The sequence below is a fragment of the Carassius carassius genome, chromosome 9 (genome assembly GCF_963082965.1).
Source record: "Carassius carassius chromosome 9, fCarCar2.1, whole genome shotgun sequence".
NCBI lineage: Eukaryota > Metazoa > Chordata > Actinopteri > Cypriniformes > Cyprinidae > Carassius > Carassius carassius.
The window spans coordinates 10,328,102-10,389,049 of NC_081763.1; the positions used below are offsets into that span (position 1 = coordinate 10,328,102).

General features: G+C 36.5%; 1 protein-coding gene across 9 annotated transcripts; it reads right to left on the minus strand.

Annotated features, from left to right (window-relative positions):
* Positions 1-8,742: 8,742 nt before the first annotated feature.
* LOC132148909 (myocardin-related transcription factor A-like) lies at positions 8,743-59,235 on the minus strand. Of its 9 annotated transcripts, none has more exons than XM_059557698.1 (17): positions 59,082-59,235; positions 37,422-37,487; positions 28,173-28,228; positions 27,996-28,071; positions 22,441-22,602; positions 19,668-19,828; positions 18,252-18,371; positions 17,906-18,156; positions 17,023-17,179; positions 16,549-16,917; positions 15,042-15,590; positions 14,380-14,556; positions 14,172-14,288; positions 13,527-13,688; positions 11,860-11,937; positions 11,543-11,600; positions 8,743-11,454 (listed from the first exon to the last, which is right to left on the minus strand). In XM_059557698.1, exons 1-17 carry the CDS (start codon positions 59,233-59,235, stop codon positions 10,922-10,924), a joined length of 3,246 nt encoding a protein of 1,081 aa, XP_059413681.1. In that variant the 3' UTR covers positions 8,743-10,921. The 9 variants fall into 9 exon arrangements, with proteins under 9 accessions (XP_059413681.1, XP_059413680.1, XP_059413679.1 ...); XM_059557697.1 differs by having other exon boundaries at positions 11,860-11,940; positions 13,533-13,688; positions 14,380-14,559; XM_059557696.1 differs by having other exon boundaries at positions 14,380-14,559.
* Positions 59,236-60,948: the final 1,713 nt, after the last annotated feature.

A 60,948-nucleotide genomic window follows, 5' to 3' on the forward strand; every position in this document is an offset into this window, starting at 1 on the left:
TGCCTAAATGAATAATCTGGCTGTCATGAATGATTTCAAACCAGCATCCACACATCAAGAAAGGCATCATACCTCACTGTTTCCGCTGACAGAGTTCTACGTGCAGATCCCAAAAGATAAAGATTATCTAGTGCTATCAAATGTCTCTCATCCTTGCTTGATGTAGGCATACTTCTGAACATCTGTCTCTCACTCTGGGCCTGTAGACAGAGAAATACACATGCAATATCTGTGGCAAAATTCCTGCAGAACAAAACCAACACCAGAAATCAGCTCTGTGCCAAAACTTGGTGAGCAACAAATCTATAGATAATCTAGAGACGAAAGCTGTTCCATAAAGCTTCTTTCAGCCAAATGCTAAGGCATCATTGCATCTATCTTTTGCAAAGAGGACAATCACAGAATTCATTATAAAAATAAATAAATAAGTCATTCAAGATGGCAGACGAGGTGGAAGAAATCTTGTTAATTTGTATTTATTTTTATTTAGTATTAAATACACTATAGTTGTGTCCCAACTCAGAGGCTGCATTCTTCAAAGGTCATTAAGGTCAAACCAGCTGTTGTTAATTGGCCTACAGAGTATTATTCTTGTCACCTTGCAGCTGTTACAGCTGCTGTTGATGAGCAGCAGTAATGTTTGTACTGGACTTATAGGCCTTATGTAGCTCCACCCCTTTTCAGCACAATGCACAATGTCTTCCGGTTTGTATTTCCACAGCATGACATTTATGATATATGCTTCAAACATTACAATACTCATAACTTTTGGTAACTTTACAGTAAGTAATTATTGCACATTAAGTAAGCTAATTAATCTTCAACATCAATGCTATAGAAATATACAGAGCTACTGCAAAAGATCAAAGTTTTTAAGATTAAGAGTTCAGAGAATTCAGAGTTGTTCACAGTGTTAAAGAGATGGATTCTCATGCTAAACATGGCCAAAGTAAAAAAAATAATAATTTAGAAGAATGACTGAGAATTTCTGTGCCAAAAATCGTACTTCCGCGTTGGTACAAGTTTCGGATGGTTTTTTTTTTCGATCGTGGATTTAGTGACGTAGACGAGAACAGAAGTCCTTATATGAGCATTTCTCCCAGAAAAGCGAGCCGCGCATACGTTGACCAGAGGAGAGCGAGACCGCGCACATCAACGCGCTTCAAAATCGTCGCCAGCGCTGCGGAAATCAGCACATAAGTGAATAAATGTTAATGGAAACCACACTAAACATCAGTATTATAGCTCCGCTCACGGCACGCTTCCAGGAGCTAGGCTTTTTCCAGAAAGAATCGGAAAGCTGTATTTTTATTTTATAAACATGATAAAACTAAAGACTTTTGGGCGATATGAAGGATGCAGTACTACTTTATAGGTACTCAAGATTAACATGAGATTAGGTGAAACTGTGTATGTTATGTACCCTTTAATTTGTAAAAAAAAAAAATCTTTTTACATAATGCATTTAAAGGGGTCATATGACATTGCTAAAAAGAACATTATGTTGTGTATTTGGTGTAATGCATAATTGTTTTTGACATAATGTACATTATTGTTGCTCCTCAATGCTCCACGTTTCTGAAACGCATCAATTTTTACAAGGCTTATCGTTCTGAAAAGCGAGGTGTATGCTGATTGTCCAGCTATCCAGTGCATTGTGATTGGCTGAATATCTCAAGCGTGTGACTTAAATGTCACGCCCCTTAACATACTGTGATGCCATGTCCCAGTGCAATTAGACAAAAAACCAATAAAACCCATTACAAACGAGGCATTTGTTGCATCCAGTGGAGACATAATTACTGATTATAATGACTTATACTGTGTTTTTATGTGTTATGTTGCATATTGCGCCGGGTAAATATAAAATCATGTCTGCATTTGTGATCAGAGAAACAACAAAGAACAAGCGCTACTCTACACTGCTCAAAACTCATGTTTGAATCATCAGTGGCCAATTCTTTAAATATGAAATATGTACTTACAGGCTGTGAGTCAGAAGCGCCAGGCTGTCCTTGCAAAGTTGGAACTGTCTCACATTATGGAACAGCCTTTGAGCACAGACCCATTGTAGGCTACTCTGCAGGTTCAGGAAACAGTCCTCCATAAACTGTGTCACACAGCGTCACACACTGCAGGCTTGAGCTGACAACTCGTCAGAGCTGTATGTATGGTTTGTATAAACTATATAAAATAAAATATACACTACTGTTCAAAATTGTGGGGTCAGTCAGATTTTATTTTGTGGAAGAAATTATTACTTTTATTCAGCAAGGACACAGATTTTTATTCCAAATGTTTTTTTTTTTATATTCCATTTATCAAAGAGGCTTGTTAATTTTTTAAAACAGAAAACAGTTATTTTACATTTATATTTCACAATATAAGAGACTATTTAAAAAAAAAATAAATAAAAAAAAAATAAAAAATAAATATATATATATATATATATATATATATATATATATATATATATATATATATATAGCACTTCATACGTTTCAAAGGCTTTTATCGACAATTACATGACATTTATGCAAAGAGTCAGTATTTGCAGTGTTGACCCTTCTTTTTCAGGACCTCTGCAATTTGACTGGGCATGCTCTCAATCAACTTCTGGGCCAAATCCTGACTGATAGCAACCCATTCTTTCATAATCACTTTTTGGAGTTTGTCAGAATTAGTGGGTTTTTGTTTGTTCACCCGACTCTTGAGGATTGACCATTAAGATCTTGGGAGTTTCCAGGCCATGGACCCAAAATTTCAATATTCTGGTCCCCGAGCCACTTAGTTATCACTTTTGCCTTGTGGCACGGTGCTCCATCGTGCTGGAAAATGCATTGTTCTTCACCAAACTGTTGTTGGATTGTTGGAAGAAGTTGCTGTTGGAGGGTGTTTTGGTACCATTCTTTATTCATGGCTGTGTTTTTGGGCAGAATTGTGAGTGAGCCCACTCCCTTGGATGAGAAGCAACCCCACACATGAATGGTGTCAGGATGCTTTACTGTTGGCATGACACAGGACTGATGGTAGCGCTCACCTTTTCTTCTCCGGACAAGCCTTTTTCCAGATGCCCCAAACAATCGGAAAGGGGATTCATCAGAGAATATGACTTTGCCCCAGTCCTCAGCAGTCCATTCACTATACTTTCTGCAGAAGATCAATCTGTCCCTGATGGTTTTTTTTGGAGAGAAGTGGCTTCTTTGCTGCCCTTCTTGACACCAGGCCATCTTCCAAAAGTCTTGGCCTCACTGTGCATGCAGATGCGCTCACACCTGCCTGCTGCCATTCCTGAGCAAGCTCTGCACTGGTGGCACTCCGATCCTGCAGCTGAATCCTCTTTAGGAGACGATCCTGGCGCTTGCTGGACTTTCTTGGACGCCCTGAAGCCTTCTTTACAAGAATTGAACCTCTTTCCTTGAAGTTCTTGATGATCCTATAAATTGTTGATTTAGGTGCAATCTTAGTAGCCACAATATCCTTGCCTGTGAAGCCATTTTTATGCAACACAATGATGGCTGCACGCGTTTCTTTGCAGGTCACCATGGTTAACAATGGAAGAACAATGATTTCAAGCATCACCCTCCTTTTAACATGTCAAGTCTGCCATTCTAACCCAATCAGCCTGACATAATGATCTCCAGCCTTGTGCTCGTCAACATTCTCACCTGAGTTAACAAGACGATTACTGAAATGATCTCAGCAGGTCCTTTAATGACAGCAATGAAATGCAGTGGAAAGGTTTTTTTGGGATTAAGTTAATTTTCATGGCAAAGAAGGACTATGCAGTTCATCTGATCACTCTTCATAACATTCTGGAGTATATGCAAATTGCTATTATAAAAACTTAAGCAGCAACTTTTCCAATTTCCAATATTTATGTAATTCTCAAAACTTTTGGCCACGACTGTATATATATATATATATATATATTTACACATTTACTTTTAAACAGTAGTGTTAAAAAAGTGAGTTTAGGTGTGTTCGAGGTAAAGAGTGTGTTTATGTGATAAATGAACATGTGACTCTCTCACACTGCAGCCAAATGGGACTTAAACACACTGAGAGAGACAGAGATGATGAAATAATCAGGAAGCATTGTCAAAAGTAAAGGAGGAAAACAGAGTGCTGAAAAAAAGGGAAGTTTGCTACTTTTTTTTTTTGAATCGATAGAGAAGGAAACAACAGAGAGAGGCACTTTAAAGAGAGCACACATACTTTTGCATCATAGCCATGTATATGGAGAATGCAGACCACATCAAGATTACACTTCTGCATATTCACTCTCTCTCTCTCTCTCTCTCTCTCTCTCTCTCACTCACTCACACACACACAGACACAGACACACTTTATTCCTGCAAACCCCCTGTTTCACACACAACTGTAATACAAAGCCAGCTCTAGCTCCATCAATCGCTTGTGTGGGAGTGAAAAGAGGGTGTACACGACACTATTCACATGGAAGATGAATGTTGGGCTCTACAGAACACCATTACAATGGTCAGGGCAAATACCTGCTATAGGCAGTAAATGTGCATGTGTTCTAGAACTTTGACCTGTCAATCGTATTTTTACTCACTACATGGGAAACCACAAGAAAGACTATATGGTTACATAAGCTCTTCCCTAAATTGGGATGTAAGGTTCACTCTAGGAGCATCATGACTATAGTTCATTTTTAACTAATTGCTCTTAATTTAGTTGTACAATATGTTCTTAAAGTTGTGGTGAAACCAAATGAGTGAGATTCTTTACATCTTAGTAAAGCACATTGCGAAACAAGAGGGAAAAAAAGTAGGATGGAGGATTGTTTTATACATCAGTTATTGATTGATTGTTGTGAGCTTGTAGTTTTTTGTAAAGAAGGCCCAGGGTTTAAGCAGAGAAAATGATTGGGGATTAAACTATAAGGTCAAAAAAAATAAGCATGCATGGATGAATGGTTTACAGTAAGAGTAATATAATGCATATGGAAAATAGTGATTTTCATAAATCTTGCTGTAAAGTAATGCATAGGTGCTCAATGTGAGGTTAACCTTGGTCCAATAAGAATTCTCAAAATTTGTAAACAGAAAATCTGAGTAAAATCAAATTGGCCGTAAAAGTCATTTCAAATTTTTTTTAGAGTTAGTTATGATAATAATGAAAATGTTAGTAATGGAAACACATGTTGCTATTACTTATTGATCATAGTAGTATTGAAAAGTCATGAAATGTTATTTCCATTAAAAATACAATGCATAAAATAATTCATGAAATAATTAGCACATTTATATATGCAAACAATGTAAAATTATTGTATTTAAATAATAATAAAAAATATTTAAAATGAATAATGGGCAATAGATAAATGCAATAAACCATAAGAACTGAGATTTTAAAGTAAAGTACATTTCATATTAAAACTAATATTTCAGGTTCCTACCTTTAAAAAAAAAGAAGTTTAATTCAGCTTGTTACTTGCCATGTCTTTGTGATTATTTGTGAAATTTACCAGCATTTTCGGAGATAAATTTATTTAAACAAATTAATTTTTAATTTAAAAGATGACGTCTCAATTAAGTTAAATGAATCACATATTTACTGATGTGCAAATTGTAAGTTAGTGCCATTTATGTCACAATTTGGCAAAGTTTTAATTTCTGCACAGCTGGTGCAACCAGCCCAAGGAAAAATTATTCATGCAGCCAAAACATTTAAGGCAATGCACATAGCCATCCACTGACCAAAGAGAATTTCAGACACGTCTGTCCTAATTGGCGGTATTCCTGCTTTGTTTCTAAATGAACAAGCATTTCTATACCCTCAAAACATAACCTGCACATTCATATGCGTCAAAAGATTTCTTTAGTCTGCAAGCACCCTTAATAAATGACCTTAGGTTTAAACTCTATGAGGAAGCACCTATGAAATGGTCCCTAGATGGCCCATAACTGCTGAGAAACCTGCACTGCCGATAATGAAGAGACGCAAGACCCCCTGTAGTTCCTTTTGTCCATCAGGCTTTGACCTGCTTTGCTAAATTACCTTATTGCATTAAATAAATTAGATCTGATGCTCTAACAATTGAGCAATTCGATGACAAGCCCCTCCGTCTGCACGTGCCATTATTTAATCATTTTGGATCATTAAGAGAGGGGCTGTCTGGGAAACGGGTTGGGTCAGCAGTCCATTAAAGCTGATGGATTTCTGCTTTGTGATGAATGGACACCGAAACACTCAGCCAGGAGGACAGGAGCAATGATGTCATCGAGGCGGATGCGGAACATGGGAACAGCCTGTCCTGTTAGAACCCGAGAGTCCTGGAAGGCTCCACAGCACAACAGACGCGCAGTAATTTATTCTCTACAATCTCTCATGCTAAGGTCAAGATATTCTCTACTGTGTTCATCGAGGGGTTTGCATTCGATGCCTGGGTGTGAATTAATTTGCGGACAGGGGAGGTGCATTATATAGATCTTGACAGAGGAAAGTTATGAATTTATAATCATGCAACCGCCATCTAATCTAACCAGTTGCCTGGAAACACAAGGTTAACTGAACATAGGTGAAATCAAGTAAATGTCGCAGTTGGGAGACTGTTTTCACCCTCACACCTCATAAAAACTAATAAAATTCATTAAATATTGATAAATAAAAAGAAGATATTTTTATTTGATATAGTATAAAACAATTAAAAATAAAATGTTTATTGCATCATATCATGTCCAGTTCAAAGACAAATACATTGCAATATGAGACCTCCAGTTGCATATTCAGAATTCAGAGGGGAAACCTCATAGGAACAACATGGACTGAAAATGTGCATATGCAAAAATGCTTAGTATGGATGAACAAAACTTGTAGGCAACAATATGTAACTATTCACGAACAGACATCAGAAAACAAACACATTAAATATGGTGTTCCACAAGGATCCATATTAGGTCCTCTCCTCTTTATTATTTACATTAATGACTTGGAAAATTCCTCAAAGACCCTCCATAAAGTAATCTTTGCAGATGACACTAACTTGTTCCTATCACACAAAAATCAATTTGAACTTCAACAACTACTCAACAAAGAGCTTCAGAATGTGGATATCTGGTTTAAAGTAAATAAACTATCCATAAACACCAGTAAAACCAATTACATAATATTCTGTCCAAATAAAAAACAATCTAATTTCGAGGATTCATATTTCCAGATCAAAATAAAGGGAGAGGAACTAAAGAGAGTGAAGACGACTAAATTCTTGGGTTTTTTATAGATGATCACCTAAACTTTAAACACCATATTCAATACCTTGTCAAAAAGCTATCAAAATATGTTGGTCTGTTCTTTAAGCTCAGACAGCTGCTTCCCCACGCAATACTACTTACTCTTTACAAAACCCTCTTTGAACCCCATTTAAATTACTGCAATATTATATGGTGCAATACTTATCCCACTCACCTAAAAAAAAATTGAAATTCTACAAAAAAAAAATCATTCGTGCCATATCATGGTCTGATTTCAATGCTCCAACTCGTTCTATTTTCTCTAGGTACGGTCTTTTAAGAATTACTGAATATAATATATTTCACAATGCATGTACTATGTATCAGGTGGTCTTTGGTTTGAATATCCCAAAGGCACACTATCCCCGGCACACTTACCTCACTAGAAACACGCTCATTATTACTGGTAAAAAACGGAGATTAAAAAGCACTGGTATGAGTGTAGTGTGCCGGGGACCGCGGGTCTGGAACGAGCTGGATGAAAATTTGAAAAACTCAAGCTCTATTTTTTGTCTTTTAAACAAAACCTCAAGAAACAATTACTAAGCTTGTATACATCTTCCTGATGTACGTACTATTTCTCACTCTGTATGTATGTCAGTATAAATTTTTCAACCTCAAGGTAAACTGTTAAACAAAATTGTATCTGTTAAATAGGATCTCCTACTTTTTGTTCTATGAATGTGATGTATGAAATGTATTATATGTAGGCCACACATTTTTCATTTTTCACAGCAATGCCACACAGGGGTGCCGGACTGGGGGTAAAACCAGTACTGATTACCCGCGCCCCAAAGGAAGAGAGGGCCCTTGAAAAGTCTGGAATATATATTTTCAAGGGGTGGGGGCATTAGGACTGCCTATGTATGCATAGGGCCCGGGATCTTGTGCAGCGCCCCCGATGCCACAGAAGCAGCATTTTTGGTTCCCCAAAGAACCGATCAGTGAACAGTTTTAGGAACCATTTTCTTGTAATAACCTTTAATCCAATAGAAATGTTTCATGGATATTTCTTTTTCTAGGAATCAATTATTTTTAAGACTAGTAGTTAATAGGTTGCCTTCAGACCAAGTCAATCTTGAAGGAATACTTCAACAAAAAGAAAAACTTCTGTCATCATTTACTCCTATGTTCAAAACCTGATGACTTTCTTTCTTACAAGTAACCTTAATAAGAACCGTTAATGTTATGCAAATATTAATGAAAGTCACAGGAGGTGTCAATCTACAAAATGACAACAAAAAAAGTGCAATAAAAGTTGTCCATGTGACTTACGTTGTACATTTCAAGTCTTTAGAAGCTGTACAATATCTTTGTGCAGAAATGTAATCATGAATCACTTGCTTATTTTTGGTTGAACTACCCCTTTAATGAAGCCCTCTATAAACAGACTAAGAATATATGAATACCAAGCACTAGTCAACCAATGTGACCTATTTTTTTTTTTTTTGGCCTTTCTTCTCTGGAAAGCACCCAAAAACCATTATTTTCATTTGTAACATTTCATTTATTTTCCAAAAATAAAATAAATTCTTAAAGACATTAAGCCCTGAGAGGCTCTGAAGCCCCACAAATGAATACATTCGGCCAAAGAAGCACTGAGGAGCTTGATTCTCCAGCGTACAGTAGGTGGACTGGAGATCATGTGGATATAAAGCTCAATTTGGGCCACAAGAAAAACCAGGCAAAACTCTGAAAGTGCAAATTCAAACAGATGGAGAGCGTGAATACTGCGGACAGTAATGCTGTTCCCCCAAATGATGTCACATATATACACCAACCACACACACAAAATACAATTAATTCCTGAGCTCACGTACAATACGCAGAAGCACAGAATAAAACGCACATTAAAGCAATGCATAAAGAAAGTAACAGTGATAATATACAAATGTGTTTGAAGGTCCTTGAAATTTGAATGTTGCTTATTCATTAGATGTGATTATGCCTTGTGTATTTCTCATAATATTTTATACACTAAGAACTATACATTCAGATCATCTTAGAAACATTCACTATCTCTTATAGGCTCATATTCTTTTATCAAAACTTCAGCCTACAGACAGAAGTATTGATAAAATACAGTGCAGTACATACAGTACGCTGCATAGGCATATACAACATTTTAGTTCATATACAATGCATAATATATACACAATAAAACATTTGATAATTCCCATTCAGATCTATAAGATAGAGGCAATATTTCTGAAAGTTACAGGCATGTTTGAATTTTAAGAACATTAAATTAAAATGTAATGTAATAAAGTAATTTCCCAGAACTTATACAATATAGGTCATGCACAGTTTCATCAAAATATTTAGATTTACTGGATCTAAAGAAATATGAAACAGTAAGACCTCTCTTCAGTTTTCTAAAATGTGATTAAAATTTGTCTCATACTGTACTTTGGTGATGCCATGTAATGTGAACCTGGCAAGGATAAGGAGTAACACAAAGCTATTAATTCGGAGTTATACTCTTAACTGTCAAGCACTCTGGGAATTTTGTGATCTTGTACTATTAACTACGCAATTAACTATGCAATTAAAACTTCATCTGGCAGCTCTCATCAGGTTGCAATGCTAGCACACGCTAACAAAAACATGGTTTGAATGGCTTGTCTTTCCATATTGGAAAAAAAAAATGGCTAAAGTAGCATAGTCCAACTGCTGTTTTAAAATTCAATTAAATAGCTTACTGGCTATCTATATAGCCATAAAATAATATTTTTGGCACATAAACAAAATGATGTGGATACACTATCTACTTACTGCGAGTCTCTTGCTTAACAAATATCTAACTGAATTTAAACAGTGTTAAGTACTACTTATTAATAATAATAAAAGTAATAATAACTACAAATGATGATTATTATTATTATTATTATCTTCATTATTATTATTAAAAATACCCTTATGGTAACATGAATGTCAATGCTAAAAACCTGTTTATAACCTGCTTATAATATAAAAATATTAGCAACATAAGTTCAGTACTATAAATAGTAAAATCCCGGTGTATCTTTAAAAGCTATTGAGTTTTTAATAACTAGTGTGCATAAGTTTACCAACTATCTTTGATAAAGTCAGATTTCTTCGTTTGTTTGTTTTTTGTTTAATGCCGCAAAATCAAATTTAAAGGTGAATTAAATTCAAAAGCTGCACTTAGTGAATGAATTTGCTCAAATTGATGCAAAAACAAGGTCTGTCGCTTGTTTGTATGCATTATCATGTTTCCATAAGCACACATACATCACAGAGGACTCCATCATCTAGAAAACATCTTGTTTTAAGTGTCATTAATTACAAGAGCAACTCACATATTTTAAATAATAAAATACACAAAGACATCTTGTTCAAATATGCAAATTTGAGATATTTAGGTTATGTGTTTCAGATAAACAAAAGCACAACAAATGACACCTTCCAGATTAAAATGTTATGTAGACAGCTCTGTGACATATGCGTGCAATCAGTGGTGTGAGCGTTTGTGCAAGCAAAGGTGAGGGATAAAGTGTAACATAATCCAAGTTAAATTAGTATTTTGAATATCCATACTTTTTTCACTTGTGGAGACAAATATAAACTGTACTATGTAAAGCAAGCTATTCCATAATAGGCCCTTTCCAAAAATATGGCAGTCTGCAATATCCCATGAACTATAAGCTGGACCAATTCAGATCAGAAGTGTCCAGAAAGTCTGTGGAAAATAAGCTAGAGGACTCGTGTCCATTCATATGTACCATCCCATGCCCCTCCCCTCCAGCCCCGCCCATTCCGAGCTCCATCCATTCCATTGGATCGGGGGCGGAGTCTATCAGATCTGAAGGCGAGTGACTGGAAAAACTCATGTCACACGTATCCATTGGGGAACGTGGGTGGTCTAGGATACTCGGTGTGCTGAGCATTTGGTTGTGGAGGTCAACAATTAGCGTCGTCGGTCCTCCTGGCTCCACTCCCAGCAAAGGTTTGCCAGTTGTGCTTTCCAGGAAATCTTCAAGACGCCCCCCTCCTGTGTCACAGTTGATGTGCGCCTTAATTGAAGGAAGCTGAGGTTGTAAAATGAAAGTTTTGAAGGGCATATCAGGAGGATGGGAAAGACAGAGAGGGGAGGAGCTTGACGAAAGAGGTGTGTTCGGCCGAAGCCTTTCGAGAACAGGATCAGGGCTGGCTTTGAAATTCTCTGAGATTTCTGCAGGAAACAAAGCATGAGTGTGAGCACCTGTACACTTCTCTCATCTAAATGACAAGAAAAATTAAATCAATTCATCAAAACTCACCTCCACGTTGAATTAGGATGTCAAACAGGTCGTCAACCTGCTGGTGACAGCCATTCTCCTGCAAGAACATCAACATCATTAGATACGCCAACATGGATAGCTACTGGGTTCTCGTTCAATTATCTTGGATCTGCTCCTCGGAATCCAGGAAATCATTCAATAAACAAATTAAATGGGAAAACCAATCCTAAATCAGCCCCAAGTGCTGACAAATCAAGGATTTCAACACAAATGAATGGTCAGAAACATTACTATGAAAAGAAAACTCAAAAGAAATTCAACAGCAGATGGAAGAGAGGTGGAGGACGAGACAATACCTGATGACAAAGAGCTATGGGTGAACACAAGCTGGGAGGAGAGAGCAAAGCATGCTGGTCCAAATTCAAACACTTCTCCTCCTGACAGACAGATATGGATGCATATTAAAGAATTTGTTCTCTCGTTATTTTCATGGAACACTAACAGATGAATTCTGATTGACTGTCATGCAGTTCAGCTCCATAAACAATGGTTGACAGGACAAAAATACACCATGCAACATATAAACCATAAGAATAGCCCATATTATTCATACACTACATTCCAATTCTCCTGAACTCCTGAATAGTACGGACTATAAGTCGCACCTGAGTATAAGTCGCATCAGTCCAAAAATACGTCACGATGAGGAAAAAAACATAAATAAGTAGCACTGGACTATAAGTCGCATTTATTTAAAACCAAGAACCAAGAGAAAACATTGCCGTCTCCAGCCGCGAGAGGGCGCTCTATGCTGCTCAGTGTAGACTACAGGAGCAATGAGCAGCATTAGAGCGCCCTCTCGGGGCTGGAGACAGTAATGTTTTCTCTTGGTTAATTTCTCTCGGTTCATGTCAAATTAATTTTGATAAATAAGTCGCACCTGACTATAAGTCGCAGGACGAGCCAAACTATGAAAAAAAGTGTGACTTATAGTCCGGAAAATACGGTAGTGTTATTGTTGGTGCTTAATTGATGACTTGAGGACATTTTTAGAAAAAAAGGTATAAAAAAGAGGTTGGTGAGATAAAATGCATGCCTAAATAAAGGTCTTAAGATGTTATCACAAACAAGCTGCACTCTATTTATATCACAGACCTATAAATCTGTACTCCACTAAAAGAATCTGTGCCATATAAGAGTCTAGACAACTCTGATTAGAAATCCCGCATCGTATGACATAGGTGTTGTTATTTAGCTTTAGAAAAGATTCTTGCTGGCCCCAAGACAGTCTTTACATAGAGTACAGACACAGACATGAGCTCTGCTCTTTCCAGCTTTACACAGTCAACTCTTCTTAATCTTAGGTGTTCTGAGATCTCTTTTGCTCGAGGCTTGCTTCACATTAGTCAATGCTTCTTGTGAAAAGCAAACTCCAAATTTGTGAGTGTTTTTTGAATGCACTCCACATTATTCATGACTCCTGTTATAGTCTGCACAGTTGATGTTTACAAGGTTTGCTGTGTTCAATAAAGCTGATCAATACTTAAATACACTAGTTTAAAAACAGTACCATTAGGGGTCGGTAAGATTTTTAAAAAATGTTTTTGAAAGAAGTCTCCTATGCTCACTTTTATTTAATCAAAAATACAGTGAAAAAGGTAATATTTTGAAAAGATATAACAATTTAAAATAACAGTTTTTCTTCTATTTGAATGTAATTTATTATATATTAAATATAATATATACTATACTATAATATTAATATTCCTATGAAGATAAAGCTGAATTGTCAGCATCATTGCTCCAGTGTTCAGTGTAACACGATCCTTCAGAAATTATTTTAAGAGCCGATTTAGAGCAAAAATTCAGTTATATTAAGGAATATTAAGGGTTCTGATATATTTTTCTCCAACTGTACATGCAATGCTACATTAGAATTAGTTTACAACGATTTACAATAATGTAAATAAAGTCTAGCACACCAGGTTTGGGAATAGATTTTTAGTATGAACACAAACAAAACTCTTACGTTGTTGTTGTTGTTGTTGGGAAATGAGGGGAAGGCCTCGGTGTCGTTCATGGATTCCACTTGAGAGAAGAATGGTTGTATATTGGCTTGTGATGAGATGGATGTACAGCTGGATGATTTGTAATTGGTCGTCATATTTAGGTCTGGCTTTAGTGCCTGTCAAAGTAAAAACATGCATCTCAATTAGTCTCAATGTTAATGGGCTAATAGCTCATGCCTGCTGCCCTTTGAACACCAGTGAGTTTAATAAGTGGGTTTAAAAGCCCCATAATTGGGTTCAATGATTTGTCAGGAATAAGTGATGTTGCTTTATACATATCATTAATTTATATGGAGGAAAGATGGCCGTTTTCTCCAAAAGTCCTTTCTTATTCGCTATCATAGAGACTCAATTAACATTAAGAGCTTAACGAATGAATGTGGCGATTGAACTAGAAGTAATATCAGCTGTGAATAATCTTTTTTTTTTTGTTGATCAGACAACATTTAAGACATTTTTACCCAAAATCATAAGGTTATGTATGCATTCTGTACTAAAAATGTATTCTGTTTCACACACTATTAAAAACAACAGTCTATAATGTGCAATATTTTATTCAAAACACAAAAATGTATTTAAAAAAGTGGATTTGTACTAACCTTTTTGATTGGCTGTTTCAAAATGACGGTTTGTATGGGCTGTTCAGATTGGTTGTTATTGTTAAGCACTTCAGTCACTGACTTGTTGGCTAACATGATGGGTGTAGACTGCAGCCTCTGAAAATGACATAAACATCAATGATTACATAATAATTGTACAGATTTTGACAACTCTAAGAACTAAGGCACAAGTTTAATGTTTGGTTACTTTGCTCTGGGCGCGGCGTCCTCTGGCAGGCGCCTCTGCGTTTTGATTCGACAGTGTTAGCAGGAACTGGTTGCCATTTCTGTCGGTCACTATGGTGGGGGTGGAGGTTGATTTCAGTACGTCCACTGGGAATGAAGAAACAGGACTTGACTGCTGGTTGGTAAGTGCTTGAGCCAACTGCTGGAAAAATGGAAAAGAGGAAAAGTTCTGTGATTTTCCATGACAATAAAAGTTCAAAGGCTGACGACTGCTGTGCCACAAACATAACCCTAGGAGGCTGCAATATAATGCTTGGTGCCAGAGGAAATGTTCAGGGAAAACAGTGTAAAAAATCATTTCCCTCCTAAAAGTACACCAAAAATGCAGTGTCAACCAGGGTTGCCAGGTCTGCGTAAGAAAACCAGCTCAACTTGTACCCAAACTAGCCAAATCTTTCTGGAGAAAATGACAAATTGCATCATAATCGTTCAAAAAACAAGGTCCAAGAGGATAAAACCTCCTAAAATAAAAAACAACAACAACCCGTGGCATCAGTATAAAAACCACACTGTGTAGTCACTATGTTTTTGGAATTGTTCTTTTAATTACTCTTATTAGATGCAAATGAATCATTCAATTAATCTCAAAAAGGAAATGGTATGCCATGGAAACTTCCCACTGACTTGTTTTTGTTGGTTGAGCTGTTGTTTTTGGGATTTCCTCTTCCTCTGATGTGCTTGTCGCTGCAGGTTGCGCTGATTCTGTTGCATTATGAGCTGCTGCTGCCGGTCCTGCTCCACCTCCAGTGCAGCCGCCATCCTTTGCGTCTGCGTCTGCGTCTGCGTCTGCGTCTGCCCTGCCTGTGGGAATACCGGCGGCTCTGTCACCATCTCGCTGTCTTCAAACACCTCTATGACCTCTTCCTTTATGGTCACCCTGACCGCCTCCATAGTGACACCAGGAAGGAGCGGCAGACCCACCTGTTTGCCCTCCAGCTGCGAGCGCAGAGATTCGACCAGCTGCTGCTTCTGCAACAGCATGCGTGTGAGCTCCTGGATGCGCCGGTCCTTCTCCTGCAGCATCTGGTCCTTGTCTATAGCGGGTGCTGCAGACTGGGACCCCAGACAGCAGGAGGACGGGGACGTCCAGCTGCCGGGCTCCTCTTTAATGCAGATCGTGGAGGGGAGAGGAGGAGAAGTTTGCAAGGAGAGCTGGGTAAGAGGAGAGGTCACCTGAAAGGGACAGGAATGAGAAATACATAAATGTATAAAAAGAGCTAATCAGAATACCTGAAAGTCTTGGAGAAAACAGTTAGAGTATATAATTGTATAAATGTAATAATTCCATACTTTAGGATTACCATGTCACCAGACACAAGTGGTACAGCACTAAAACTACAACAAAAGCAACAGTCTACACTTGAAGTGGCTGACAAACTGCAATGAGCAGTTAGCTGATGGATGCAATATTATTAATAAAATAAACTGTTATCAATAATTCGATTTTCATTAAAAATAAAGTGGGATTTTACTTCTATTTTGCTGTTGATAAGTGTAGCCTTTTGAAGCAAACTGCTTTAATTTGTATTATTAAAATACGTCAAATATTAGTATGGCCATAAGTAAGATTTTCTTTAAAATTTACTGCTGCTGAAATATAGATAAAATATATTTTCTTTTAAAATAAATGTATTTAAATTCTAATTAATAATATAAATTATTATATCATCAATTAAATAATAATTTTACTAAAAATAAAGGATTTTCATTATAAATATTTTATTTTTATTTTACTGTTGCTGAAATGTAACCTAACTATTATTTGATATACAACCGATTTCATTGATAATGAACTCAATAAAATATTTGATCAATTATCAGACCAACATGTTTTCATCAAAACTAAAGGAGGATTTTATTTTCATTTTCCTGAAGCTGACGTTTGGCACAAGTATTATTATGAAAATTCTGAAGTGTATTGTGAAATGTTTTTTTAATTGTTAGACTAACAAAATGTCATTAAAAATAAAATAGAAAAGTAGCCTAAAGCCTGAAGCTCACAGTAGACACAGGGTAAGCTTATCTGTAAATGCTACACACCTGAGAATGGTTCACAATTGCTTATCCTTCAGTTAACCATTTCTATTAGTTTGAAGACTAGCAGTAAGAAAGCACTGAAGGAGACAGTTACCATTTCCCCAAAAGCATCCCCATTACTGCTTGTTTCATCTGGGCTCATTCCAGTCGAAGAGCGCTCTGAGTGGGCGGGGGAAACCGGAGGGGAGGAGCTAGTGCTGCCAAACTGCATTATCTGATGCGCTGTCATCTGAGCTCCACCCCTTTCTGCAGTCGTGACGAATGGGAAGGAAGCAACCACCATGCCCCTGCCTGTTGATTGGGTGGAGGAAGAGACTCCTCCCACTACAGGGGGTGATGCTGTGCTGGTTTTAGAAGAAGCACCGTTCTGCTCGTGAAAATTCTTCAGCCGCTCAATAAGATCATTTTTGGTGCCTGAGACAGTTAAGCCCCGCATTTTTAACTCCTGCTTCAGCTCTGCCACCTGCAGGAAGTGAAGAGAGCGACAGGATGTGAGAGGAGCTCATCTGACTCTCAGTCAGTGAACAGTACTGAAATTCAGAAACAGCATCATAGCAGGGGATTCAACCTTTAGTTCATCCAGGTTGGGAGGCAGAGGTCCTATTTTAAATGCAGTGATCTGCTGATTCTGGCCAGACAGATTAGTGGATGTTGATTGAGGAGGCGTGTCATTTTTGGATGGCGATGAGCCGTTGGTTGAAACAGGCTGCTGATCAGAAGGAGGCCTAAGTAAAGTGTAAAAAAACATTTGTGATTGCATTTAAATGTATTGCCATATCAGCTTCACTGGCTGTTACATGGCAGATACAAAGTGAACATTCCACATACATGAAATATATATATATATATATATATATATATATATATATATATATATATATATATATATATATATATATATATATATATATATATATATATACACAACTTTTATACAATTCAGCTTAGACAAAGAAGACAAGACTTTGTACATACAATTCTATAAAAGATTTTTTAAAATATAAATTATATTTTTCTTTTCATCAAAGAATCCTGAAAACAAAACATCTATCATGGTTTCCCTCAAATAATAAGTAACAGCTGTTTTCAGCATTGATAATAATAAGAAATGCTTCTTGAGCATCAAATCAACATATTAGAATGATTTCTGAAGGAACATGTGGCATAGTAAAACAGATAAATAAATGTAATTTTGGTCAAATAAATGCAGCTGTGGTGATCATATAAGATTTCTTTCAAAAACATGAATCTGTAAAAAAAAAAAAATATATATATATAATATATATATATATATATATATATATATATATATATATATATATAAACTTCAGATATAATTTTATAATGCAATATATAAATACACAGTAATTTGTCAGATATATATATATGTGTGTGTGTTTGTGTGTGTGTGTGTGTTGCACACAATACAGTTGATATCAGGCATGTCTTACTTGGGTGGAGCAGGCAGGATGGTGTGGTAGTTGTAGTTCTGCTGCTGTTGGTTGATGATCTGCAGCTGGAGGAAGAGCTGCTGTTGATAGAGGAGTTTGGCATAGGAGGAGTCGAGCAGAGGTGGAGGCTCACGTTCGGCTTTCTGGTCCGGAGGAATATACTGGTGATACTTCAGCTTCTTCACTTTTGGTTTGTTCTCTCTCACCTTTTTAGAGCGCTGAACAGGGCGCTCACTACCCACTTTACCACCCTAAAGGAGACAGAAAGACATTAGCACGAAAGAGGATTTTTATTGTGGCATTGGTGCCTGAGACAGCTGTCCTGGGTTAAATAAGGAACTCTCACCTTTTGTAGTGCAGGAGCTTGCTTGTGGCCTGTTGTCCCATTGGCTAGTTTCTGCTTAGGGGCAGGACCAGCGGTGTTTGGCAGCGGTGGAGGAGGAGGAGGAGGAGGAGGAGGTGGGACCTAAGAAAATCCGGAGAAGCACATGAATCTGAGGAACTCTATCATGTTTGCGTGACTGCATTCAGAGAGCACAGGCATGTGTGTGTAAACGTGACTACAGGACCAAAACATTAATGTGTGCAGATCAAGTGCGATTAGGTGCACGCTTGTTAGCATGAGCGCTTGTGAACGTGTCTGTGTGGATGTGGAATGAGCTGAATGTAGATCTGCAAATAATTCAGGGCTCTTGAGAGCTAACTGAACACAAGGAGCTACACGAAGACTTCAAAGTGTGTGATATTCTGATGAAGATTATTTCTTTATTAACCTAAAAGAGGGAATTTACTGAAACTGCCAAGATTTGTACAGATTTAGTTAAAAGTGGAGACCAGCTGGTTGAGACACTCAATTCACATTCTGTGTATATATCTTATATGCTATTAGTGATATGAAAGAACAAACTTTTGACATTCCACTCATACTGTTTAAATAATGTATTATTATTTCTATTCTGAATTAGCTTTTATTTTTATATTTTCATTTATGAAAAAAATGTAGTTTAAGGTCGAGTCATTTTATGTACTTTGGATTTTTGAGACTTCTATTTAACTTTATTTGTATTTTAGTTTTTAGTACTTAAATGAAAATCATTCGCAATTAGAAATGGATTAGAAATGCATGGTCAACTGAATACATTTGTTAAAAATAAAACAATTATTCAAATAACAAAAACTACTTCTAATGATTTTAGATTTAGTTAAAAAAAAACATACTGACTGTTTGCATGTTACGGTTAAAATTTAGCTAAATTCATCACCTTAGTCGTTCATAATAACTAAATTAGTTTCATTTTATTTTACCATACATTATGTATATTTAACAAGAAAAAATTTAGGGTGCAGGCATGATGATCATTCTATATAATTCATATAGTTAAATGATATTTTCTTTTCTTTTAATATTTTTAGTTTTCATTTTAAAAATTGTATTTTAGTTTAAGGTTAAGAAATATTGTTATGTGCTCTTGATTTTCAATATTTCTATTTAGCTTTATTTGTATTTCAGTTTTAGCAATTTTAGTACTTAAATGAAAATGAGAAAAGTTGCACTGGCAACTATCTGAAATAAGTTAGTTAGAAATCAACTATAAATATTAGATGAAAATTAATTGCCTTAAAATACATTTCAAGACTTAACTTTAACTGGCAAGTAAATCTGAATTGAAGATCTTACATTAAAGACATTTCTATAACATAGAGATCTAAAAATGATCATGTAATTATTTTTTACAAAAGTTCACAAATTGGCACACGGCACCTGTTTGGGTGTGGTTTCACTGGCCGGTATCTCAGGGGGGGAAGGTAAGTGTCCTTGGCCGAGGGGAGAGTCCTGATGGAGGGTCTGCTCTGGTGAGAATGCGTCACTGCTTTCCTCGTCGAATGAAGAGTTCTCCACTTCTACTTTTGGAAACTCAGTCTCTGAGGGAGAGAAAGTGTAAAAAAATAAATAAAATAAAAAGGATGGTTGAGATACAGCATTCAAGATTTTCATTTTCTCAAGAAGCATAAGTCAAGTTTACCTATGCAAACCTCGCTGCCACAATGTCAAGTTGTTGCTACACAATTGCTGAGGTTTTCTGAGTGGTTTTTAGCATGTTAATATGTAGTTGGTTACATGATCAAGTTTTGCTCATTTTCAATGTATTTTTACTTTTTTTTTTCAGCATTGAGTTCTGCTTTATTTTCTGCCGGTCACTGCCTAGTCAAGTTATAGTCCACTTCTCCAAACTGCATGAATTAAAATACTATTTTTGCCCACAGCTCAAACATATGGGACTTCTAATATTGCCTAAATATAAATAATTAATTAAAATAAAATAAAAATAATGAAGGAATAAAATTAATGAACAAATGAATAATAAATGTGGTGGGAATAGTAATAGTCAGTCATCTAAAATAAGACAAAATCAAACAACATGAAAGAAACCTCTGATCTTTAGTGGACTGCTTCTCTATTTCACTTACACTGCACTAGTATTGTCCCAGAGTGAATAATAAAACCTTTAAACTCCAGTGCATGGTATTTATGTTTAATTTGAGCGAGAGCGTGGCATTATGCCAATAACCATTCATTCTCTAATTAGGTTATTTAGGGATTAAAACCGTTTAAGTCATTCTGTGCTTTCAGCATTCCTTCACTGTGCTGCATTGTGTGACTTCACGGTTAATCAACTCATGCCGCCACAGAGTGGTGTATTCTGTATGAACATGAATGTAAATTCCCCTCTTATTAATTTAACTTGATGTCTGACGTACACCAATCTCATTACCATAACTCTGCATTAAATGATCACCCAACTGCACTGCTGCAGGAACGTGACAGGATATAAATATGAAGATGAATGCACACACACCGCTAATGATGTGCTGGAATGAGCACTGAAACGCCCGCTTATGGATGTAGATTGAGAGGGAAAAAGGGAATGATCCAGAGGAAGTGTGGAGTGAGAGGAATATACATGCAAATGTTAGCAGCCATAGGAGTTTTAACCTGGGAGTTAAAATGGAGTTTAAAACAAACGTTGATAAAGAGACAAATAGGACGGATACAAATTTAGATGGGTTGCGTACGTTGAGTGTAAAATGGAGTGTGAAAGTTCGATAAGTTGTGACTTAAATTATCTTAAAGTTTTGTTAAACATATACTCAAAACTGACTGGTGGGCAGATATATTTTCTTAATGCTCAATTTTTGAGACTGATATAATGCTACTATATTTAAGACTGCACCAACTAATCAACGAAACTGATACTGAGTTTGTGCTTTTGTTTTTCTTTATAATAAATGTAAATATTTACAATACATTATACTATTAACCTAACTGGTATTATAAAAAATTCAATATAATTTGACATACTATATAGAGACAGTAGTTCAAATTCAAGTAAGTTAATAAGAAATAGGGGTGTAACGGTACGCAAAAATCATGGTTCGGTAAGTACCTCGGTTTTAAAGTCACGGTTCGGTTCATTTTCGGTACAGTAAGGGAAAGAAATGCAAACATTAAAATGCAGGTTGTTTATTACTATAAACTTTTTTTTAACAATTTGTTTAACAAATACTTTTTAATAAAATATATATAAAATAAAAAAGAATAAGAAATAACATACTGCTGCAAAGTTCTGCACTAAATAAAATACTCTCAGTCTCAAACCAATATCACATAATAAAATATAATGAAAAATATAAATAAATAACTATAATTACACTGCAGCATTACCCATCACCGCTTGCAGGCCTGCTCATATTTAAAATATATATATATATATAACTTTTCCAAAGTGTAAAGTCTGTTTAAATGCCGACGGGAGCTGCGTTTGAATTACAATTGTTTTTTCCTAGTTGTAGTGATGTTCACACTCGCGTGATGCCTTTTGAAAACCTTAGGCCGGTGACACACTGGCATATTGCACCTGTCAAACATAGTCTATTTTGCCGTCAATACTGTTGACGGTGTCCTTTATCAGTAGGCTTTATATTTATGCTCAACATGAAGTATGCATATTGTTGTCGTGAAGACAAGATCCTGGTCTGTTGGCGGTCTCCCTCTGTCACCTTCAGCAGCAGCAGCAGCGCGTCAGCGCCGCGTCAGGCATGATTCTGGTGTGTAAAGACACAGAAAACGCAAAGCAGCCGTCACGCAACTGACACGCAGCAGAAACGCCACGCTCATGCCACGCAGCCAGTGTGTCACCGGCCTTAGAACCAGCTGCAGGGCGGGATTTGCGCTGAACGCAGAGACTTCTGCCACTTAATATGTTCGTTTGGAAACACGAAAATGTATATGTTCTGCAATCAAAATATTGCATTCGGTCATTCGGTACACACGTGCACCGTACCGAAAGCCCTGTACCGAAACGGTCCGGTACGAATACACGTACAGTTACACCCCTAATAAGAAACATGAATTAAACATAAATTAAACTGTACTGACACAAGGGGGAACTACTACTCCTGTTAAAAAGCAAACTGTGGAGAAAATGTTTCTGTCCTGTGTATACTATACTATGCTTCTTGCTTTGATTTAGTACCTATGATGGCTTGTTTGAGGCTGCTGTCCACTGGCAGGATGTTTTTGTGAATGAGCTCCATCGGACCGGGCCGCTGGGAGATTTTATCATTCAGATCGTCGGCTAGTCGAGCTCGTTTCAGCAGAAGCTGCTTGGCCTGAAGAGACGGCTCTGCTGACGTCTCTGTAAAGAGGAAATACATACAGTTAACAAAAACCACATGCATCATGAGCCTGATCCCTTTGTTCACAAACAATCGGCGAATTACCTACTATACTAGGGCTGTAAAAATTGCTAAAAAATGACGTTCGAATATTCCCTCTAAATAAAACACGAATATTCGAACTATTCGAACATCTGTTTGAATGTTGTCAATGACACGCATTACGTCAATAACAGGACAAAATAATACAAAGAGACAAAACTACTTGTATAGATAGTCTATTTAAGTTTAAACAGTTCAAAGCAACCCCCGCCCACTTTCCAAGATGGCAGCTTATCCTTTGTCCTGTTTAGTGTTTGTTTGTTTTAACTACTTTTAATTTGTTTTTTAATGGATTTTAACATCTTCTCAAACTGTTTTTTGCCTTAAACAACGTATGGTGCAACCCAATTGAAAAGTTGTGGTTTACCACACAACTTATTAACAATTTTTAACTGGAGAACTATTCCATGTGCTGTGTTAAAACAGTTTGGCCCTTTAACTACAAACCATCTGCTGCTGAGCTAGGCGTTTGCCTGGATCTCTGTGTTCATCATTTATGGTGTAAAGCTGTATCACTCTGACTTTACCAGTTACAGCCTGGGTCTACATTAATTACAGCTTGGCCTCCTGCTTTAGCCTGGCCTCCATTCCATCAGCTACCAGCTGCAGCCTGGGTCTTCACTAGCTATCAGCTATAACCCTGGATCTCTACTAGCTACACTCCGAATACCCTGCTCTGTTTCTTCAAACTATACCCCTGCTACCCTGCTCTGTGGTGTGCATGTCTATCATGGCAATTATGACTCTTGCCTTGCTGTTTTTGCTCTGTCTGCCTTAAATCTCAGAGTATGAAGTGCACCGGGAGGTCCCAGTGAGTAACTATAACGTTTCTTCAAATGCATTTTATATGTTATCACGGTCAAAGATTACTGGCTATGCACAGGATCTAGTTGGCAGTCAGGGGAGTTGGATGTATGACTGGAGCCTGTTTTCACAACATGGAGACTTGAAGCATCTTTTAAGTCTTCTCCTTTTAAATGACTGTTTTTTCCATCAAAAAACTATTGGCCCAAAATCACAATGAGTGGGGACTTTAAAAATTGCAGAAAGCACTGTTTGTTGAAATGTATAATTACACTTATGTTGCTGATGTCAGGAAATGTGCAACCTAACCCAGGTCCTGTGACAGATATGATATCTCTGCAAACCCCTGCTGATTTTTTAAAGAGGTCAGGTATTGCTTTTGTGCACATAAATGTAAGAAGTCTATTACCAAAAAATTGATATGGTCAGAATTTGGGCCAAATCGACAAATGTTGATATTATGGTGCTATCCGAGACTTGGCTAGGTAGATCCACTCCTGATAGTTACATTTTTATGGAGGGGTATAATTTATTTCGAACTGATCGTCGTGCTAAAGGTGGATGAGTGGCGATCTATGTAAAAAATAGTTTACAGGCAACAGTACAGTTATCCAAGTCTGTGCCTAAACAATTTGAATTGCTAGTGTTAAAAATTGAGTTATCGCAGAATTATGTTTTGACAGTAGCGGGATGCTATAGACCTTCCTTCGGCTCCAAAGGAAACATTGTCCTCATTGTCTAACTGTTTGTCATCTATAAAATATACAGAATTGGCTTTAATGGGAGACTTAAATTGGGATTGGCTAACATCTGCATCTGATCAAATTAAAAGTTTTTGTGACTCAGCGAATCTGACTCAAATTATAGACTCACCTACTAGGCCAAATCCTAAACATCCTGACAAGTCTACGCTTCTTGATTTGTTTTTAACAAATGTGCCGAAGAAATACAAAGCTACTGCTGTTTTTGCAAATGATATGAGTGATCACTGCGTTATTGCAGATGTGAGAGATGCCAGGATATCTAAATGTAAACCGCGTACTATAATTAAGAGAAATCTGAAGTCATTCTGTAAACAAGCCTTTTGTATTGATCTTAATCTTTGTGACTGGGCCAGAGTGAATTTGATACCAGATCCCGAAATAGCGTTGAAATATTTTATGTCACTATTTTTGAATATTATAAACAAGCATGCACCTTTTAGGAAATATAAAATTAAAGGCTGTGATAATCCGTGGTTTTCAGAGAAAATGTTTGATTTAATTCATGACCGTGATCTTGCTTGGTCAATAGCAAAGAAATCCAAAAATAGTTCAGACTGGCAAAATTTTAGGCACCTGAGAAACAAATGTGTCTCTCAAATACTTAAAGCAAAATCAGATTTTTATGTAAATGAATTATGTGATAGCTCAGCTAATCCCTCAAAATTTTGGAAAGTTATAAAATCACTGTCTTCTGACGCTAGGTATACTGTTATGCCAAATATATTGAAGTTAAACAATAAAATTATTACAGACAAGAAAAGTATGTTAGATTCCCTGAATCAGCACTTTATATCTTCTGGGTTGTTGTTTGACCATTCAACAAAACATCAGAGGAGACAAGAGGATGACTCTTTGTCTAGGGAAAATGTACCTATTGATTTTGATCTTGTTTGTATTGGAACAAAGGAGGTGTATGATGCTCTAATAGGGTTAAATACTAAGAAATCTGCTGGTCCAGATGGGTTGGATCCATACTTTTTAAATATTGCTGCTGAACATATTGGAGAACCTTTGACACACATTTTCAACTTGACCATTGAAACTGGATTAATACCAAGTGTTTTGAAGTCAGCATATGTCACTCATTTATTAAAGGGTGGTGACCGATCAAACCCAAATAATTATAGGCCTATATCTAAGCTATCTGCTTTAGCCAAGGTTTTAGAAGGGCTTATAAGTGACCAGTTAAAAGACTACTTATTAACAAAAAGTATTTTACATGATTCGCAATCGGGTTTTCGTAAAAATCATAGCACTGTCACTGCCACTATGAAAGTGTTAAATGATTTTATAAGTGCTATTGATTCTAAAGATTATTGTGCTGCACTGTTTTTAGATCTTTCAAAAGCATTTGACACAATTGACCACTATGTTCTGTCTCAGAGATTGGTGGATATTGGAATGTCTCCAAAAGCTGTCAAATGGTTTGGCAACTATTTGAGTGGCAGAACACAAAGTGTTCATGTTGATGGTGTGTCCTCAAACTCATTATTTATACAAAATGGTGTTCCCCAGGGGTCCATTTTGGGTCACATTTTATTTACTATTTATATAAATGACTTGTGTAAAAATGTAACAAATGCTAAATGTCATTTTTATGCGGATGATACTGTTTTGTATTGTTCTGCTCCAGCCTTGACAAGTGCTATAGAGGATCTGCAATCTGCCTTTATAATTATTCAGAAGAATCTTCAGAAATTGAGACTTGTACTAAACTCTGATAAAACTAAAATGATGTGCTTTTCTAAATCAAGGAAAACAGAAGATGCTAGTCAAATTGCTGCACTAGACGAGAAAGTAATTGAACGAGTATCAGTCTATAAATATCTTGGTTTCCTTTTAGAAGAAAATTTGTCTTTCAAACAGCATATAGAGGGTCTAACAAAAAACTAAGAGTAAAGTTGGGTTTCTATTATAGAAACAAAGGATGTTTCTCTTTTAGTACAAGAAAAACACTTATACAAACAACATTTATGTCAATGCTGGATTATGGTGATATTTTATATATGCACGCAAACAAAGCTCCTTTGAAAATGCTGCACTAAGATTTGTGACTAATTCCAATTTTCGTACTCATCATTGCAACTTGTATGAGAGTGTTGGTTGGCCATCTCTGCACAATCGCAGGCTGGGACACTGGTATATTTTTCTTTTTAAGGCCATAATTGGTAAATTGCCTACTTACTTATGTTCTCTTCTGACTCCAAAAGTCACTACCAGGAAGTGTAATCTTAGATCATATGGCCAAATCATGTATGATATTCCACGAACGCGAACTGTCTTAGGTGAAAGTGCTTTTAAAGTTTTTGCACCTTTTTCCACATGTGCTGTTACTGAGTGCTGCTGGTGAATATGTTGAGATGATGTTTAAATTGCCAAAATGTCTTTTTCTGTTAAATGTTTGTATATGTATTTTTAAAATGGAACTATTATTCTGCCGTCTTGGCCAGGATTCCCTTGAAAAAGAGATTCTGAATCTCAATGGGATTATTTCCTGGTAAAATAAAGGTAAATAAAAAAATAAAAATAAACATATATGACAACATATAGTCCTACCTACACAAAAACAAGGAAATCAACTAATGGCCAAGACTGCAGACCTCACGCTCTCTCACCCTCTCTGCGCATAACGGTTTAAATGAACAAACAAATTTTGAGTGCTGATCAAGAGTTTTGTGCAAGCAATTTAAGGTCGCGACTGTTGTCCCAAATATAGCAGGCTTCATTCAGTGATTGACACAAATATAATTAATATTAATTGAAGTTTTACAGCATATAGAACTGACATTGAATGCTCCGAGCGAGCTGTGCTGTGGTAAACATTGAACTTTTCCTTGACATGAAACGATAAATAATCAAACCTCGGATCCATTGCTTGACACATCTCCCCGAAGCGTGCCCCATCCGTGATACTGATCGGTCTCATGTCCTTACAAATGAATGAAATTAATTTATCCGTTATGGCCTCTTGTCGTTTTGCAGACAAAGTGCTTGCGGCGGGCGATGCAAAGTAACGTTAAGTGTCAAGACGTGACTGTTTAGCTGGAGTTCCACACATTATGTCATGCTCAATTGGGTGCACATTTTTGAGATGTGACCTCATGTTGCTAGTGGTCGAATGGTATGCTAACTGTATCTTAAATAGCTTGCATACAACTTTAACTCGCGGGTCAACAATTTGACCTCATTTTCTCTGTTGCGGTCGAGTTAGGCTCTGCACTCTGCAACTTTCAGCAGTGATGCTGTGCCAGACAGTGCGACTCCTGTGACCTGTCCCTGAACCCTCAAGCACCCACTCGCAAAGCAGACAACCACGCATCTACTACCGCGGGCGTTTTTTTCCACATTTTTTTTTTATTCTTATATTAATTTTCACCTTCGAAATTCGTTTTTTTTAAACTATTCGAATACATATTCGAATTTAGAATATTCGCTGACAGCCCTATACTATACCTACTATTTCCATTGAGATTTTGAAATATGCATACAGTACGATGGACACAGTGACGCACTGACCCTGGTAGGTCACATGACAGAGACAACATGACGAATGTAGTGCATCCAGATTATAGTCATACAACACGCATTCATACTATATAGAACATACAATTTAATAGTCTCTAAGTAATTGCTTGTTCCAGAGAAGTGCCTACTCAGAGAGTGTGTGATTTTCTTCAATCATAGTCTGTCTCTGAGGTGTGAGTCAGTGTGTGAACTGCAGGGGGCGTTATTAAAATACACACCTTTAAGAATGTGCATCCTGACCAGCTCTGACCTCTCTGGACGACTGCGGATCTTTCTCTTCAGGTAGTCCTCAGTCTGAGATACAAGAGGAAAGCATGAGAAATAAAGTGAGTTTATTTTCACTTCGTTAGGAAGAGATGATTCCAAAAAAAAACAATCCAAGGTGAAGGACTGACCCGAGCTCGTTCTAAACTTCGTCTCTGCTCATGAAAGGATGCAGAACTTTTCAGTGCTGGAAGGAAAAAGATATGAAGAGATAAGACTATTTAATACGAAGTTGATATATAAATGTATAAAGTTTCTCTGTTTAAAAAAAGAGCTGTGAGAATGGAATATTTTTTTTGGTAAATGAGAAAAATCATAAATAGCAAACTCGTTATCTGCGTCATGCAGATTACAGGAAACATCTTTGTTGTAATGTGGTGCAAATATGTTTCAGCTTTATTTGGATCAGGTGAAAATTTAATTTTTGTATTAAAAAAGAAAGATTCAGAGAGGGAAAAAAAAGATGTTTGATACAGGAACAACATATTAAATGGCATTTCTTTACTCCAGGCACACATACGCACTGGTAAACCCTTTTGTAGGGTGGTGTTGGCGCAGTGGATAAGACAAATGCACTTGGTGTGAGAAACCCGGGTTCGAATCCACTGTGAGGCACCAATGTGTCCCTGAGCAAGACACTTAACCCCTAGTTGCTCCAGAGGCGTGCGACCTCTGACATATATAGCAATTGTAAGTCGCTTTGGATAAAAAGCGTCAGCTAAATGAATAAATGTAAATGTAAACGCAAAATCTAAAAATAATATCACAACAGGCACATACAAGAGACAGTTTAATCCAGCAGGTTCACAGTCTTGAGTGTGTGTTTGTGCCCCATATTTAATACACCTTGAAACACAGCTTCTCTATCTGGTTCACAGTTGTCAGCACACTGTGTCTCCAGAGACTGAGAGCAAAGCCCGCTGGTGAAAGAGACAACTAGAGATTTATGGAAATTTGTGAACGGTGCTTGGCCATGAAAAAGTCTGGGTGGTTTTCTCGACAGTCTGTAAAATAATCGCCTCTCTAAATAACCAATGAAATAAATTATATTGTACTACAATATAATACATTAAAGCTAAATATAAAATAAATAAATACAGAAATATAGCAAATTTCATTCAAATATCGTTGTGTTTGTGGGTGTATATACATACATATATACAAAGTGTTTTTGTTCTTACTTTTCTATTGCGTACTGCAAGATCATCTTTGTTTTCATTAGGTCCTTTTTTATTAATAACACTAAAAATCATTTAAAAATAAGCCGAATCAGTTAAGCTACATACAGTATATGCACATTTTAAGAACTACAATGCCACAAATACAGAAAAACAGGCAAATATTTTATTTAAGAGATAAATGCAACTGCAGCGAGTGGAAATTAAAAAAAAAAAAGAAAAAAAAGTGGCCTGTAACAAAGAGAGAGGAAAAAGATAGATGTTTTTTTTTTTTGGAGATTCTGGTCTGTGTTTCAGAGTGGTTCATATACTGCCCACAGCAATGCACAAGCTCCTCTCACATCACTGCATCCACACACAATGGCCTTTAACCCTGACCAGCAAAAACACAAAATGTAGTTATGTGCCTGAAGAGAAAGAGAGAGAGAGAGAGAGAGAGAGAGAGAGAGAGAGAGAGTATGCAAGAGAGAGAAATTATGAGCTTAGAGTTAAAAAACCCCACTTGATCTGTGTGATCTCTCATCATCGTCACCCAACCGCCATCTTGATTCTAGGGATTCAATATATCACTGAGGTCAAAAACATATGAATTTTCTTGCATTATCTGACATAAAATCTTGAACAGGCCAATTACTTAATTAAATTGATTATGCATTAAATGAGGATCCTACATTCACATGCTGAGGCTGAGAAAGAGAAAAAAAGAGCACAGTCAGTTTGTGCTATAAAACCTCTTATGACTGCATTTGCAGACGTCTAGAGGCTTTCTGCAGTATCCAATGACATTTCATGTTGTTTTAGGTTATGCAATCAGAACTTGAGCAGAAAGTCCCTGTAACCACATCCCCATCAAGATTCAGGCTCAAATTTTCAGATTTTCTTTTTGTAAACTGCATCCTGGATGTGTGATTTATCGCAAACTTAAATGTTTCTAAAACAGAACACGTTTCCTTTGAGTAACACAATCACTTACAAAACATAAACTAAACATGTATGATAAAATCATGAACTTTTTCTGAAATAAAAACTAATGTAAACTGAAAAACAAAATGCACTAAAATACTAAACAATAAAATGTCATTACATATAATTCTAACAAATATATACAAAGTTTATATAAATATATTTAGTTTATGCTGAATATGTTGTCCACATATGTATAATAGTGTCATATTTAAAATGACTATAACATTCCTTCACTAGACAGCCCCAAAAAATGGCCTACTGTATAGGGCAAAAACTATTGTTGTTCCTACTTTTCTATTGCATACTACAAGATGACTTCTTTTTTTTTTTTTTTTAATTTTCCCCAATCCATTCCTTTTATAATACTGCAACAATTATATAGAAAATCATGTAAATCATTTGAAAAAATATATGTAAAATCAGTATAGGTAAATTTTAAGACCCCTTTAATTTTTCCTTTTCATTTTCATGATACAGTCATGGCCAAAAATATCGCACCATTGGTAATTATGATCAAAGAAGGCTGAAAATTAATCTGCATTGTTAATCCTTTTGATCTTTTATTTAAAAAAAAAATCACAAAAATCTAAACTTCCATTGGATATTAAGAATTTAAAATGGGGGGACATATCATTATGAAATGAATGTTTTTCTCAATTATTGGCACCCTAGAAATTATTTTGAGTTACATATTTCTGAAGTATATTCCCATTCATATTCACAATTTTGAGCACTCCAGGGTGATTATGAACATGAAATGATCCAGCCATAGCTTCCTGTTTCACAGAAATATAAATAATAGGGAAAACAAAGCCTAAAATCACATTGGGAATCATCCATTACAATGAGAAAAAAATCAAGTATATGTTGCTGATGTGCAGCAAAAGATAATTGAGCTTCACAAATTAGTGAAGTGGCTATCAGAAAACAGCTAGAGCAGTAAAAATTCCCATTTCCACCATCAGGGTAATAATAAAGAATTTCCAATCAACAGACAATGTTTTACGAATCTGCCTTGAAGAGGACGTGTGTCTTTATCGTCCTAATGCACGGTGAGAAGGAGAGTTTGAGTGGCTAAAGACTCTCCAAGGATCACAGCTGGAGAATTGCAAAAAAAAGTTCAGTCTAGGGTCAGAAAACCTTTAAAAAAATGGTCAAACAGTACCTACATCATATGTTGTTTGGGAACGTTTCAAGAAAATTCAATAATGGGCCATGTTTGGATCATCCAAACGTACAATAATCCAAACACAAACCTCAAAAACAACACAGAAATGGGTCACTGAGCACAAAACCGAGCTTCTGCTATAGCCATTCCAGTCCTCTGACCTGAACCCTATAGAAAATGAGAGGAGTGAACTGAAGAGAAGAAGCACCAACATGGAGCTGGGAATCTAAAGGGTCTGGAGTGATTCTGGATGAAGGAATGGTATCTGATCTCTTGTGAGGTGTTCTCTAACCTCATCAGGCATTACAGGAGAAAATTTAGACCTGTTAACCACTTGAGCTGTTATTTAGATTTTTTGAGAATTAGGCATATGCAATATTGGACCCACCGGTGGGTCCCCAGAGTTGATGTGGTTAAACTGGCAAATGAAGGTTTCAAAAAGTATTGAATAAAAGGGTGCCGTTAATTGTGGCCAATGTGTATTAGAGAAAAAACATTTATTTCATAATGATATTTCTCCACATTTTAAATGAGATTTTTGTGATTTTTTAAAATAAAATATCAAAATGATTAACAATGCAGATGTATTTAAACAGCCTTCTTTGATTATATTTACCAAGGGTGCCGATATTTCTGGCCATGACTGTATATTACTCCCTGCCTACAATGAATAAGTATCACAAAGCCACAAATACAGAAAAACAAATATATAATTTATGGGATAAATGTAATGACAGCATGTGACAAAAAAAAATGCTCCAAAGCTCAAACTGGACTTATTCTGAAGGCTGTAATGAAGGGGTTTTAATGGGGGGAAGCATTAATTTGAGAGTAGAAGATGTTAGCTCAGTCAAGGGCAATCAGACAAGGCAGATAAGAGTGAGAGTGCATTCAAGTTGACAGGAAGTGTAAACCAGCACACACAGGAAGTGAAAGGGAGAAGACTCAGGGGGCTCAGGGATATTCTAAAAGAGCAGATAAGCATTTGCACATTAGCTGGTGGCCCTTCCTTCCCGTAGGGATCCATATTTAGATCCAGACAGTTACTGGGTGAGCGCTGTAAAGATCCCCTAGGTTGCCATCTGCTGTCATTGCTGTTTATTTCTATCCTGGACAAACCCTTTCTAACCAAACGACTTTCTATATTCGCTCTTCAGAGTATCTAGTTTGCTTCATATACCGTAATCAAAAGGATTTGGAAAGCAAATGGCGTTGATGATTATAGCAGCCATCTGACCTTTTACTAAAAGATATAATGGGGAACATGTCATATATTTAAATACACTGCTTATCACCTCCTCACTGGCTGTGTGTGTTTGTGTGTGTGCGTGTGCAAACCACCCAAATGAAGAGCATGGCTAGTCATGCACTCAACATGAGTAAGAGTGCACTAAATATCTCCATCTTAAACTCATGTTTTAGCATGCAAATGTATACAAATGGGATCTAAATCAATTGCAACGTTTAGATTAAAATTTTAATTCTTGAAACTTAAAGCTGCAGTAAGAATTTTTTCTGCAACACTAGAGTCATTCACATTTACATGTATGCATTTAGTCATCAAACTGAACTGTAAATATATGACTGTTTTCAAACAAGTTTCCCAAACCTACTGATTGGTTAAGGTACACACGCACAACGTACACATGATTCATTTGTCCCAGAAATTAATTTCTCAGGACACCTTTGTAAGTGATATTGGTTAAGTAGTAGTGCAATTTTATGCATTGCTTTTAAAAATAAATTAATTAATAAAAATGAATAAAAGAAAGAAGTAAAATAAAAAAAATGAATGAATGAAAAAATAAAGAATAAAATAAAGTATATAAAAGAAATTAACAAATAAATCAAACAATAAGACAAAAATCTGATTTTGAGCAGAATGTCCCTGTAACCACATCCTTAAATCTTCAGAACAATCTTTTACGCATCAACATGACAGACCTGAAAGCTAAAAACTAAATTTGTAAAAGATATGGGACAGTTAATGAAATCGCAGTAATTTCTATGACCTCATTGCTGATGGTTGTTGCACAGTGTTGACAATCCAGTCAGTGTGCCAGGCGAGATGCTGATATCAGCAGACACTGGGTTCAAATTGGATCACAAATGCTGGAAGATTTTATGGGTCCAGTAGAAGAACCATCGTCTCATTCCAACTCTCTGCTTCTTTTTTTCCAGCTTTCATTTCTTTTTCTTTTTAAGATGATTCTAAGAAGAGATCTAAGCAAGCAAGTAGTGCTTCTATTATTGGAAAACCTCCTTAAAGGGCCAGTCACACAATCAACGTTTAATACAAATCAAACATATATTTATATCAGATTTATTAGTAGGTGCCGTGTGCATGCTTTAAAAAGGGATAAAGTATATATATAATTTATATATAAATATATAAATATATATATAAATTTGTAGATGAAACTGGCACTGGAAACAGATATGATTAAATGTCACTACTGTAAATTAAAATGGGAAAAAAGAAATGCAAAGTTTTGCAAACAATTAGATCTTAGATTATCTAGTCTAGATCTCTGGAGACAGAAATTGATGGTTACAGGGTATCTGCATATTTGAGAGAATGAAATGAAAGACCTTTAAATCTTTGAATACTTCAAATGCAGACTTCAAATGCAGACTTATATTCAGATGCAGATGAATGGTCAGAGCTGAGGTTTGTTTTAAGCTCCATAGCTTCAAGCATCATATAGACCTGGTCATTTAGATTATGTTGTTCTACACCAGATATTGTCAAATGGTTCAATCTAATGTTTTGTGTAGGAGTAAAGCCTGAGATCGGAGGATGGCACACGATTTCAACTTACTGCTTACATGTTTCTGTTGTACATGACTAGCTGTGTTGGTAACTTGGAAAACAAAACAGGACTATTTGCCAATACTGCCTTCGCTTTTTCCTGTTGCATACGGGGATAATAACTGCTGTTAAGCCCACTGATTAAAAAATAAAATAAAAATAATTTACAGTAAATTTTTACAATAACTTCTCCAATTTCGTTCTCTAAAAAACGTGGAAATGCTGATGCTACTCTTTTTATTTTGTTTATGATATTCCAGTTATACACATAAATTACATTTATAACATGGAAGGAAACACAGCTAATGACAAATTAATTGTGACCTATACTACGAAAAACTTTCATTGCTGTGTAAATATTATTAGAGTACTTTGGAATAACCCATAAACGGTGCATGAAACAGCATCTTAAACGTTCTCAAAGGCTGCTAAATGAAGCATGAAGTTTTAAGTTTGAACCTTTAAGTGTCTAATGGGTTGCATTGTTTTAAACCATGCATCCGGTGTAAGGCAAGTGTAGTGTTAAAGTCTCAGTAATGTGTGAACAATATGCTTAGCATAAATGCCTTTGAGACACCACCGATCTACAATGACGTGGCTCAAACTTCTCGCCTGGCTAAACTTGACAACCACGACAAAACTCTTGCAAGTGTAACAGAATCATCCTGAAACTTGCTGTCCATTTGCACTAATACAAAAATGGCTTCCAATTAACTTAGACCCAAACAGCATAAAAAAATACTCCAAAGCACCACATTTAATGAACTGAATAAAAAATTCTGCTCGCACATCATCTTAGCTAGGAGCAGTAGTCACCTAAAACTTGAGATATGTTGAGTTATTAAATGTAATTCAGTAATTCTTCTATAAGACAATTGGTAAAGGAGAACGCATGTATAAAAAGAAAAGAGTAAGAAATGAGTTATTTGGGCTAAGCTACTTTAATGATTTGACTTTAGAAAGAGTTCAACTTACACTTGGGTCCATGTTTGGGTGAGACCTATGGGTGCTTGTTTTACTCATCCTTAAGCATTCAGATCAAGCAAATAGTGTTGTCAAAAGACCCGGTACTTCGGTACCAAGTCGGTACTAAAAAAATGAAAATGTCACGGTACCAGGTTTCTGTAAGTACCGGTGGTACCGAGGACCCGTTCAAACCCAGTTCTTGACGCATACATCGCTATGATTTCCGCGAAACAGAAAACGAGGACGGCATGAAAATGAAACTTACATTTTAATATGGCCAGTCACGGAATTTGTCAAAGTTAGCATAAATTAATCAAATCAAACCTCCATATGGACCAGTATCTGTAAATGTTAAGCCGCAAAAGTTGGTTGAAATCTGCATCCTGCATGTTCTGCGCGTCTCTGTGTGAATGAATGAATGGTTTGTTTACTACATAGACTGAAGCGCATGACGCTTGCAATAATGAGGACATACAACATCACCAGAACTGTTCTGAGTCACTTCACAAGCATTTTACCGTTTCATTTGAGTAAAACCAGTGTCAATTTAAAGGTATTCACGGAAAACCGTCAAAACAGCCTCTACATTGCGAGTAAATCACTCGCATATGTGAATAAATTTTACTCAGGGCGACTAAATTATGTCTATTGTTAGTCATTGTCTAATAAATTCTTAGATTTTACTCGCCAGTGTGTGTGTGTTCGAGGCTATTATAAGATTGGCGCAGATATATTTTCACTCGCTGAACACTGAGTGCTTCGGAGTTCTCTCTCCATCAAGCGATCTGTACTTTTCAATTCATCTCAATGGACGCACAGTAAACCTGTATTTGCCTCTTTTACTGTCTATGGTATTTGCCGAACTGTAAACTCCGTGTGAAGGCGCACGACTCGCCGTCGCTTTGCTGATAGCTCTGTTTCTCACACATGCAAAGAGAGAGAGCGAGAGTCTTACCACGCTGAATCGACACGCTACATGTAAACTATATTCTTTGTTGTCTTCTCCTGTCAAAATAATGGAGTTCATTTAGAATTATTCATATTTTTGAACAAGCAGAAGATATGCCGGTTTCTCCGGTAGTGGGCGGAGCTAATGCACAAATGGCAATTTCATTGGCTGGCGCTGATCTCTTACCGTCCCTGTTTTGATTTCAGCAAATCATTTTGACCGAACGCAGACAACGTGATAAATATTCATGAACCCAGCAGCTCATCAATCCATAGTGCATTGTATATTGTTAGTATGGTAGTAGAATTAGTAGTATTATTATCTTTTAATAATAATTATTATGATCTATTACTATTTTTTTTTACAGAAACCCTCAATGAACAAAAATATCTTAAGCATCACCACCAGTCTTAAGTTCAGATAAATGACAAATATGCATTCATTACAAATTCATTTTTAAATAAAGGCATTGTGCTAGAAATATTACTATTATTTTGTAAAATGTATGTGATACTGCTACTACTGTTAATTAAAAAATTTATCACAGAATATTTCTTCCATGTTTTAATTTTAATAGCAAATCCCGTTTATTTACCAAAAAATAAAATGTGTTTAAATTTCATAAATTAAAAGACAAATTAAATTTGGGTGAAACTTGTTTACGGTTTACGGATTTAATTATATTACTTGTAGAAGAACTTTAAACACAATTGTAAATAAGTATAAAGAATGGCATTGGTTTTATTTTTAGTGATAAAAAGTTTTTTTTTTTTTTAGCATATTTTTGTGTTTTGCTTTGGTACCGAAATAGGTACCGAGAACCGTGGATTTTCACTGGTATCGGTACCAAATACTGAAATTTTGGTACCGTGACAACACTACAAGCAAACTATCTTTTAATTTGAACTAACTTAAAGCAAACCATACATCTCCAGCCAACACGAGACGGAAACTTTTTTGTTAAAATTAAACATGAAGACACAATCAAAATAGTGATGACCTGACAGTTAAGCTCGAAATGTTGTAGATTTGAGATGAATGAGCCAACCTTTCACATTCAGAGAAAAGCCACAACGCAAAGGAAGTGAGTTTAACTCTATCTTATGTTTACCAAACCAAATCAGCAACTCATACAGGACGAGAAAGACTAGCTATACCTAGTAAGTTTAACCACAAGACATTCTACATAGAATCACATAAAGATGAAAACTGTGAACCAGGTGTGGGACGAATCTTGTTCAAGATTGTAATTGTAATAAATTCTAAAATCAGAACATTTGGGATGTACTACAGAACGTCTGAGATCCTCAAATCTAAAAATCTAAAGTAAGTTCTTCTTACGTGGCATGATCCCCTGGTTAACCAGCTCTTCTCGAGTCCGTCTCTGCTGAAGTTTTAGTTGGAGCACTAGAAGAGAACAAGAAATCAAGTCAAAGATGAAGACATATAGTTAATTATCAAGGATAAAAATTTGACAACATGACTAATTCAACTCTGACCGGACAACCGGTTAACAAATACTCATTCTTGGGACATAATGTTGCACTGTTGCACAACGATAGATCGATTGGTTGGTCGAATGACAGATATAGATTCAGAAGAGCAACATCAACTGTACACATCAAATTTGCATAAATATAAAAAGCAGACATATTAAACATTTATACCCTTCAAACCCAGTAAAAATAAATAAATAGGTGTGCTAGTATGATGCTAACAGACGGGTCTTGTGCAATGAAAACATTAATCTCTCAAAACAGAAACATATCAGAAAGTTACTGTGTAGAAAATACTTCGTTGTAGTTCATTACTATTCTAATGCCTCAATATTTGCATGTTCTGGTGACTTAAGGAAATACAGCACGACAGAAGACACACAAGTTGATGAAATACCCGGCGAGCAGCTCGATCAGTCTCCTTCATCCTCCCCTCGAACAAGCTCTTCCTGACAGCCAGCGGAGAGCTTATCAGTCAGAGAGGAGAAAGTACAGACTACAACAGACTTCCTCTTCCTGTTTCTGCATTCAGTTTAAAACTGAAGTGTACGAGATGTTTCCACGGCTTACCACAGGAAGAAAGACTGTCAAATCTATTAAATTGCCTTGAATGTGTGTTTGAATCTAATAAATTAGTGATTAAACCATGAAAAGATATAAAAAGATCTTGGCACATCTAACATGAAAAATATAACAGTAGTAGCTAGAGGTTTGGAAATGTATGCTACTTCAAGCAAACAGCTTTATAGATTATCTGGGGTTGGACCAAACCTCAAAGATAAAGACACAAAAACATATTTGCTTGATCAAGTGATTTACTAGTAAAGCCACTATAGATGAGGTAAAAATGACAGCACGCAAGATCTTGCTTATTGGCCCATATTTTGACTAACCTAAATAATTGTCATTATGCAAAACAAATGTCCATCATATCAAGGCCCACAAAACAGAAAGTTAAGCAACCATCTCATTCATTAGAAAGAAACACCAACACTAGCAAAAAATACAACAACGCTTGCTGTGTGTATAGTGCATAAAAATGTTAAGTCGTATTTTGGTATCATGCACTGTAGATTTCAAACATCTATGAGAATGCAAAACCGGGCCATCCACGTAACAAACATGCAACTAAACACCACTGCAGGGGGGACGGGCTCCTCTCTGTTAGATTAATAACCTGATACATGGCTTAATCGAGCCATCTCTCGCTGTGGTTTTGGTTCTCGCATCTAAATTTTGACACATTTGCTCCCTGGCGTCATCATTGACCATGTGGCATAGAGTCAACATGTACGAATCGACATGTTAGAGGAATCACAAAAAGAGCCGTTAGAACATGCAGAAACAAACTTATAAACATATTTAAACAACTTAGTCAAGAAATGTTAACTATAAGAGATGGATACAAAATATGTAATATGTATAAAATATATATAAAATACATAGTATCGATATGAACACACACACACACACACACACACACTATAATTTAAAATACTCTTAATATTAACATGTCAATATTATACCAATACATTTTTACAAATTCATTCATTTGGATGAGAAACAGTATAAAATGGTCATTACTGTAAAACATTTTGATGGTAGGACGTACGGCATGATGTCAAATAGTAGCCTAGTCTGAGATAAAATCTCCACACAAAAGTATTTTATCACTAGGGGTGGGACAAAAAAAAATCGACGTGGCGATCTATTTCCGGCCACAAGACGTTATACTGGCACCAATATTTATATTTTTTATTAACATACAAAAGATCTAAATTGTGTATGTTTACCACTTTGGCTGGCAGTACCCCCAGACTTCTTGTGGTGAAATCGTCATTCACATCTTAGAAGAAATACGAGCGTAATGATAGACCAACAACAAATCAGAGATGCACCGGCGTCTTATTTTAATTGAACTGAGATCTAAAAAAAACTGCCCCGTCCGGAACAGCTATCAGCGTGGAATGTAGTGAAGGGAAGCGAACCGGTTCTTTAGGACAGTTAGTTTCAATAAACCGGTTCATCGGTCCTTTTACGCCCGATGTAATGACGTCATTTGCGATGACGTAATGATATCAAGTCTATCGTCCCGGGACGGGATGAAAATACTCATTCAAATATATAAAGTCAGTAATCATAACTTCAGTCAGTTAATACATCATAATCATGATCTGAAAAGTTTACAATTAAGTTTTGCAACTAAGTTAAGCACCCAAAATACAGTAACAGGCAGTAATGTGCAAACAAAAAATAAAGCAAATAAATAAGTTGTCATCAGCGCAGAAACCATAATCCACTTATTATAAATAATCCATTGCGATTTATTTGTTATTAAATAAACTTACGTTTCGCCAGACTGCCCTTCATTCAAGTCTTCGGTTTACATGCGCTCATAACTTTATCACAGAATCAGTAAAGTTAGTCCAAAAGAACCAGGGCTGAGTTTCCCAAAAGCATCGTAAACTTAGACTTCTTGTGGTGAAATCGTCATTCACATCTTAGAAGAAATACGAGCGTAATGGTAGACCAACAACAAATCAGAGATGTATGGGATTTAAATCCTGCCATGATTCAAAACTGAAAATACAGTTCTGAAAGGTTGAAACTAAGTGTTCGAAAACTCAAAATCTTACAAAAAAAAGTTTTGCAAAATCGAAAAATAAGATTTGCAAGCTTGCAAAATGTAAAAAGAATAAAAATATCTCTGCAAACATTGTTGTTCATGAGATTTCCTTCTTCAGAACTGCAACATTTTTTTACGATGTTGCGCAAATAATTTTACAGAGTTTCAAATTTGTCAGTGTTCTCCCACTGTATTAGATTGTTTTCCAGGTTTGAAACCTTGTAAATAGTGATCTGAAAACTGGTGTGCGAATGTGTGAAATTTTGTTTTGAAACTCTGAAAACAGAGCTTTGAAGGCTTGCAAAGTGGTAAAAAAAATTACATCTCTTCGTTTCAAACGATTCAGTTCGATTTGGTGAACTGGTTCAACCGGTTCACTAAGAAGAGCCGGTTAAATTGAACGATTCGTTCACGAATCGGACATCACTACAGTCTGAGTTTCAGAGTTTCAGAGCAGAGCAGCGTGACAACGCTGGCACAAATCACGTGAGTCGCAAACTTGCAACTGTGTGGGCGTATCTCCGCAAAGTGGGTGTTGTAAACTCGGCTCTGAAAAAAATAGTCTGCAATAGGAGTGCAAATGTAATGTAACGTAATAAGCTTCGCCCTTTCGAACCTCACTTTTCAGAGTTTCAAAACTTTTTTTCACCTATTCGCACACCAGTTTTCAGATCATTTTACTATTTACAAGGTTTCAAATCTTGAAAGCAAACTATACACTGGGAGAACAGTGACAAATTCGAAACTGTGAAAAATATGATTGCACAACACCATAAAAAAGAGTGTTGCACTTCTGAAGAAGGAAAACTCAAAAACAAAATTACGTTTGAAGAGATGTAATTTTTTTTACCACTTTGTAAGCCTTCAAAGCTCTGTTTTCAGAGTTTCAAAACAAAATTTCACACATTCGTACACCAGTTTTCAGATCACTATTTACAAGGTTTCAAACCTGGAAAACAATCTAATACAGTGGGAGAACACTGACAAATTTGAAACTCTGAAAAATTATTTGCACAACATCTGTAAAAAAATGTTGCAGTTCTGAAGAAGGAAATCTCATAAACAACATAATGTTTGCAGAGATATTTTTATTCTTTTTAAATTTTGCAAGCTTGCAAATCGTATTTTTCGATCTTGCAAAACTTTTTTTGTAAGATTTTGAGTTTTCGAACACTTAGTTTCAACCTTTCAGAACTGTATTTTCAGTTTTGAATCATGGCAGCATTTAAATCCCATGGAGATGCACCTGGATCTTATTTTTATGCAAATGAGAACTAAAAAAAACTGCCTCTGAACAGCTATCAGCGTGGAATGTAGTGAAGGGAAGCGAACGGGTTCTTTCGGACAGTTAGTTTCAATAAACCGGTTAAAATAAAAATAAATAAATAAATAAACCAGTTCATTGTTCCTTTACGCCCTATGTAATGACGTCATTCGCGATGACGTAATGATATCAAATCTATCGTCCCGGGACGGGATGAAAATACACATTCAAATATATAAAGTCAGTAATCATAACTTCAGTCAGTTAAAACATCATAATCATGAAAGTTTACAATTAAGTTTTGCAAGTTAAGCACCCAAAATACAATAACAGGATTTAAGTCTTGAAAACATAAACCAAATAAATTAGCTGTCATCAGCGCAGAAACCATAATCCACTTATTATAAATAATCCATTGCGATTTATTTGTTATTAAATAAACTTACGTTTCGCCAGACTGCCCTTCATTCAAGTCTTCTGCGCTCATAACTTTATCACAGAATCAGTAAAGTTAGTTCCAAAAGAACCAGGGCTGAGTTTCCCAAAAGCATCGTAAACTTAAGAACATCGTAGACCCAATGAAACCAATAGAGCTATGATCAAGGTTCAGACGTGCTGTGTAAAAGTAGTCTATCTGTTCGGCAGCTTCACGCTGAATCACGCATGCGCAGTATATAATCAGGTTCTCAAATCGTTTTCGAAAGAAACGGTTATCGGTGCAGGGCACTGGTCATCCGAAAACCGATGCAACCGGTTCTTGACTCGAGGACGAGAACTGTTTCAGCAGTGGGTGTGTAGCTAATGCTCGGTGTTCATCTTCAGTTCTCTCTTCACAGCAGTTCAGTCAGTGTAGCCTACTGTTTGAGTAAATGAATTACTCCGGGATATTGGTTAATTTCGACTCAGAGGGAAAGTCAGTCACGTTAAAAAAAAGTGAATATCTTAAGTAAAGTGTGATACTGGAGACGCGAGCCATTAGGCTACAAACAATTCAGTCTGATTTAGTGAACTGGTTCAACCGGTTCACTAAGATGAACCGGTTAAATCGAACCGGACGTCACTAGTGGAATATAGGCATCGATCACGTAATTACTGCAGAGCGCATATCGAGTCCGTGAGTAGCCAAACTAACCTCTCCGCTCGGATCTCACTATATGAGTGAGAGAGAGATAGGGTCAGTGGTGTAGTGGTCCCTGGAGAAGTGGGTATACTCTCAGTTTTCAGGTCTTTTTTTTTTTAAGTAGTAGAAAAAATCCCTGTTTTAGAAACCGTGACATGTATGACTATGATTTAGTTTACCCAAAAATCTGTAATTTCTACTTGCTCACTATTATAAAATGATCATGACTTGATTAGGAGCAGTTTGTAGTTACTACTGGTCACACAAGCAGCCTGGATGAATGTAAAATGTATTTATTATGAGGCAAACATGGTGTTTTGATTATTTTTTGCACATTTATTTAAATAAAATACTTCAAATCTGATGTTGACAATGCGTCCTTGTTCATATTTCATCTTAAATAAAACACACAAATCATTCTCTTCCAAACATCAAAACCAATCAGCTAAACTTAAAAGTGCACTGTCATAAAATTGAAATTATTTGGTTTTCAATAGCTGAACACTATTTACATAGAATACTTCCTTAGATATATATAAATATCGCTACAAATATTGAATATCATCATTTTTTGAATTAATGCTTTGTTTTTAACATGTTCATTTACCGGTAAATCATTCAACAAAATAATATGTTACAACAATATTTAGTTAACAATTAACAAAAATATATGCATTAACAACACATCAACAGTGATATACTCTCTCAACCCAGCACTGGGTTTCTGACATTTGCTCATATTACAGTATATTCCAGACAAATTTGCTTTCTCCAGGAGCTTTCACACTGCACTGTCTAGAACGCACAAAAGAGGCAGCACGATGGCTCTTCAACCAGGTCCTTGTATATTTTTTAGGATCAAACTTGGAAGTTGGTGGGCCGTTGATATTAATCATCATCAAGGATGATATGTTTGAGATCAGAAGGACAGCCCTCTTGTCTGAGCTTATATTGTTCATAAGGCTAAAATTCCACTCACACTCTGCTGTACTGACAGGGAATGTTTTCATACAGTTCATAAGTGGTTTTAGGTCCTTGGGTTCACTACTGGGCTCTTCCAGTAGGTCCCGCATCCCATTCAGTGCTTGGTCTGTGCACAAGTTTAATCGCTTGCACAGTCGCTTAACTTGTTCTTCACCATGGCGGATGCTGGGCTTTGATGGCCACTTACTCTGATCAAGGATGCTGAGGTCCATGATGGTCTCATCTTCAAAAGACAAGCGTTTCCCCAGATTGTTCACAAGGCTTTGTCAGAACTGGCCTGGATTGATAGGCTTCAGCTTTGCATTTGTTTTCAGGGCTATAGACCGATACTCCCCAGTCTGTTTTGCTTCTAAAGCCTCACTATATTTCTCACCTGGACTCTCTTTGAATGACTGGATCCCTCTGATTGAGCGTTTCAGCAGATGCTCTGCTCTGAGGAGAGTTATAGAATGAGACTGAAGCTCCTGTGACAGGAGACTTAGTTCATGGAGAGTGTCGTACATGAGGCCAAGGTCACAAATGAATTCTGGACTTTGAACACGGTCTAACAAACCTCTGTACATCTGCCTCTCTTTGGTGGACCTCATCTCATCACTGCAAGCATTTTTAAAGTGCTGCACAAGAGCTCCCAAGGATGTCCAAACAGCACGAACACTCCAAAAGCTACTGGCCACCCAGCGTACATCCAAGATTCTGCCAATGCGAAGAAGTTGTGAGCCTACTTCAGCTGCTGCATTTACAAGTTCACGTTCATTTTTGTTTGACATACTATACAGAGAGTATAGCTTCTGGATAAAAGTTTTAAAGTGATTCACAGAGTTTACCTCATCAACTGCATCTGACACTGCAAGTTCAAGTCTATGGTTCATGCAGTGCCATACAAAAAGCTTTGGGAATCTCGAAGTCAGTCTGGTTGCTACTCCTGACTTCTTTCCTAGCATGACACTGGCTCCATCAGATACAAATGTTACCCAGTTTTCATGAAGCCACTCTTCTGTAAAGCCAGCATTAGTTAAACAGGTGAGTAACGCCTGTACTATGCCATCTGCTCTCTGATTTTCCAGTTCAACAAGTTCCAGGAATATGAACTCAGGGCTTTCTTCTTGAATTGATGCTTTAATAGAAACTGTTATGACAGCTTTGTGACTTAAAGAAGATGCCTCGTCAATTAGGACAGCTAACTTACTGGATGATGCTATAATGCTACTGATGATTTTGCTCTGCATCTCACTAGCAACATGTTGTATTATTTGTGTTGCACTGTAACGTGAATGAAGTATTGAGCCCATTTTTACACCATTCAGTTCCTGCAGCTCAATGAGGCTCTCATGGTCAGAAAAGGGTCGGTTCTTTTTGGCCAGATGGTAGGCTGTTCGAAACACAGCTTCAGTTTCCTTCATGTAGGACTCAGTCATAGTCTCCACTGCATTCTCAATGGCAGCTTCTTTCTGTTACTCTGCCACCTTCACAGCCTGAGTGTGGGCCTTGGACAACGCATGTTTCCTCACCTTATTTCTCAAGACTGACAAACTTGTTGTTCTACTTCCCTGGCCAGACACTTGAATTTCAAAGTTCATCCATTCTCTTGAGAGCGATACACCTTGCTCCTTGTTGATCCCAATGGAGTTCACACTGCTACAGACCAGACATCCTGCGAAGCATAAACAAACAATGTAACTACTCCTGTATCCACAGCTGTACGTGTGTATGGTCCTTTACACACACACACGAACACACACGAACACACACACACACACACACACACACACACCCACACACACACACACAGTTATCTGTTTCAGAAGTTACCCAAACTAGCAATCTACCTAAACTTACCCAATTTTTTGTTTTTGGATCCCAACCATGGGTTCTTGGATTTGAAGTCTTCTGTTTGTTTAGCACTCCACAGGTCTGGCCAGTCATTATTGATGTCTACAGAAACAACAAAAATAATTATGCATCTCCCTGTCTCTCTCTCTCTCACACACACACACGCACACACACACACACACACACACTACTGTGATCACAATAGTCATCAGCAAGACATGGGTCCCCCTCTTTACATTAACAATCTGCATAACCAAGTGGAAATATTTTCAGCAAGTAAAGCTGAAGCATACAGGAGATTACTGAGTGAAATACTTGGGAGAGTTTATTTAACAGTGTACAAAGTCAATTGCGCTGGGTGCAAGATAGGGCCCAAAATGTTATATAACAGTAGCATTGTAAAAAACAAACAAACATGGATACACACAAAATAAATATAACAGCAATAAAATAAATAACATCACACAGAAATTCATCTATTGTTACAAGCTAAATCAACATTCAAAATGAGGCTTAATCTGTCAAAATCACCTTTTGTTACAGTGTGAGGCTTCACTTTTCAATAAACTGGAGATGCAATTTACTGCCTGTATGTTCTGACCTGGTGGTGGTAGACTGGGTCCTTGTCTATGCTCACACTGACTTGCCTGGCTAGCTCCCAGTTGAGAGCTGCCAGGGCTGCTGGTTTCAGGGGTGGGGTCTGCCTGGGCCTGATTTGTGCCTCTTTACAAAAAAGTCAGCAATATCTCCCTTCCTTGTCATTGTTATCTGTCCCTATACAAAATAAGACAGCCTGATTAGTCCTCAATATTGTTTTAGGCTGAATCTTAAACTACATGTCCCCATTCTTGTGTTTTAACTTACTTAAAAATCAACTACCAGCCTAGCTACTAAAAATTTAGTTTAGTTTAAATTTAACTAGATCATATAGGTTAGTTAGGGCTAAGTAACTTGGCTAACGTTATAATTTAGACCTTTACAATAATAAACAAGCTTCATAGACATTGAGATAATCAGTTTCATCAGTCTGGTATGAAATTCTTATGAACTGGGTTGATTAAACACTTACTGAAAACCAACAATGCCCCGGTTTCCCCACATTATCCCAATCTACATAGCTAGCTTCATAACGTTAGCCGACTCCTCGCAACTATTGGTGGCAAAATCTCTTCTCCTCTAAATGTACAGTCATATTGCCACTGGCAATTTGCCAGTAGTTAAAATGATGATAATTTTTGGAAACCTCCTTAAAACTTACCTCAGAATTATGTCTTCCATCAACTGGGGTGGCACACCGCCGCTTGTGTTGTTTCTTCATCTGTTGTTTGGTCTGCTGCCGACCCGTTATCGTAGTCAAGTGGCACCGGCACCTGAGTTTTTTTTTTTTTTTTTTTCACTGGCACATGAGGTAGTAGCGATATTTTCCTCTGCATGACCCGCCCTACTCTGCCTCTGATTGGCTCATCAGTCCTCATGCCTAAAGTTAACCAATCTCATCAGTGAAAGCAGCGAGTACCAGCCAATTAGAGGCAGAGGAGGGTGGGTCATGGCTTCACCATCCTCGAGGAAAAAATGGGCAATCTGGCTCACAGATATTACTGACTGGTGCGCATCAGGGTGGATTTAGAAGTGGGTATACGCAATGCTGACTGAAAAATAAGTAGGTATACGCCGTATACCAGCGTATACCCTGAACTACACCAATGGATAGGGTGACCACCTGCTAATAAGCCCAAGGGGGGACAAGGGGTACGTTTCTGAGGGACAATGTGGGACACCCCATGGGCAGACTCACTGATAGTGGTTTACCCGTTTCTAGCACATACCACCTTACATGGTATATTAATAATGCACTATTCACCTAAACATGTGTAATTGCTGATGTATGCTCATGAAAGAATTGACAGATGCACTTCCACTTACGATTTACTTTAGCTATTTTATTAATTTTTCATTACAATTTATTCACTTTAAATAAATTATAATATAAAATTATACGATTAAAATGAATTGTAGTTGCTCAACACCACAGGAAAAGTAAAAAAAAAAAAGTCTGACATCACAACTCAAGGGAAGGGAATTCACTCATTCACTAATCCCTATATAGTGTATGGCAGTTGAGTTCACTATATCAGGAAGGAATGAATAAATAAATAAGTGAACGGATTCGGACAGTGACGTATAACCTACACTGCGCGTGAGACTTGGAGCTGTTGCAAAAACATTGCCATGTGTACTTTTATATTACATCTACCTAATTTTAGAAAATAATACTAATAGCAATAATACTCAAAATTACTTTATATTGCAGTTATACATACCTCCTGCGTCAGCTTTGTGGTTTCATCGATAGTATATAGTAATAATATATATATATATATATATATATATATTGTAATGCTTTTATGTTCATAATCATTAATTGCTATTAAAATAACGTAGGCTACTGAGAACAAAAATAAACACACATAAACGTTCATAATTATGTATCATTTTTGTAAGTTAATAACGATGCCACCTCAGTAAATTAGTCAAATAGTAAACTGAGTTATTGCCTACATAACATATTTTAATATAAATAATGTAGGAAAAACGTTAAAACAGAAATAATAAAGATGTAAACTTCATCTCTCATTCAAACCCGCTCGCTCCCGCTCTCGCAGTAGCGTGCTGAACTGTCAAGTAATGTTCGTTTGGCTGCCTGGGGCTCGAGGATATAGAGCCATCAACTTTTTTTGAGCAAGCATTGATTTTGCGTGACACAGTCTCAATTTGCGGGACGCATGAATTGGGCTTCAAACGCTGTGCGCGCACGCGCTACGCGGGACTGGTGGTCACCCTAGAGAGAGAGCGCGCGGGCGGGTCCAGTTTTACATCAACAAACCTGGATGCTCTCTCTCTCTTTAGATACAAGTGCACAGTTAATATGCAGTGGGCATCGACGGCAGAAACATAAATCTGCACCTATGGCATGGACGACGAAACAAAACCTCATCGTCAGAGCCGTAATGCTGTGCAGAAGTGAGTGTGCTCGTCTAAATTTGGAATTATGAACTTGAGCGCGCAAAAGACACGGTGTGAACTTCTATGTCACGCGCGGGGCTCCGTCTTTATGATAACAGGAGAGGGAAGGTTGAGAAAACAATTCAGGTAAATTTTGAAATGTACCAGGTATATATAGCAATTTCTATAATAATGATAATATATATATATATAAAATTATTACATTATTAAATTATTATATTAACCATAGGTCTTGGCTACCGGGCTGTGTTATGTGCGATAGTCCACCGTTTAAGATTATCTTAAATAAATGTTATATAAAGTGCATAATATAAAATAGGTCCACAACAAAACATTTGTATCCATCCTTTCAGTCTCGTAAATCCATTAATTGATCGTCTTTTCTCCGTATTTTTATATTCGTTTATATTAATTTTCCCCTTAATTTCGATATCTTTACTTAACATCCTGAATACTTTTGTAAATAATAACCTGCTGTAAATGCTCCACATGCCAATAAAGCTTTGATTATGCTGGCTGGAATTTTTTGCTGGAATGTAGTTTAAACTGAACATAACATTTTATTTCAGCTTATCAATAGACCATAGTTATAAATACTACAGTAATTAATCATACACATAGTTTAATTTGTAAATCAAAACACAGCAGGCTCATTTATCCTCACACCGGCATAAAGACAATCATAAAGTCAAAACGTTATTGGCATAATTGTCAGTTGTTTATTTACAAAATAGTGGCTAGCAAATGCTAGCATAATTATACAAAATGTTAACTAGGTAAAGCGACACAAATTGAAAGGGGAAATAAACATATATAACTATAAATATAAAAATATAGCCCTAATAAGTTAATGTAGTAATAATATACAAATATTGTTAAATGTTTAATGTAGACTCCCTCTGCCAATGCATTGATGAAATTAATAGTTGGATGTGCCAGAATTTTCTTCAGTTAAACAAGGGGGAAAAAAAAAACTGAAGTCATTGCATTTAGAAACAAAGATGAAGTTTTCAAGGTGAATGCATACCTTGACTCTAGGGGTCAAACAACTAAAAATCAAGTCAGGAATCTTGTTCAGGTGTGATTCTGGAGACAGACCTTAGTTTCAGTAGTCATGTCAAAGCAGTAACTAAATCAGCATACTATCATCTAAAAAACATTGCAAGAATTAGATGTTTTGTTTCCAGCCAAGACTTGGAGAAACTTGTTCATGCCTTTATCACCAGCAGGGTGGACTATTGTAATGGGCTCCTCACCGGCCTTCACAAGAAGACCATTAGACAGCTGCAGCTCATCCAGAACGCTGCTGCCAGGATTCTGACTAGAACCAGAACATCTGAGCATATCACACCAGTCCTCAGGTCCTTACACTGGCTTCCAGTTACATTTAGGATTGATTTTAAAATATTTCTACTCGTATATAAGTCACTCAATGACCTAGGATCTAAATATATTGCAGATATATTCACTGAATATAAACCTAACAGAGCACTCAGATCATTAGGATCGAGTCAGTTAGAAATACCAAGGATTCACACAAAACAAGGGGAGTCCGCCTTTAGTTACTTTAGAGATCAGATGTGCTAAAACACTAGTCACATTTAAATCTAGACTTCAAACTCATCTGTTTAGCTGTGCATTTATTGAATGAGCACCGTACAGTGTCTGAACTGATTGCACTATATTTGATGTATAATCATTTTCTATTCTTAACTGTTTTTAAATTCACTTTTAAATAATTTTCAAAGTTGTTAAATTGCTTGTTTTATTGTTGTGATTTTTTTTCTTTTCTTTTCTTCTCTTTTATTTAAAGCACTTTGAATTACTACTGTATATGAAATATGCTATATAAATAAACTTGCCTTGCCTAATTTTAATAAAAATCTATTTTTATCTATTTTTGATAATCCCAGGTTGCTATCATCACGCAGGTTTGCTTATGCATTAAACTCATGGCCACGAGAAATGGATGCCGTGGACATAAGGATGTCATTAATTCCCTCAAATTAATATCTCTTGGCCATGACCTATCACATTCCCAAGAGTTATTGTGTCATGGCCACGACAAAACTAAGTGAACCAAACATGTCGCCTTAGGGCACCGTAATATATATATAGCCCCTATAAAGTTTATAAGCAGTTAAATGTGTTGGTTTACACACAAAGAAATGTGCAAGCTTTTAAAAAGTTGACGAATAGAATTATTAACTCGACGTTAAATTGGATTTACAGAACTTTTCTATCAGTTTGGAATTGAATAAAGAGAGGAAAATTGCACTTAACCTTTTCACAGGCAAACAGGCATTTTGTTGTTATAGACAGATATTGTGACGTATTGTTATAGGATTGTCTAGCAATATAAATACATTATCGCAGAATTCGCTGTATTCATGATATTATCGTATCGTGAGGTACCCTGCGATTCCCACCCCCATTTTTCACTCATCTGACCAGTAAAAAAGCCAGAAGATGTTTTTGAACATGGCTGATGTTGTTGAGGTCTGAACCTGTCAGCAGAGTTACATGTATTAACTGAGTGCCTATAGCACCTGTTCACATGCTGTTTGTGTTGTGGAATAGAGCCAGTGCCGCACCTGTTGTGAAGCTAAATTGTGATCTGGCTTTAGGTCATCACAACAGCTGATGGGCTGTTGAATTCTGATCTGGCATGAGGTCACTAAAGATGATCGGGAGGTGAAATCGAGATGGCTGGCAGAGATGTGTGCAAGTGCTTCAGGAGGAAAACTGGCCCAACAGACACGCTAAAGCTCAACGTTGTGAGTTAATGATTGTCGCACTCACTGTAAGTAAGAGAATTGAGGCAGATGAATCATTAATACAGGGATTATTAGGGATCTAAAGTTGGTCTGGGAAAATTGTGTGTGTGTGTTTATGATGTTTGAGTTTTCTAGAGCTGTCAAACGATTAATCGCGATTAATCACATCCAAAATAAGAGTTTTTTTTATATATCTCTGTGTACTGTGCAATAAATAAATGTATAATAAATACACACAGATACAGCATATATTTAAAAAATATTTACATGTATATAATCATATTCATATAATTTATAATATATATAAATATATTTAAAATATAAACAGCATATTTTTCTTAAATATATACATGCGTGTGTATTTATATATACATAACAAATATACACAGTAAACACACATATATGTAAACAAAAACTTTTATTTTGGATGTGATTAATCACGATTAATCTTTTGACAGCACCAAAGTTTTCACTAGTGAGTAACTCTAGGACAAACTACTGCCTAAACACATCATCCACATTGATAAAGCAATGTCATTTCATCCTCAGAGACATAATAAAATAAAGGGAAGCACATGCTAACTAGACTCTGCAGGTCCTAACTTCATGGGTTTGTCATTTCCCCAAATAGTGTTGAAAAAAACTGCAAGACGCTGCTAAATAATCAATTAAGGCACATTTACTATAGTTTAATATAATTTTATGGCTTTTATCCATCTATAAAACAGTGTAGAACTTCTTTTCTTACACATTTATATATAAATTTACATTTTTTGTAAATATTATATATCACACTATTCAGAAGGTGCCTGTTATATTGTTATGATCGAGGCTCTGGACTTTTGAGTACAACTTATTTTTCTATAACAAACAATAAAATATTTTCTATAAAAACGTTAATGTCCTGGCAGTGACAAATAGCTTGTTTTATATTTAATTTAATTACATTAATGTTAGAAGTTGAGATTTAGGCTACAATAAATATTTTAACTGCTACTATGTAAAAGGAGCATTGCTGTAAAAAGCACCTTATTTGTTTAAAGTATATATATACTTTTTTCCCCTTCTTTTCATTTCTTGTTTTGATTCTTAAAATCTAGAACAGTGGTTCTCAGTTCCAGTCCTCACAAGCCCCCCACTCTGCACATTTTGCATGAATCTTTATCAATTAGAAGGGAGCATATCCATTCAAAGGGCACTAAAAGTGTGCAAGACATGAATCTAAATTGTACTTATTTACAGAGGTATATTTTCACACTTCACAGTTTAACCTATTTGTGCAAATCCATGAAAAATTGTTCTGAAGTTAAGTAAACTTTTATGTATTTCCCACCTCAGGGAGCAGTGAACACTGTGGACCATGTAAATGGGAACACAGTTAATGCACAGAGCTCTCTTCTAATGAGCCGACGTGAATACTGGAATTGAAAACCATTGATCTAGAACCAGGATTCATACCTGGAACTACTGTAGCTGTGTAGGGTCACACTTTTAGTTTATCTACACCTTTTGCCTCAATAAAGTCTCTATTTGCTGCTTATTAATAGTTAGTAAGGTAGTTGTTAAGTGTGGGTATGGGGTAGGATTAAAGGACCTGAAATAGGGTCATGCAGAAGAAGGCATTTATGTGCTTTATAAGTAATAATAAACACCCAATACGCTAGTAATATGCATACTAATGAGCAACTACTGTAGTTAACAGTAAGAATTGGTCCTTCAACTAGTGTTACCTTTCTGTCAAACAATCGAAATCAATAATTCAACAAAGCAAGAATATAAACTGATCTGAGCCTTGTAAAAGAGTTGTTTCACTTGTGGTTTCTATGTCCTCACTGCAAATCTCACTGTTAAAGTAATCTCACAATGCACAACTTATGGTGCGTTTGGAATGCCTCCATCTTTCTCTGTAGCTTGTTCTTCATATGTTTCTATTTGAGTCCTCACAGTCATACTGTACCTGACACTCAATCTGTGCGGCAGGCCGCTGAGCTGCTGCTGAGTTATTGAGGATATTATACTAAGTTACGCCCCGTGTCTCAAATTGCGACCTGCAGGACACCTAAATGTGCTGATAAAGCATCTGTGTGTGTGCATGAGCTGATGCTTCTTCATCCTGGATTGTGGGAATGTCATCTCTCTGGTTCCATTATCACCCATGGCATACCACGCACAGCACATACAATCACACAAACACGTGCTAACAGCTCAGTGGAGTGTGCCTGCCGTTTACAGGTTTCACTAGCTATAAAATATTCAATACAACATCACTGCTCACATTTGATCTAATTACATTTGAATGCACACGAGTGCATCCTAAAATGTTCAATTCTGTCATCATTTTCTCACCCTCAAGTTGCTCCAAACCTGTACGTATTTCTTTCTTCTATTGAACACAAAAAGAACATATTTTGAAGAATGTGTGTAACCAAAGAGTTGACGGTCCCCATTGACATCCATAGGATTTTTATCATACTGTGGAAGTCAGTGGGGTCCATCAACTGTTTGTTTACACGTTTTTCATAACATCTTCTTTTGTATTTAGCAGAAGATTAAAAGATGCCAGAATTTTTGTTTGGGTGAAAAAACTCTTAAGCAAGACTTAATTGGTGGCGCAAGTATAGTTTACACAAAACGGTGTACCTTAATGAAACTATATTGCAGTGTTGCTCTTGTTAACCTATAATAATATTATATATATTAAAACATAAAACAGTTATAGCACACCTCACAAAGGCTTTAAAAAAAAGCTTAAAAGCCCAAAGAGGCTTTAACTGTGGTTTATTGGTTTGAATGCACACATGCAACATGACTCCACACCTTCTCTCAGACTCAGGCAGGCACGCCGCTCACGGTCCAATCGGACGGCTTGTTTCTTCACGCTGTGGCTGATTGGAGCAGATCCAAAAGAGGCGGGGCTGGCGTGGAGCCACGAGCTGGTGTTCAGCATGGTGGTCATGTTTTTAAAAGGTTTCAAAAGGTCAAAAAGAAGTGCTTTTCCTTCAAAGAGACGCTGAAGTTTCTAACTCCGAAAACTTCCTGCAGCCTTTGTGTCTTTCATATTTCGCCTGTTTCAGTCATTCACTCAGAACTGCTGATCTGCTGACAGAAATCCGGATGAAGAGAAAAAGAGAGCAGAAGAGGACGGAAAAGAAATAAGAAATAAAAAGGAAGATATCTGATGAGAAGAAACAGCCACATCAAAGATCCAGAGCTCCTGCTATTGCAGAAGCAGCATGAAGACTGAAGTTATCTGCAGGGAAAGGTGTGTGTGTGTGTGTCTGTGTGTGACAGCACTACTGCACAACCGCAGCTGTTCCTCAAGTCATTCAGTCCACACACACACACATTTGTGCTGAGTAGTGTGTGTTTTATTAAAGCAGCCCACACTGCACTCAATGACCTCTCTCTGCCCACAGAAAGACACACAAAAGCACATTTGCAGTCACAGAAGTGTGTTTCTTTGTATGAATTTATGGCTGAAACTAAAATCTGTAAAATATGACCTCCTAAAACTGTGCATACATTCTGGTGTCTGAATGGAGAACATCACAATTGTCTAGTGGAGCTATTTAAAGCTGCTGAATTTATGGAAATAAAAAGTCTGCCTAGGTGTAAAATCGCTCCATTCGGCAGGTGTTTTAGGGAGGTGTTTTTCTTTTTTTTTTTTTAAGCAGAGCAGACTTATTCCTGTAGCACATTTGGTTTTACATGCCGAAGTGTGAGGGTGTAAAATATCTTTGGAGGATACAAATCAAGAAAGATGCATGCATTTTATAGATAAACTAACACTGTGACAGCTCAAGGGTGACAGATAACGAATTGCATTTGAATGACTAATATGTGTGTATATGTAAACACAATTCTGTCTTCTGCATCAAGTCAAGTTACTGTTAACTAAAACCATTAAATGCATTTTAATTTAATCTGGAAATAAAATATAAACATTATATGGAAAAAATGTATCATCTGCAGCGAATTGGTGCCGTCAGAATGAAAGTTCAAATGGGTGATAAAAAAATAAAAAATAAAAACACACAATAATTCACCAGTAAAAAAATTACCAATTAACATTTTTGCATGAACAGTTTCTTTAAAGCTAAAGAGAAATCTAAAAATAAAATAAAATATTAATAATAATAATGATAAAAGAACTGATAAACACATATAAAAAGCACATAAAGAACAAATTACTAAAACAAAAACTACAATTAAAATGAAAAATGAAAATATAAAAAGAACAAAATATTAATAAATACTACAACAGTATAGAAATAATACTAAAATAACTAAAATTGTTCTGAGGTCCAGAACAAACTCCACAATGACAGAACTGCAATATGGCCAAACAAACGTATAGTCGGCCCAAAATATTATTCATACACCAACTGAAATGTGCACTTAAATCAATGGCACTGGATAAGATGACAAATATATAAAAGTGTCCAAATATTCTTTTTGGCTTGACTGTACAGCATATGGACATAGCATATACTCATATCACTGTGAGATTCATTAGATTTATTATATATTCATTATATTTTACAAAATCATTTTAAAGAAGTCTGACAAAAGTCAAACATATATTGAAGCAATAAGCAATAACTCATTTCCAATTCCAGTACAGAAAGTGCAAGTGACATTGCAGAACAGAGTAGAGTGCATGTCTGCAGCCAAACACGTCTCAACAGGGCCAATCCATTAGCCTGAATGAGGCACTTTAAATCAGGTCGCTCACAGTTGGTTAAAAGCATCTGCTAAATCAGGGGTTTTCAAACTGTGGGTCGCGACCCACTTGTGGGTCACAGAATGGAACAAGGTGGGTCGCACAAAGTCACTTGGCTGCAGCTAAATTTGCGTTTCAATGACACACACACACACAGTTCAGTCTAGGGCTGCACGAAAGTGACGAGTGGGAACGGTGCGAGGCCGGTGGAGTGATTGGAATTGAGCGACACCTGCTCGACTCACCAGTCTCGAGAACCACGGAGGAGATCGGAAGGATACAAAAGAGGAGCGTCCGTCTCCCCGGCAACTCACTCCAGCCCACCGCCTCGAGCATCCTCCTTCGCCCTGCTCGATGGCACTGCGGATTCACCTCAGTGCCGAGGGATCTTCGGCACCGCGTCCCTCCTTCCTCCCAGGCTTCGGCACCAGTCTAACACATTAAAAACTTCTCAATCACGGGAAGGAGGAGGCGGGAACCGGGAACCCACTCGTCACAATGATATAGCCCACCAACATTAATAAGGACTGCAATATCCTTAGTGTGATTTTCGAATTGCAATTAAGTCCGCGTGCTTTGCGTGTTTTGAAGCGCGGGCGCGCACGAGTTGTAATAACAGTGAAGGTCTCAGAGCAATGTCATTAAAAGGTTCAATCGGTCCGCATTATTAAAAGAGAAAAACTTGCTCACTTCAATACACTATATTCCGCATGAGATTGCATACACCAGAAAACAAATGTTACGAAAACGGTTTCAGGTAGGCCATGTTCATTCATTTCTATCGTCCGTTTGAGCTCTGTGCACTTTTTTCGTTCGGGAAACGGTTTGTAAAAAGCATTTCACATGTACAGGGTGAGCAGTGCACAAACGCAGGGTTAATTGTAACACTACAAGATTTAAACATTTCCACATAACAAAATGCACAAAAAAATAATGCAATACTCCTTGACGTATCATCTCTTTTTAGAGAAAAATTTGCCAAAGTTCAGAAATCTTTTGAAGATATTGCTGAACATTAATTTAACCATTGCTAAAATAAATTTCTGCCTGAACTTAATGTCATCCAGTTTTTTTTTTTTTTGTTTATTTAAAACGAGACACATGTTTATTATTATTTTTTACCTATTTCACAATTATTTTAATCTCCAAACAGTTTTAGATAGTTCTGCTTTGCTTCTTATGCTTTTTCTAAAAAAAGTGTTGGATTGTGCTCCGTTCTCACCGACACACACGGAAGGATCGTGAATGCATTTTCTGCAACAAAACACAGCAGCGCAGATTACAGTTCACTGGAGTGAGCCTGTTTAACGTTTTTATGGACACTACATATTCTAAAGTCTGTAAACAAAAATTAAAACTTAAATATTAATAGTGATTTTTTTCAGGTGTAGGCCTACTCTAAAATAAAAAGTTTTTTTTTCTTAAATACTTCATTTCTGTCATCAAACTTTTAAGTAAGATTAGGCTTAAAGTAATATCAACCTTTTTTTTCCTCAAATATTGTGGTGGGTCATGAAATAGATTACACTTGTCTAGGTGGGTCGTGGAATGGAAAAGTTTGGGAACCACTGTGCTAAATGACTACTCACTTGCCAGAGTGTGTAGATAGTGTAAGTGATTTCAGGCTGTCCAATACTTTTCCAAGATCAAAAAAAAAAAAAAAAAAGACCAAAGTGCTAATAAGATCCATTGGGTGGCAGTAGCGGCACCTCACAGATACAACTCGATTTTCAATCTGATTTCAGTCTTTCATATTCAGATCTTGTGGGATACAAGTATGGGTGTTTACATAGATTAGTGATACAAAACAAACCTAGAAACCATTATTCGCCAGGGGCTAGGCACAATATACTAAACACAGCTTAACCATGTGCAAGTTTTCAGAACATAACATTTAGCCTATCATAACATTGCGTCTATGCCCAAATGTGCATGTTAGTGAAAGTAATTTAATTTGGTCTAATTTTAGTAACACTTTACAATAGCTCCATTGCTTAAAGGGATAATTTACCCAAAAATGAAAATTCTGTCATCATTTACTCACTCCTAAGTTGTTTCAAATCTGTATGAGATTCTGTCTTCTGTTGAACACAGATGAAAATACTTTGAAGAATGTTGGCCACCGTTCAACAAATGATGACAAATTTTCATTTTTTTGAAGAACTCTGCCTTAATGCAATTAACTAACATTAAAACAAGCAATATTTTTTTTTTACAGCATTTATTAATCTTTGTTCATTTTAAAACTTCAGCTGTCCATTATTAGTTCATGTTAGCTCAGGTCCTTTAAATAATATTAAGTGGTGCTTTTGATTCTAATAATGTATTCACAAATGCTATACCCTTTACAGGTATTTTTCATTATTAGATCAAGTTGTATGGTAGTTAACTAATGTTAACAAATGGAACCGTATTGTGGTGTTACCATGATTTTTAGCAATTATAAAAAATATATATAAATAAATAAAAAACAAACAAAGAAAAAAAAATATTTTTTTATTCCGTGTTTGCACATAGAGGGTCCTAGATCAGCATCTGATGAAAATAAAATGCACTAAATGAGAATAAAATTCTCAAATAAAATTGGCTGCTAGGTTTACAAAAGGCCAGCAACGTAATGCGTATTGTGAAATCGTACTACAATCCTTTTGCAATTTTCTGAGAAAACTGACATCAGAAGCTTATAGGATGTCAAAAAGTTAAAGTTATTCCATCAGCTCAACTCCACAGTATATGCAAGTTGACTGGCAACAATAAACAGCGTACAGTATGTTTATCTAATTTTGAACAAGAAATGATTATTCAAGGATAAATCTGTAAAAGCAACTCTAAGCTGCACATTACTGTGATTTTATCATAGTTATATGATTGTAAAGATTAAGCACTCTGTGTCTAGAAACAAATTTGGCTCTAGATCATTATAAGAAATAAAATTCAATATTATAAAATAATAGGACATTTATCTTATTGGTATTACGGTAGTTATTAAGTGAAGCTTACCTTTATCACAAAAATGGTCAATTGAAAAAAAAAAACAGGTGATTAAATGTAGCTACAAATGTCATGTTCTCAAATGCTTCAGTCTGAGTTATTGAAGATTCAGTGTCTTTAGATCTATAAATTATATATAATCATTTTTGCACTACAATAAGCTCACCATTTTTCCTCTCATGAATAGGAAGTAAGTTGGGGGCGGGCTGTAGAGACAGTTCTTGCAGCTCATTGGTTACAGCATCACTCTGTGGACTGGAGGCGGAGCCTGTGGCATCAGTTGGGGCACCGGGACCTGAATCCTCCCCAATAGTCGCCATTGTCAAAAAGAGCCCTCAAAGAAAAAGAGAAAACATTACTAAAAGTAATTACATTAGTCAATAATATCTACTTAAAAGTTAGTATTTAGTAGGCTTGTGTAAAGTGTAATTTGGACAACAGTTTTCCAGAATATGTAAAAGGATATTTTCTAGGAAAATGAACAACACTGTAAATATGTATGAAGGTAATTTAATGCCAAAAAGATTTGAATATTCAGGGTAAGAGTTGTGGAAGTGTACATAAAACTGTAAGTGTAAATTAAATTTGCATGCGCAAGAGAAGCTTTGTAAAGGTGTAAATAGTGTTTCAAGCATAAAAAAAAATTATTTGCAGCATTTTACTCTCACTCATAAGTGTAATTCAACTGTAGCTTCATGCTAAAGCAAAATAAATATGATCTGCTTTCTTCTGACTTCCATTTTTCCACGCTTACACTTTTGGTACGTTGTTTTCCACTAAAAGACGGTCAAAAGCACAGCAAGCATGTGAACAGTGATTTGCAAGCGAAAACACCAGTTTAAAGAACTGCAAAACATATTGACTGCATAGAACCAATCTGTATGTGTAAAAAAACAAACGGTTGCAAATGTCTAAATGACTTGTGCATGTGGGGCAAAAAGTTCCCGAAATAATTCGATATGTACAGCTCCGTCTTTCTTTTCTCTGCGCTTACAATTTTGGCACGATTCTCTCACTGAGTTTTGAAAGCGTGAGGGAGAGGGCGGGTCCACCACCTCCTTGTAGCCAATCACATGAGGCTCTCGCTGACACTCTATTACTCTTATCCGATTAAAACATTAATCTTCAATTAGTTCCGGATCGTTCTCGATATATACATGGCTGTGTGTTCCCTGGTGGCTGGTAACGTTGGATTCCCACATAATTAGTTATTATAACATCATTAGACATCATTAAAGACACTTAATCAAAGTTGTATTTTTTTTATATTGAATTGTAAGTGACAAATTCAGATTTATGTAACTGGTTTAGTAAAAAGGTTTTACAAAGTATAGCACTCTGATACTTAAGTGCTGAGCATTGTCACATAACATGCAGATTGTAATACATTTTCAATGTAAAGTCAAACCAATCCAATAATGTTAACACCAACTCACAATTAAGTATGAACACATGGGAGTCTAGTCTACTGGTGCACAACTTATAAGTATCATGTTTAATTAAGTTATTGTATATTTATTTTTAATGTACCATATTTTTCGGACTATAAGTCGCACCTGAGTATAAGTCGCATCAGTCCAAAAATACGTCATGATGAGGAAAAAAACATATATAAGTCGCACTGGACTATAAGTCGCATTTATTTAGAACCAAGAACCAAGAGAAAACATTACTGTCTACAGCCGCGAGAGGGCGCTCTATGTCTTCAGTATAGACTACCGGAGCACTGATCAGCATTAGAGCGCCCTCTCGCGGCTGTAGACGGTAATGTTTTCTCTTGGTTCATGTCTCTTAGTTCATTTCTCTTGGTTCATGTCAAATTAATTTTGATAAATAAGTCGCAGGACCAGCCAGACTATGAAAAAAAGTGCGACTTATAGTCCGGAAAATACGGTAGACAATGTGTACATTAAAAGTATCATTTTGGCACCGAGAATGTACCTGAACTAAATGAAGATAAATGTCTTGGCGTATGATGTGTTTATTGAACCAATCAGATAAGAGTAAATGGAGAGTCAGTGAAAGCCTCATGT

Bases quoted from the DNA above. Each gene is read 5' to 3' on its own strand.
- LOC132148909 (XM_059557696.1), bottom strand. From the start codon at position 59,235: ATGGCGACTATTGGGGAGGATTCAGGTCCCGGTGCCCCAACTGATGCC. The intron at 17,180-17,905 runs GTAAGACATGCC...CACTTTACTTAG, and splicing joins ATCCTGCCTGCTCCACCCAA to GCCTCCTTCTGATCAGCAGC. The intron at 14,289-14,379 runs GTAACCAAACAT...TGTCATTTTCAG, and splicing joins GACGCCGCGCCCAGAGCAAA to AGGCTGCAGTCTACACCCAT.